Raw genomic sequence first — 71,964 nt, forward strand, 5'->3', positions numbered from 1 at the left:
TAACTGTTCCCTTGGACACGCCAACCATTTATTAATCCATATAACACAATGATGGCAGTCTTCCAGCAACCTCAACTACCTGACACAGCTTAAACCTGACAGTGCAGAAAACGGCTGTGAGCAGTGAATGAGAGGTATCATAAATGCTACATATGGTTCTAAATATCGGGTTGGAGCATGGAGCTGTACTAGGTCAGAATGTAAAGTGTTGTCATTGTGTGTAGACTCAGGTTCATAACTGATGCTATTCCTTTTGCCATGAATAGCATAATCGCCCTGTATAACACCACTTCAAACACCACTTCCTCTATAATGTCCACTCTAAGACCTTCATTCTCAGTGTACTGACAAGGACTTGCATAACTTCAACTATAAATATATATAGCTTCTATCTAAGTTGGTTGTACTATTTTGTTTACACATCTATCAGCCCCTCTCAAAGAAGTAGTAGAAGGCAGGGACCATGTTTTATGTCTCTCTGTATCCTTAGGATCCTGTACATAATAAATATTCCACAGTGTTGAAGGAGTGAATAAATGGTTATCTGATTTCACCTTCAGTTATTCTGAGGGACGAAAATACCCAGGTGCTTCTATCCTCTAGCAAGGTTAAAAATTTCTTCTTGTGAATATCTGTGATTTCGACAGAATGTATAAAACAGGCTGGAGTAGAAGGGGGTTGTGTCAAGAATAAAGCTCAGGGCTGCCTTCCTGCCTCTGGTGCCATTTTATTAGTCTACTTGCCCTGATGACTAACTCTGATGTCTTACTTGCCTTGACCAATAGGGAGCTGATTAGCCCTTTCCTCCAGTCAGACTAGGCATGTTTCTTTACTACCTGACTCCTCCAGACTGTCTTATGTCCAGCACACGCTGTTCTCTTTTTTTTTTCTTTATCTCTACTTGGAATATCTGCTCCAGGTAAATGACTAACTGTAAAATATGAATACTAAATATGAAATATTGAATTTATAGCAAGTCCATTCTCTTTGTTACAAAGTTTCCTATTATATACAGTAGTCCCGGATAAGAGCAAGGTATAATTCTGATTCATGAGGAACTCACAATTGAGTAAGAAAAACAGATGAGTTAATCAATTATTAAATTTCCTAGTTCCTAGAACTATCATTAATTGAATAGTCTCTCCAACAAGTCTTTTACTTTTATAACCTCATTTACTTTTCATAAGCTGTGCTATTATTATTCCCATTTCACAGATAAGGAAAGTGAATCTTGGGGAGATTGTGTAAGTTGCTCAGATAAGGAAAGTGAATCTTGGGGAGATTGTGTAAGTTGCTCAAGATCTCATAACTTCTAAGAAACAGAATAAGGATATAAACTTAAGGTGTTTGAATAGCAAGTCTGCTCATGTAACTGTGCCATAATATCTGTGAACATCTGGGTCCCTTCCCAATTTCCTTTCCTATCTTCTCTAGAAAATTCACTGGGTGTGGGAATGGAGTGGGTCTCATTTTCCAATTATGTTTGGTAAATTAGGAGGTACTATAGTTGTCATGCGTGGACTTATTTTCCTGTAATGTTAGTGGAGAACATCATGCAAAATCTTAAGTAGATTTGTAAGAGATTAAAATCTGTAGTCTGCTCTAACATACCAGGGCTGTTACCTTTGCATAGATTAAATTATTATCTTAAAACTTATTATTTAAGAAAACAAGCAGGTTAATAATACCCATTATCCTGTGCTCTATAAGAATCTTGAAAATCATTTTGGGGACGCCTGGGTGGCTCAGTTGGTTAAGAATCTTGAAAATCATTTTGGCTTTGATTTCTTCTTGGTAATCTTTCTGTGCCAGTAATGGTTTTGCTTTAATTATCCAAATTCTCCTCTCGAAAACATATCACCTTTCTTGTCTTTTGAAACCTGTCTGATTCTGTTCAAATTCTCAAAAATAATTGAGAAAATAACATTTCCTTGACCTATATGGACCCTGATAATTTTATAAATGCCTTGTTATGAAAATAATCAGATATTTTACACTTAAAGCCATTTTTTACTCCCAGGTATCTTCCTATTGTGGCTTGATTCCTTGTCCTTCTATCTTCTGTGAGATCTGTTTTGCTTCCAGTTACAATTCATTTTTTAACATAATTTTCTAGTGTTACCTGTGATCGTATTTCTATTGCACTATAGCAAAGAAGAAACAATATGTCCCTTTGTCCTTCCTACGGTGAGAAGGTGAATTATATTGAGCGAGAGTCATGTTTTTCTATAATATAGCGAATCCTTATCTTTTTATGCTGCAGGTGACTGGCAATGCCTAAGTAGTGAAAAATGTCTTCTCAACATTATGGTTAATGATGCTCTGGTATTTTTCCCCCCATAAATACAAAATAGAATCCCTATAATATGTTGGGAAAAAATAGGTATTGGTGACTCACTGGCAAGTGAATGTATAGATCAGTGCTAGGTGTGAATTTTGAGTTTTACTTTTATATAAACCACTTTCTGCAATATCAGAAGCTATCTACTTGTCTTGATAATCCCACTACCCAGTGAAAAACAACAGTCAATTTTATTTATTTAAATGGAGCCAACACACTGAATTTTGCCAAATATTTGATTATTAAATATTTGCCAAATATTTGATTATTGTAGCTTTGGCTCAAAGGTCTTCTACAGGCAGAATTCCTTCTTGGGAGACCTCAGTTTTTTTCTCTCGAGGTCTTCAATGGATTAGATGAGACTCACCCACTGTATGGAGAATAATCTGCTTCATTCAAAGTCTAAGGATTTAAATGTTAATCACATCTTAAAAAAAAACAACAACAAACTTTCATAGCAATATCTAATCTGGTGTTAGACCAAACATCTGGTCACCACAGCTTAACCAAATTGACACATAAAATTAACCACAAATGATCATATTTTCAACCAGTTGTGAATTATTTCCAAATTCACCACAAAATTTAAAGCCCATACTCATAATCATTAAAGCAAGAATGACTTTTGATAATGGATACAAGAGAAATTTATAAGATCTCATATAGAGACAGACATCGAACTGAGGTCATTTTACTCAGTCTTCCCACTTAAGGCACAGTCTTGACTAATGTGGAGACGGAGTTTGAAATTAAGGGGATAGAGGACTGGAAAGCAGATTGTGTTGTCTCTGAACTACAGTTAGACAAAAATTATTGTCACTTCTCTGTAGAAGAAGAGAAGCATCCACACTTGCTTGCTGTATTAGGTGGTAAACTGTTTATGGCATGGATTGCATATCACTTTTCTTCTGCACCTCATTGATTGTCACATATTATTGGATAGTTGAAGTGGAAAGGTGAATCCTTGAAAAAGTTAACCCACAGATTCAGTATACAAAGGGATCAAGTGAAGCCAAAAGGGCATCAAAGGTAGGGAGAAGTGTAGGGAATTGAGTGAGTGTAGGGCTGAGTGAACAAATGAGAGATGTTTGAAAGAGGCTGCTTTTGAAAATGAACGCAGTGGGCTAGATACTTGGGTCAGGGAGTAGTGCATTTTGATTATGTGATCCTCCTAAAATGTAAGTGTCCTGAGGTAGAGGTAGATGTCCTCTAGTGATGTGAGGAGGGGCAAGAGTAACATGATGTCGAGATGGTTCTTAATCCATATGTACATTATATATTACTTAGGATGATGGGAAAGGATGCAGGGTGGGAGGAAAAATATGAGCCAGATACCATGTTCTCTAGAGAGGTGAGAGAAGTTGTGAAAGTTACAGATGAAGACAACATTGTCATTATAAAGGTAATTGATTGATGTTTGTGAAGGTGATAGAAAAAAGCTGCACTGTTAGAAGCCGTTGAAGCTTTTAAGAATGAGAAGTCTGAAAAAGGTGTTCTCTCATGACTCTGAAATGGCTCTGGGCATGGGAAATTGTGTTCAAGCCTGGTTTGGAAAAAATAGGATTAAGGTAATATGCGTGTGGACTGACTTGGATGTGTATTTTAGGGGAGGCAACCGAGGTAAAGAGTTTAGATCAAGAATAGTTGGTTTGGAGAACTGTCTGGAAGAAGCTGTGGTTCAGGATAAGCAGAGATCATGTATCTAATATATACAGATAATTCTCTTTCTTAGCAACACTGGAGGAGCTAATGCATTGTGAGGAGCCTTGTTAGACACACATACACATGTATACACAGACACTAATCAGCAATGTCTCAGATTCTACAAGTAGTATGAGTAAGGTTAAAATTCTGAAGACCAGCAGAATGTCTTATTATTTGAGGACGCTGATGTCATACAATCTCTGCACACAAAAATATTTAAAAATTTAAGTCTTTGCTGAGAGTGTTCCAGAGAATGTTGTTATATAATGCTAAAATATGTGCAAAGTATTACACAGACATTAGAATCAAATTTCCTGTCCAGTGAATTAGAAATATTGCCAATGATACATGAGACACAGGAAGTAGGTTTCATAGTAAAAGTGAAAACAATGTGGAGCAATTAGTAACCTCCAACCTAATACAATAGATGGACCAAAAACACTACCAGGTTTTTATTTACACATGAATGATGTGTGGTGATTTATAATGTTGAAATAAACCCAAGTCGTGATTTACCTACTCAGTATTCTGCTTCAAATACTATTTCAAATTAAGAAAAAGTATTAATACAAGCGCCAGGCGCTGAGTTCATTAATGTTAAATTGACACATCTGCCTTTTATCATGTGACTCAACTCCAAAGGCAAATGTGGGTAGAACCTGGCCTCAGTTCAGAGAGCAGCTTATAAAGGAGAGCTAAGGACTCTCCAAGGCTTCTGAGTCCTTTGATGGTCTTCTGGCATTTTCTGCTTATGCTCTTGCCTTTCATGTTGAAGCTTTTGTCTTCTCTGAAGGTTTGTTCTAAGGAGCAGGCATAGAGAAACATTTTCCACAGATCTGACTATGCCAATTGCTCCGTAACATTTGGGGTACCATTAACTTTGAGGATCCACCCATCTCATTATTGCGCAAAGAACAATCAGCTCACTTTTCCCCATTCTCATTCTGCAGACAGCAGCAACCTATCCTCTGTGGGGGAAAAGCATAAAAAGCTCTCTGTCTTTTCCTGAGGGAGGAAGCTTTTTTCTCCCTCTGCTATTTGAACTTGACAAGGATATGCTTCAGTGGCATACCTTTGACCCATGGGTTGCAGCACTGGACTAAATAACTCTGAGTGTGTTGTGAAAGTCCTCTGGGAGATGCCACTTCCAAGACAACGTGTGTTCCTTGAAAATGCACGCAGGAAAAACTTTGGGCTTAACACGAAAAGACGTGATTATGAATCTAATCCCCCAACTTGCAAGCTGTATAAAATTAGGCAAGCTTCCTTTCTGAGTCTCCTTATAAAGTGAGAATAATAAGGTTTACTCTCGGGCTGCTGTGGAGAAATAATGAGGTGATATATGAGCAATAACCTGGCAAAGATCCTGGTCCAAAAGAAACCCCTGCTCAATAAATGCTAATCCTATCATGTTCTTAGTAGGCAACTGATAGAGGCCAGGCATTGTGCTAAGTACTTTCCAGATACCATCTTATTTAATCCTTCAGCCATCTGGCGAGGGAGGTGTTGTTTATCCCCATGAATCCGATAAGGAAATGAATGCTGAGAGAATCAGATAACTTAACAGTAAGTTTTAAGTCCTAGGATTTGAACTCATCTGAACAAACACTCTCTCCTTTAGCCTGCGTTGACTCTCGGTTTGAACTAGAAGGATAAAGAGCCATTAAAAAGGCATAGATCGGAGCTCTACTGGACTCCTGTCCTCATATCCAGGTCACTGAATACTTCCCTTACTTGATGCCTGTTACCGGATAGTTCCCCAAGAGTCATTAGAATATAAGCTTTTTGAAGATCTATTTTCTTCTTTCTTCTTCTTACTTTTAATGTACCAAGCACAGTGCCTGGGACATAGTAGAACCTCACTAAAAGGCTTTTGAATGATTAGTGAATGATTCCACGTGCAGATAGCCAGTAAGGATTTGGAAATTGCATGAGGGAGTAGGGCCTACAGCTGCTCAAGAGGTAAAGAATGAAGATTGGCTCTGGGTTCAGACTGTGACTCTCCAAATATTACTAAGAGCTTAGAAGAGAGTTCTGAACTGCTCAATCATTCCAAAGATTCTTTTTACCAGGAGTTAGCCTAGAGACAAGCCATTATCTGAAGCAGATTTTGTAATGACTTGGGTTTCTTTGGTATTCCTTGTCCAACTGGCACTGATCTTCTGATGCTCTTGGCTTCTCTGGTTTCCATGGTACAGGGTAGTCCCAGGCCAGTAAGGCCATGAACAAGCTGTGGAGATGCACTGAAAATTGTAGCTATTTCAGAGTTAAAGATAAAGCAATTTGGGGGGAAATATTGTATTGTTCTCTTGAAATTTCATTGCAGGAGAGGATCTATAGATCAAGAAAAAGGGGGGCACCTGGTTGCTCAGTGGGTTGAGCCTCTACCTTCGGCTCAGGTCATGATCTCAGGGTCCTGGGATCGGGTCCCACATCGGGCTCTCTGCTCAGTGGAGAGCCTGCTTCCCCTTCTCTCTCTGCCTGCCTCTCTGCCTACTTGTGATCTCTCTCTCTCTCTCTGTCAAATAAATAAATAAAATATTAAAAAAAAAAAGAAAAAGGAATCATAGCTTTTCAAAATATTGATAGAAATTCTATTGGAAAATGGTTACAAGTTCATCTAGGGCTCTGCCTGGGGGAAGAGGGCTTTTCTCTTAGACATAGGTTCTGAAAAATTGTATCTTTCCCCTTGAAGCATCCTATGACTGCCACCCAATAAAGCAGAAGGAACACAGAGACAGTGATTGATGGCTCTTGTCATCATCCGGAGGCATATCTGATAGGTAGGTTTGGAAGAGGGGTAAGGAGGGCTGGAGGGGAAAGTCGGAAGCAGCCAAAAATAGAAGAAGAGATCATGAATACAGGAATCCACTCAGACAAAAAGGAAGGAGGTGTGTGTTTAGACTTGATCTATTATTTTCTGGCAGGCCCTTAATGTTTTTGCTTTGTGAGACACAATTCTCAAATATAAATATAGTATGAAACACGAGTTTAAAGCTAACGTCTTCTAAAATAGATTTTTCACTTACTTAAAAAAAATTACTTCTCAGGCTGGCATCCTCTTATCAGATTACAATTTCTCAGTAAAAAGATTTTTTAAAAACTAAATTTGTCCTTAGATTACCATGTTAACAAATTATGCTTTTCAGTTGTAGGGTTTCTTAGAAAACAAGAGTATTTTAGGTTTCTTTAATATTCACAAGACTTTGTATTCTAGAAAGAAGTTGGCATAGTGTCAGTGGGAAAGAGTCCAAAAGTATTTTCTAATTTAGTCAACAGATACCTTACATTCTAGTTCACACCCTATATAAATAACTCCTCTCCATCTCAGCCCACATTTTAAAAACTATCTGATACGCAGAGAGGTATTCTTGGGTATGAATTTCTATAACAAATATTTCCAAGTTCCTCTACCTTGTTTCCCCACTACCTCAAGCAATTTTACCTATTTGTGGTATTCATGATTTTGTTCCATTATTTAAAACAACCTGCAGGGTATTTTTCTATGTTGCAATTGTAACCATGAATGTAGATCTGTTCTATCAGGAGGGATTTTTACTGTCCCCCCAATATAAAACAAAACAAAACAAAACACAAGGTGTGTAGATGCAGTTCCTGATGTCATGCTTAAACATAGGGAGGATGAATGAGATAATGAAGGAAGCTTTTTGAGCTCTGAGGAGGACAGCTGCTCTGTGCAGTCAAGACATCATTATTATTAATTACCTTTATTCATTTTCAAACCATCTGTTTCCAAATATGAGCACTTGTGGCCCAATTCTCCTCTTTCAGTGCCCCCCAAAGTGTCCCATATACATAATTAATCTTCAGCTGGTTTCAAAAGAAGTGCAACCTCTTAGAGAGATGGATGGTGCTGGAACAAAGGGAAAACGTTAATCCATTTCTTTGATGATTCTTTTGTTTGAAACAAGATTATTCACTCATTAAATTATTTTGGATACTTCGTTGCTGGTATTAGGTCTTATAGGTTTTTTTTTTTTAACCTTTAAAAAACTAACTAATGCCATCTGGTGGTGAAAATACATTAATGTCTGCATGATATTTCTAGCATTTTTTTAGTGGTCTTTTTGTATTACAACAGCTTCATTACTGAAATAATTTTTAATGAGTTGACTGAGATCACTGGGAAATAGAAAGAAGATTTTATACATCAGACAGCACTAAATAGTTTGCAGTACTATCTGGCCAGATCCAATTATACAGTGACAAAATTCCCAACTCAAAAGTTCTTTTCATCCACAAAGAATGGTAAGAAATGAAAATAGCTGTGGAAAGCCATGGAACTGGTTCTCATCTTAAGTAACTAAGAGTGCCAATTTCCTGGTTATCTGTGTTATTTCCTCTGTGGTTCCATGTAAATAAGATGAGATCCACCCATTAAATTCAGGGCTGCATTTGTGGGTAATGGGCCAACTGCCTGAAGAGATATGATACTTTTACTTATTGTTTCGAAACTTCGCACACCTCTCGAACCCAGTTATATCTGTAACCTATAGGGGTAAACTTGCTAGAAGGGTTTTTGTTTGTGTGTCTATGTTTTACATAAGAGCCTGAGGAACCTGCTGTTTGAACCCAGTGGGGATGAAAATGGAGACCACTGTAAATGAAAAACTCTATTTTCCTCGTCTTTTCTGTCTTTTAAAGACTAAGTTGTGTCCTAAGAGAGAAATTTTCAAAATGGGAAATGTCTCCAGGCAACAAAATTGATTCCTTTATCTTCGATTTTTCTGAAAATTGGCTTTTAGTAGGAGGACAGAGAATAGGTCTGGCACAAAGACAGTGTTCAATAAATGTTTTTTTTTTTTAATTAAAATGAAGAATGTTTCTTCCCTTGTGGCCCTTAAAAGAGGAGACTTCAACCAAAATGAAATTTCTGATATGCCAGTCTACCTCATCACTGCTCTGCCTAAATCCTTCAATGGCTTCATAATCAATTCCAAACTCCTTACAAGGACCCTCTGTACCTTTCTTAACTTATGTTCTCTCATTCCCCCACTTCACTACTCTGCCGTAATACAAACCTAGATCCACATGCATGCATGTGCATGTACACACACACACACACACACACACACACACACACACTTTGAATAGATCTGCTCATACAAGGCTACTTGCCATCGCCCAAGGCCATTACATTATGCCAAGGCTTTGATGACCAAAGTACTCTTTCTTATGTTACCTGGTGACCTCATAATCTTTTAAATAGATTAAGCTTAAACACTACCTCCATTATGAACTTTTTGTTGACTTTCTTATGTGGACAGTAGTATTTTTTTCTCTGTGCTCAGAGAACCTAATAAGGGTACTCCAGTATAGCCCAGTTACTCTGCTAAAATTGTTTCCATGGACATCCTCAGTATACTGTGTGTTTCTCAAGAACAGTAACTGTGTTCTATTTTTAAAAATCAAGAACAGTAACTGTGTTCTATTTTTAAAAATCTTTTTTTGAGGGGGTGCCTGGGTGGTGCATTCAGTTAAGCCCTTAAGTCTTGGTTTCTGCTTGGGTTGTGATCTCAGGGTCATGAGGTGGGGCTCTGTGTAGGGCTCTGTGCTCAGCACAGACTCTACTTTTCTTCTCTGTCCTCCGCCTCTACCCCACACCCCAATCTCTCTCTTTCTCCCTCTCTCTAAAGTAAGTAAATTATTTTTTTAAGAAATTTTATTTATTCATTTGACAGACAGAGATCACAAGTAGGCAGAGAAGCAGTCAGAGAGAGAGGAGGAAGCCAGCTCCCTGTGGAGCAGAGAGCCTGATATGGGGCTCGATCCCAGGACCCTGGGATCATGGCCTGAGCCAAAGGCAGAGGCTTTTACCCACTGAGCCACCCAGGCACCCCAGTAAATGATTCTTTTTAAAAAAAAAAAAAATATATATATATATATATATTGCTATTTTCAGTGATAATTAATCTCATTAAGCAATTACTTAATGCTTGTTACAGGCATGAATGATAGAGGTTGGAGCTCAAGCTCCAATATCCCGTCTCCTATCTCTCTTGTTTTTTAAAGATATGTGTGCTTATTTATTTATTTGTAATTCCAGTATAGTTAGTATACAGTGTTATGTTAGTTTCAGGCATGCAGTATACTGATTCGACAATTCCATACATCACCCAGTGCTCATCACAAGTGCCCTCTTAAATTCCCATCACCTGTCTCACCTATCCCCTGATCACCTCCCTAACAGTAACCTTCAGTTTGTTCTGTATAGTTAAGGGTCTGTTTCTTGGTTTGTCTCTCTCTCTCTCTTTTTTTCTTTTCTTTTCTTTTTTTCTTTTATTTCTTTTGGTCATTTGTTTTCTTTTTCCATACATGAGTGAAATCATATGGTATTTGTCTTTCTCTGATTTGTTTTGCTTTGCATACTTTCTAGCTCCATTCATGTCCTTGCAAATGGCAAATTTCACTCCTTTTAATGGCTGAATATTATTCCATTGTGTGTGTGTGTGCGTGTGTATACTACATCTTCTTCTCCATTCCTCTGCTGATAGACACTTGGGTCCAATCTCCTCTCTTACTGAATAGACTCAAACCCATTCCAGTTTCTCTGTATCTACTAATGATACGTATGACCATATAACTAATGTCTTATCAGTAGGGTGACTGTAGAAGATATGTGACACTTCTATACCGCTTTCTTCTTCTTCTTCTTCTTTTTTTAAAAGATTTTATTTATTTATTTGACAGACAGAAATCACAAGTAGACGGAAAGGCAGGCAGAGAGAGAGAGAGGGAAGCAGGCTCCCCGCTGAGCAGAGAGCCCGATGCGGGACTCGATCCCAGGACCCTGAGATCACGACCTGAGCCGAAGGCAGCGGCTTAACCCACTGAGCCACCCAGGAGCCCCATACCGCTTTCTTCTTAAGACACTGCTTGCTTATTCTTCCCCTTCTCCACCCCCACCCCCCACCGCAGCTGCTGCAGAAGCTGCTGCTTCTTTTTCTTTTTCTTTTTCTTATTTCTGGCTACCCCTGACTGGGAAAAGGTAAGAACTGAGCAGTCTTCTTGAACTAAGAGATGGAAACTAAAGTTGGATGTGCTGCCCTGACAGCCTGGGAACCTACGTAAACTTGGTGACCAGAGCTGCTAGACCACCCCACTCTGGGTTGTCATATTAAGGAAAAATAAACTGCTATCACATTGAAGCCACAATATTTTGGGATCTCTCTGTTATAGCAACTCTTAGCTGTTAACCGTATTATAAATTATTACTTATTCATATTATCACATTATTAAATAGAAACTTTTTTCTATCATACCAAAGCTTTATTTTCTCAGCTTCCATCTTAATTATGTATTAGGGTATACCCTAGAAATATGTCATAAGAAACATTTAAATATTACTTTTAATGATGAACTAAAAGATTTTATTGAATTTCTCAAATCATATGCAAAGCATTATTGCTCATTGCCTGTTGAACTCAAATTATAATAAAATAAAAACAAAACCCCCAACCATCTTAAAGAACAGGATCTTTCCTTATAATCCTTAAAAATATCCTCTGTTCTTAAAACTCTGCTCAGTTTCCACATCTTATTTCTGTGTGAATGGAATGCCTGAGTGGCTCAGTTGGTTAAGCATCTGCCTTTGGCTCAGGTCACTCCCATATCTGGCTCCTTGCTCAGCAGGGAGCCTGCTTCTCTCTGCCTGCTGTTCCCCCTGCTTGTGTGCACTCTCTCTCTCTCTCTCTGACAAATAAATAAATAAATATTTCTGTGTGGAAATAAGCTGCTTAAGAACTGATCTTCAGTTTCAGACTCAGCTCTTTGTTCATGTTCTAGGAAAATCCTGGCCTTGGGTAGGGGAGTTGAAGGAACTCCAGACCAACAGTCAGGTATTCATTAGTAGCACAGTACCACCTCTCAGCATCAACTCAGATCATTGTGCTTTTTAGGTTGAAATCCAATATCCATCACTTTCTGTCTCTGATATCTGCAGTCTTTTAGAAACTAAAATGATAACCCAAATGCTGTGAGGCAGGACTGCCTTCCTTGAACGCCAGTCACCTCTGTCAGGATACCTTCCTTTGATTCAGATTGTTTGGTGCAGTGATTGACTTGCCTGTTGGAAATCCTCCGTCTCTGGTGATTTTCCCCCAGTCTGGATCACTGAATGTGTTTGTTATAATCTCTACATATTGTCTTCTACTTAACATGAGGCTATCATTATATCTAGAGTCTGGTTTTGTCCCCTATCCCACCCCAGTGCCTGATCCTCTCAGGTGAAAAAGTCCTTGTTGTTTTTAGTATTCCGTTGTTCACTGGAATTAATGCATCAGGAGTGATAATGTGCTGAGATATGATGCCATTGGTGAGTATCTTTGTATCTGCACTCTATTTCTTTCCTTCTTTTTCATAAGTTATTCCTTTTTTTCCTCTTATTTTCTACTTATCTCTTCTCTCATTTCTGATTTTATGTGTGTGGAAATGGGGGCTGTGTTGACCATTAAGAGACCTCCTTCCATTGGGAACGTCAGTTGATCCAAGGATTGGAAAATGGCTTAAGAAAGGCCTCAATATTTTTTTCCCCCAGAAATTGATATAGTCGCCAGAGAGAGTTACTTTCTTTCCTTCTGAGATCATGAACAGTAAGGGCATTTATTTGTTTAATTTCTTTTCAGTGTAACAGTATTCATTGTTTTTGTACCACACCCAGTGCTCCATGCAATACGTGCCCTCCTTAATACCCACCACCTGGCTCCCCCAATCTTCCACCCCCCGCCCCTTCAAAACCCTCAGATTGTTTTTCAGAGTCCATAGTCTCTCATGGTTCACCTCCCCTTCCAATTTCCCTCAACTCCCTTCTCCTCTCCATCTCCCTGTGTCCTCCATATTATTTGTTATGCTCCATAAATAAGTGAAACCATCTGATACATGACTCTCTCTGCTTGACTTTTTTTTCACTCAGCATAATCTCTTCCAGTCCCATCCATGTTGCTACAAAAGTTGGGTATTCATCCTTTCTGATGGAGGCATAATACTCCATAGTGTATATGGACCACGTCTTCCTTATCCATTCATCCGTTGAAGGGCATCTTGGTTCTTTCCACAGTTTGGCAACCGTAAAGGCATTTAAATCTGAAGATTTTAATGGCCGAGAAGTGGAGAAAAAATGGGTACCTGATAACATCTTTTGAACATTTCCACTAAGATTTTGTTGTTGTCGTTGTTACTGTCAATAAATATTCAATAAGTTTGACCTGGTTTCCTTTTACTTGAAAGAAAAGTAGTTTAGACCAAGGGTTACAAACTGTGGTCCTACCATCTGTTTTTGTCAATTGTTTTATTGAATCACAGGTACATCCATTTGTTTACATAGTATCTTTGTTTTTTCCCCCACTACAATGGCAGAGTTGAATAGGTATGACAAGGACTATAAGGCCCGCAAAACCTAAAATATTACTCTATGGCCCTTTACAAAAAAAAAAAAAAAAAAGTTTGCTAATTTTCGATCACTTTTTCAATAGACTTCTTAAAGGAACTTTTAATTTTTAAACAATTAAAAGATTTTCAGATAGAAGGGTCCCCCCCCCTTTTCCATACTGTGTCTTTTCTGAAGTGGACAATAACAAATGGACAAAAAGCTATAGCTGTTTTTTCAAAATGGGTCTGCCACCAGAACATAGATGTTGTGAAAACCACTGTTAAACATAAACCAAAATGGGAAAAGGAAAGACTCACAACAACATCATCATCATTGGACACGTGGTTTTGGGCAATTCTAACACTACTGGTCATCTGATCTATACATGTGGTGGGATCAACAAAAGAACTATGGAAAAATCTGAGAAGGAGGCTGCTGAGAGGGAGGAGGCTCCACTAAGTTTTCCCGGGTCTTGGATAAACTGAAGCTGAACGTGAACATGGTATCACCGTTGATATCTCCCTGTAGAAATTCGAGACCAGCAAGTATTATGTGAGCATCATTGATGGCCCAGGACATAGAAACTCTATCAAAAACATGATGACAGGCACATCTCAGGCTGACTTTGCTGTCCCGATTGTGGCTGCTGGTGTGGACGAATTTGAAGTAGGTGTCTCCAAGAATGGGCAGACCAATGAGCATGCCCTTCTGGCTTATACATTGGGTATAAAACAACTAATTGCTGATATTAAAAAAATATTTTACTGAGTCACCCTAAGGCCAGAAGAACTACAAGGAAATTATTCAGGAAGTCAGCACCTACATTAAGAAAATTGGCTACGGGGCACCTGGGTGGCTCAGTGGGTTAAAGCCGCTGCCTTCAGCTCAGGTCATGATCCCAGGGTCCTGGCATCAAGCCCTGCATCCGACTCTCTGCTCAGCAGGGTGCCTGCTTCCCTTCCTCTCTCTCTCTGCCTGCCTCTCTGCCTACTTGTGACCTCTGTCTGTCAAATAAATAAATAAAATCTTTAAAAAAAAAAAGAAAAAGAAAATTGGCTACAACCCCAACACAGTAGCATTTGTGCCAGTTTCTGGTTGGAATGGTGACAAAATGCTGGAGCCAAATGCTAACATGCCTTGGTTTGGGGGATGGAAGGTCAACTGTAAAGATGGGAATGCCAGTGGAACCACACTGCTTGAAGCTCTGGATTGCACTCGGACACCAACTTGTCCAACTGATAATCCCTTGTATCTACCCCTCCAGGACACCTACAAAACTGGTAGTATTGGTACTGTCCCTCTGGGATGAGTGGAGACTGCTGTTCTTAAACCTGGAATTGATTTGCTCCAGTCAATGTTACAACTGAAGTAAAGTCTGTTGAAGTGCACCATCAAACTCTGAGTGAGAGTCTTTCTGGGGACAGCGTGGGCTTCAATGTCAAGAATGTATCTGTCAAAGATGTTTGTCGTTACAATGTGGTTGGTGGCAGCAAAAATGGAAGTACCAGTACCCACCAATGGAAGTATCTACCTTCATGGCTCAGGTAGTTATTCTGAACCATCCAAGCCAGACCAGTGCTGGGTATGCACCTGTGCTGGATTGTCACATAGCTCATATTGTTTGAAAGTTTGCTGAACTGAAGGAGATGATAGATTGTTGTTCTGGAAAAAAGCTGGAAGATGGTCCCAAGTTCTTGAAATCTGGTGATGCTGTCATGGTTCCTGGCAAGCCTAGTGTTTTGAGAGCTTCTCTGACTATTGTCCTTTGGGCAGCTGGAGCTGGCAAGGTCACCAAGTTGGCCCAGAAAGCTCAGAAGGCTAAAGGAAAATTCTCCCCAGTACCTGCCACCCAGTCTCAATCAGTGGTGGAAGAATGGTCTCAGAACAGTTTATGTCAGTTGGCCATTTACGTTTAAGAGTAAAAGACTGGTTAGTGCTAACAGTGCATTATAAAACCTTCAGAAGGAAAGGAGAATGTTTCGTGGACTATTTGTTTTTGTGTGTATGTGTGGAAGTTTTAAGTTCTTAGTTTTTAAAATCTACTTTTTAATGGAAACAACTTGACCAAAAATCTGTCAACGAATTTGAGATCCATTGAAACAAAATTAATGAGAGAGAGAAAAAGAAAAGCTATGGCTGAAAGTGTGATTCTAAGGATGGTACCAAATGGTAGGCAATTTTGTATTGTTGGTTTAGGCCTGCATATACGTTGTCAATCTCTCAGCTGACTTACACCCATTTCCCTTAGGTATAATCAAGTTAGATGTACCTTAATAATTCTGTATCTCATAACAGGCATGTACTAGAAGGCAGTTTATTTTTGAGGCAATAGTGGCACCTTCTACACCTTAAAATTTGTAGAGACTATTCATAAGTTGTAAAATGCATAATGACCTGACCCATCTCAACTTGTCCAGTATGGGAGCCACTAGCCGTATGTGGCTATTGGCACTTGAAATGGGCCTAACCTGAAGTGAGATACACCAAAGGTTCCAAGTATGCAACCAATTTTAGAATTAGCATGAAAAATGAAGGATATAAAATATTGAAGTGATAAGTTTTTAATTATTATTTTTATTATTTATTTATTAAATTTATTTTTTAAATATTCATTTATTTTTTATTTTATTTATTTATTAAATATGGGAAATATTTATTTATTTCAATTTGTTTTTTATTAAATATTTATTAAATATCAAAATGATTATATTTTGGATATATTGAATTTAAAATATATTGAAATTATTTTTAAAATTTTTTAAGCTTAAAAAATGGATACTAAAAAATTAAATTTACATCTGTGACTCACATTATATCTGTACTAAACAATGCTGACACAGAAATTACGGAAAAAGTTAGCATGACTGACGATTAGAGTAAAGTCTGATAGAATTTAAAAATATTTTATGTATTTTATTTTTGTAAGACAGGCAGAACCATATTTGTTTTTTTTATGTTATTAGACAATGCCAAAGAATAGAAATAATGAATATAAGTTATGAGTATGCACATACTATTGAACAATATATAACTTGTATTTTTGTTGATAAAATGTGAGTCTATGAAAAAAATACATATGTAGGGTGTTAATCATTAGATATTAACAGTTTCCTTACTCTGTACATGATTTAAAAAAATCTTCAGTGCAGGGAACATAGAGAAACATGCAGAGAGTTTGAGAGATACTTTAAAAAAAAAAATTCTTCTGGGGGCACCTGTGTGGCTCTGTCAGATAAGCATCTGACTTCATCTTGGGTCATGATCTCAAGATTCTAGGATCCAGCCCCTGATCGCTGCTCTGTCCTGCTCCCTCTGCCCTTCCTACTGCTCATGCTTTCTCTTTCTCTCAAATAAATAAACACAATCTTTAAAAATAAAATAAATGCATCCTTCTATTTTTTTTATTCAAGTAAGTCTAAGTATATACAAATGTCTCAACATTGTCGGTATAATTGAAATAAGCTTTTTATTTCCTCTATTTCCAAAGTCTTTGTCTTTTGAAATTTCTTATGGTGAAAAATATAAATAGAATTTTCCTTCCTATTCATTTTGTATGTTGTCATACCGGAATTGAAATCTACGAAATGGGGATGATTATTGAAGGAGAAACTGTTGAAAGGTTCCAACCAAATGGCACTCTTTTAGTTTCGATTGCTTAATTTATGCTAATTTCTACTTTTAATTTAAATGTACCAATAATGCCTGAAATGAATAGTAATACACTTGTACTTTTCCTTCTAAATGAAAGCAAAAGTCTAGAAAGCATAATGAGTTCAGTACACGGTTTATATATTCCATTCACATCTCCATGAATTTAGCATATATGTTGTCAGTGTGTCATTTTTGAGAAAGAAAAGGTAGCTGTTAAGATATGAAATTATGGCCTCAAGTTCCATATACCTCAGCTTACCAAGTCAATAAAAAAGTGATACTTTTAGCTGTCTTTTGAACCTTTGTGGTTACAAGGGGTATTTGCCTATTAGAGATGAGCAGAAATCAAACAGCTCTTAGAAGGTTTTCCAATCATTTCTGTGCACCTTGACTTTTGATGAACAGATAACATATGGATTATGAAGAATATTTTATTTAAAAATTTAAGAATAGGCCCATAACACAGTCTCTATACTTCAGATATTAAGAAGTCCCTAACTGTCAAATGCTTTGTTTGGTTTTGGTTATTTCAGAACAACAGCATTTGTGTTCTGCAAGATTTTTCACTGTTTACATTTTAGTTTATATAATTTAAAATTTGAAATTCTTAGTCAATTTTTACAAAGAGTGTACTGAGAAAACTTAATAAATTGTAATTATTTTAGATCATAAAATATATACTAGACACCGATGAAAAATTATAACAAGAATAGATTTTGCAAGTATGTAGTTAAACTGCAAACATGTTATCTATTAGAATTTTAGATGTTTTCCTGGTGGGGAATTGAGTAAAAAGATAATATGGGGATCTCTCTACTATTTTTTACAATTGAATGTGAACTTAAAATTATCTCAAAATAAGAAATTTAATTAAATTTAGCACTAATAGGGAATTCCAGCAAGATAAAATGCAAGATCAACAAAGAAAAATCAATAGTTTACATATTTAAAAATAACCAATTATAAGTATTTCATTTATAATAGCATCAGCAGCAACAAAATACTATGGAAGAAATCTATGAAGTAATGTTTAAGAACTTAGGAAAATCTAACATTTTGCTGAATAAATTAAAATAAAACATGAATAAATGGATAAATGATGATCACAGAGACTAGAAGACTATATTATAATTAAATCAATTCTCTACAATTTAAGTTGTGTATTCAGTGTGATTCCAATTTAAAAAAATCCCAAAGCACTCCCCCTGCTCAGAGGGGAGTCTGCTTCTCCCTCTCATTGTGCCTCTTCTGCTTGTGCTCTCTGTCTCACTCACTGTCTCTCAAATAAATAAATAAAATCTTAAAAAAAATCCCAAACTGGGGACGCCTGGGTGGCTCAGTTGGTTGGACGACTGCCTTCGGCTCAGGTCCATGATCCTGGAGTCCCGGGATCGGGTCCCACATCAGGCTCCCAGCTCCATGGAGAGTCTGCTTCGCTCTCTGACCTTCTCCTCGCTCATGCTCTCTCTCACTGTCTCTCTCTCAAATAAATAAATAAAATCTTTAAAAAAAAAAATCCCAAACTGTAAACTGTTAGAACAAAACTGCAAACTTTCTAAATACTGAAAGGTGTACTGTTAGAGAGAGAGAATAAAATAAATCACATAATAAAAAATATATATACAAAACACAAATATACATATATATGAAAATGTATATCTATAAAATAATATGACAGAAGTGAAGCCCAAATATTGGACATCGCAATAAATATAAATGGTACTTGGTATATTTATCAAATAAATACCAATAAATATGAAATCTTATCTCCAGGATGTATTAAGTGAAAGAAACAAAGTAAAAAAAAAATATGCAGAGTGCTGTTACTTATATGCATAAACACATTTGTTTACACTAAAATAAAATAATGGAAAGATAAAACATAAAATTACAAATATTAATATTGATAAAGGTAGCATTAAGGTGGACAGAGTGGGTAGAAGTTAGAATTCCTAGACTGTAACATGTTTTGTAGATTTGGAGTCCTTTCTCCAGAGAAGATATATAAGTATTTTAGGTAATTATAAAACTGTTAAATAAAAATATAGTAAAACAAATGAGCTTAAATTTTTATCTAGTTGGTGACATAACTACGTAAGTAGGAACTATTCTAAAAAACTGTAAGGCAGAATGATCATATCATACATCATTAGAGAATATACTGAGAACAAAATGGAAAATTGTCAAGAGTTTTCAATTTATCATAGTGGTTATTTTGAGATGGAGTATACGTGTTGGATAAAGCAAATGGGTAATTTTTGCTTTAAGAACCAGGATTTTTGGCATGAGAGAAAGTATATCTAAATATAAGGTCAGTAAATCCAGAATTTTGAACTGAAGTTTTAAGTATGAACTGAGATATATTTTTGTTAAAAAACCATTTCTAATTGTGTCGGCTATAAACCTGTAGGAACAATGACCAGCTCAGTAACAATAAATTTTTCGAGGGCCCAGATTGTGGTTTCTAAACATAATTTTCCACCAAAAGGAAACCAGAGCAACTGAGAAAATGGTAGATTCCAGGTTTGGGTCATTGGTATATCAATGGTATATTCCAGGAAATGTACAAATTGATTATATAACTTCTTGTTACATTAGTAAAAATGATGGAAAGATTAGTTTGATCATATATAAAGACCTAAAGAAATCATGTGAATAGTCAAAGAAGTCAGTAATTAAACACATTATTAGTAAAAATTATAATTAATAATAAATTAATTAAATAGTAATAAAAAGAAAATAAAATATTAATAATAAAACATATTACTAGTTAATATATCACTCACCCATTCACTCACAGTGACAATTTCCTAACCAGTTAGGAAATACCATCCCATTTATTCTTCAGTGTTTTTGCATCTGTCACACTTAAATTGTCCTACTAATTTTTTTAAAAAATTTTTTCAGTGTTGCAAGATTCATTGTTGTTGGTTTTTTTTTCTTTTTTAGATTTTATTTATTTATTTGACAGACAGAGATCACAAGCAGGCAGAGAAGCAGGCAGAGAGAGAGAGAGAGAGGGAGAAGCAGGCTTCCCGCTGAGCAGAGAGCCCGATGCGGGGCTCGATCCCAGGACCCTGGGATCAGACCTGAGTTGAAGGCAGAGGCTTTAACCCACTGAGCCACCCAGGCGCCCCAAGATTCATTGTTTATGCACCACACCCAATGCTCCATGCAATATGTGCCCTCTTTAATATACACCACAAGGCTCATCTATCTTCCTACCCCCCTACCCTCCAAAACCCTCAGTTTGTTTCTCAGAATCCACAGGCTCTCATGGTTTGTCTTCCCCTCCAATTTCCCCCAATTCACTTTTCCTTTCCTTCTCCTAATGTTCTCCATGTTATTCCTTATGCTCCATAAGTAAGTGAAACCATATGATAATTGACTGCCTGACTTATTTCACTCAGCAAAATCTCCTCCAGATCGGTCCATGTTGAAACAAAAGTTGGGTATTCATCTTTTCTGATGGAGGCATAATATTCCATTGTATATATGGACCATATCTTCTTTATCCGTTTCTTTGTTAAAGGGCATTTTGGCCCTTTCCACGATTTGGCGATTATGATTGTTGCTGCTATGAACATTGGGGTACAAATGGCCCTTTTTTTCAATACATCTTATCTTCAGGGTAAATACCCAGTAGTGCAATTGCAGTGTCATAGGGAAGCTCTATTTTTAATTTTTTTTTAAGATTTTTATTTATTTATTTGACAGAGAGAGATCACAAGTAGATGGAGAGGCAGACAGAGAGAGAGAGAGAGAGAGAGCGAGAGAGAAGCAGGCTCCCTGCTGAGAAGAGAGCCCGATGCGGGACTCGATCCCAGGACCCTGAGATCATGACCCGAGCAGAAGGCAGCGGCTTAACCCACTGAGCCACCCAGGCGTCTCTATTTTTAATTTCTTAAGGAATCTCCATACTGTTTTCCAAAGTGGCTGCACCAACTTGCATTCCCACCAACAGTGTAAGAGCGTTCCCCTTTCTCCACATCCCCTCCAACACACGTTTCCTGTCTTGTTAATTTTGGCCATTCTAACTGGTGTAAGGTGGTATCTCAATGTGGTTTTGTTTTGAATCTCCCTGATGGCTAATGATGATGAACATTTTTTCATATGTCTGTTAGCCATTTGTATGTCTTTTCTGGAGAAGTGTCTGTTCATGTCTTCTGTTAAATTGTCCTAATTTTTAATTGAGGGTTACCATATCCTTTTAGTAAAAAGAAAAACATTTAATAATTTTTTTCAAGGATCTGTAACCTGAAATAATCCTTCAGTCAGAATCAAACTGCTACTTAAAAAGGGTCTGTTATCTTTCTTTATCTTTCTACAGCCTAGTTGAAATGTTTTTTCAATGTGATTCTGCGGAACCTTGCAAGCACAAGCACGCAAAGAACTCACTGTCCTTTGTTCATGAACTTTCTGGGTCAGAGGGTGGGTCTCTCTTAGGCACCCAAATAAGCACCTCCAGGTGGTGCTAGAGCATTTTGTATCCTACTCCTGTAAAATGCCAGGTAGACAGCTATTTACCTAAATAAAGTCTTTAACAATGAAGAGGGAATTAACTCAAGCACCTACCATTATTTAAGGAGCTAATTTCAGCCTTTAAAAACCGTAAGAAGATTGCTATAAGCCTGACTAAATTCCCTAAACATTTAGAATTAATAGAGTTCTACTTTGGAAAAGAAATCTTGAAGAATACAAGCTGAAATCTGATCAAGATTTTCCCAATTTGTTAACTAGACCAGTAAACATGTTGAGTACCTCTCAGAATTCATGAGAAAACTGGGATATAGCCGTTCTTCGAAACACCTGGTGTCTTAAAAATGAAGAGCTACCACAACAGGGTAGCCCATAATGTTGTGATATGTTTACAGGCCTATATTAACCAGATGCAAATTTCTAACACAAGAACAATTCCCTCGCCATCCATATAACAACGTTTTTGGTTTATTGATGGCAAAAGTCTGCATCTGAGGCCCTTTGTTGATTGCAAAGACTTATGGTGGTCATTACCCCTAGGACCTAAGTTTACTCTCCATTTTGCTGCTTACCTAGAATATGTCACCGGGCAAGGAAGGGGTCCAGTCTCTCTTGCAATCAGCTACTCCACTATGAACCTGTTATAAAATATTTGACAGGCTTTAAAGGAACTGAATCATAACATATCTTTCATTAAAAAAAATATGATGTAGGATGATTCTTCTGCAAAGGCCCTTGGCTCTGCTTCTCTGGCCAACTTTCATCCTGGGTGTGGACTCTAATCTATTTACTTTATCCCTCCCTCTGTTATTCCTGAGCTGGCCTAATCCTCTCACAACTGTCTGAAGCTTTGTCACTCAAAACGCCTCCTGAAAATCTTCGGAAAATCTGACTCTTGAGTATACCTGAGTCTGAAAGGAAGCACCTTGGGCACTTAACCATTTCTCCTCTGATTTCCATGTAAGTGACTATGTTTGATAAAATGATAGAAGGCTGTTCTAGTTAGCAAAAAATGTATTTTTTTTTAAAGATTTTATTTATTTATTTGACAGACAGAGATCACAAGTAGGCAGAGAGGCAGACAGAGAGGAGGAAGCAGGCTCCTCGCAGAGCAGAGAGCCCGATGTGGGGCTTGATCCCAGGACCCTGAGATCATGACCTGAGCCTAAGGCAGAGGCTTAACCCACTGAGCCACCCAGGTGCCCCTGGATAAATAGGTTTAATCAGTTGGATTCAATCTATTAATAACACTCTTTTCCCCCCAATCTAGAATAAATTTTAGCCAGGGCACTATGTAATAACAAACTTTGAAAAAGACCTGTTTTTTCTACTTTTGATTTACCAAAGTATAAAGATACAAAGGCAAGTGTAGTAGTCCTTGACTTGGTTAGGGAACTCTAGTATGTCTATGTCATGACAAAATTCAAGTCCCATCCCCAATGAAGAAAATAGGACTTACATACCACTCCTGCAAACAAGAAGTTCAGAGATTTTTAGTTGTTGTTTTGTTCTTAACTAGTTCTTTGTAATGACAAAGAGAGTTATATATAATAAAAACATAAATTGCTGCAATGAATAAAGTTAAGGCTAAATCTTTGGGCATATTAATTCCTTAGAATGATAATAATTTCCTTAAAATAAACTTTGGAAGCAGAATTAGGCATATTTTAATCAATGACCACAAAAGGATGAAACATGTGCCTGACAAGTTTTGTCATTTTATGTTCTCTCTAGATTTATGAAGTAACTATTTCCGTATACAAAGGGTGGGCATTTTTTTGGACATATTTATTTATATCTGGACAATATACCAGAAGATAAATAATAGAGCTTTTAAAAAAGGTAGAAGATGTTTTCCTATTATTAATAATATGTTGCATCTTGGGGAAAAAAGATACATTGAAGAGTGTGCATTGCATTCAGAGGCTGTGCTAATAACTAGAAAGAATTTATATGAAACTTAAGTGCAGGAAGAAATCACACATTTTAATAGATTTGCATTATATTGCATCCATATGCAAAGGGATTGTAGTATGGCTTTGTTTTAAGTTGATACATGATTACCTTTGTATGAAATAAGATGAAATAAGCTTTGCTAAATATCGTAAGCATGAAATATTGAAAAAAAGGGTATTTGGCTGTGTGCTTCAGAGCTCTGAAAATGAAGAAATTTCATCAGTGGTTATTATCTCATTCTATATAAGGGAAATAAACCCGTTACGAGACTATAAATACTGGATTGTGTTAATGTGAAGAACAGCAAAATTAGTGTATTTAATTCTCAGATGTACATCTTTGTTATAAGCTGCATTTAGTTTTAGTTTGGTTTACTATCCTAGAATATACTTTAATTATTCAGAGCTCAATATTGATGAACTAGAAAGTCTTTTTTATTATCTTAATTTGACATAAATCCGTACCAAGCCCACTTTCCGATTTTCATTGCATTGAAATAAGTATGGGAGTTGTGTGATGTGAGGCAATAAAAAGAACATAAGAGTTTGGAATTAGAGAAGTTATTAACTGTCAGTCATATGTAAATTTGGTCAATCTATGTAAAACAGCTTATTAATATCTTTTATCTTACTAAAATTTGTGTATCAACGAGAGCAGGTAAAGATGTATGATTCTTAATTTTTTTAAAACTGACTGTATAATTCAAGGTAGGGTAACTGGTATGAATAGAAAAGAAATTCAGTGAGTTAATGCAATAAAAGCTTATTTCTTGCTTATGTCACAGACATAAGTCATTGGATTGGGAAAACATATACTGGCTCTGCCATCCCCTAGTATGTTAGAATCCTTTGCTCGGTGGGAGACAGAAAGAGCGTGAAGAATTAATCAAGGGGGTGGTTTAATGAGCTAGGACTGGGTGTTTCATAAATCACATGCATCCATATTCCATTGACCAAACTCAGTCACATGGCCACATACACAAATAGACTAGCTGTATGCTCCATAAAAAGAAACAGTTTTGGTGGCCATCTAGCTAGTCTCTGCTCATTGATCTCTAAGTGACATCAGCCAATTTAATTGACCTAAATAATCTATACCAATTGACTTAGCCAGTTTAGTTTTTCACAGATACTAGGGGTTTCTGCCCCCTCCCCTTTATGTCTTTTGGAGATAGATGAGAGTAGTAGTCTATCATCATAGTAACAAAGGAAGACTACAGGTTTCTATTCCTGTTATTCTTATATTTTTCCCTGTATTTAATATGTCTTCTACTTGTTTTAAATATTTTGTTTATATAAGTAGTTATTAAGAATTTGATATGATGTATCCTAGTGTTATTTCCTTGTTTTGTTTGGGGTTTGTTCAGCATCTCAGATATGTATATTTATAGTTTTCATGGAATCTGGACATTTTGGGTTATTATACCAACAAATGATTTTTCTTTGCCCCTGGCTTCTATACTTCTAGGACTACAATTATGTGTAAAGTAAAGTAAAATGCTTGGTGTTACCCAATAGGTCACTGATATCTGCTTTTTTTCAGTATTTTTTGTGTCTTTAATTTTGGACATTTTCTATTGCTGTATCTTCTAATTCACTTATCTTGCTTCTGCAGTGTCTTAACGGCTAATAATCCTTTCCAGTTAAATTTTCATTTTAGTTATTAAACTTTGTATCTCTAGAATTCTATTTGGTTCCTCTAAAACATTTTCTACTTAACTCCTCATTACATTGATGTTTTTCTCTAAATACTTGAAGATAGTTATAATAGCTATTTTAACATTTTTGCCTTCAAATTTCATCATCTCTGTTTGTGTAACTGTTTCTATTGACTGATTTTTCTCCTAGACGTAGGTCACATTTTCCTGCCTCTTGGACTATCTGGTAGTATTTTACTGGATGTTGAACATTTTGAATCTTGCATTGTTGAATGTCTAGGTTTTGTTGTCTTCTTTAAAGAAAATTGGATTTTGTTTTGATAGGTAGGTAGTTTAGTTATAATTTTATCCATGCATGGCTTGTTTTTCAACTTTGTTTATATGAGTCTAGGGTTGTCTTGGTCTTTGAATAATTTAATCCCACCTCTAAAAAATTAATCTTTGGGATCTCAGACATCTCCCATTCTTGAGTGAGCTTTGAAATAATTTAACTCATAAACCTGCAGTTGCTCCTTTCTAACCTCTGCAGATTTCTTGGGTTTTCTATCTATGTAACTCTTTCCTCTCTAGTACTCTGCCCTGCTTCAGTCATTGAACTCTGATTTTTGGCTTCTTGAATAATAATAATTTTGTCCCCTTTTGCTCCAATGCTCAGAATGTCCCTCTGGGAAAAAAAAAAAAAAGTCAGTCAGTTATAGAACCAAATTCATCTGCTTTGATTTTGTTAGAGATCACATTTGTATGTTACCTGTAGTCCAATGTCTGAAAATTTTTTGATGTATATTTGCCTAGTATTCCAGTTCTTTATAGTGGAGAGGTAATTAAATTTCTGTTGTTCCATCTTGGCCAGAAGTGGGCTTCTCAATTCAATCATTGTTGTGCCAGTGATCTGAAATAGATTTTAATACTTGTGTTGACTTTTTTTAAAGATAAGATTTCTTTGTCTCTAAGTCAACATTTTTTCTTGAGCTCATGGTCTTGTACATACTAAATAAAAATAACTATATATGAGAGATTTGTCTGTTTAAGTCATTCTTTCTTATAAACTCTCTTTCTAACATATTCTCAATGTTCTCACTTTTTCCAGTTTAGCCTCTAATCCTTTTCCTCCTGCTCATTTTCTGGCTTTGAGATGAGGGCATGGATAATATACCAATTAAAAATACAATAAATACCAATTTGAGAAGTCTTCTCATGGGTGCTCAGGTTACAAGTACTGACAAATGCACACAATTTCAGCTTCTAGGATAGGAGATTTGCTTAATTCACACTAATCCCAAAGGCAGTCATTGCGGTCAATTGATATTGATACAATTCTAATCAATCATAAAACAGATTGATAAAATAAAATCAGATGGGTGCACCTGGGTGGCTCAGTGGGTTAAAGCCTCTGCCTTCGGCTCAGGTCATGATCCCAGGGTGGGATCGAGCCACACATCGGGCTCTCTGCTCCCCAGGGAGCCTACTTCCTCCCCTCTCTCTCTGCCTGCCCCTCTGGCTACTTGTGATCTCTGTGTGTCAAATAAATAAATAAAAATATTTAAAAAATAAAAGTTAAAAAAAATAAATAAAATAAGTAAAATAAAATCAGATGTGTAGATGATTTTCCTCCTACTTAGTGCTTTTAGATGTTTCTTTGGTCCCTAGTTCATAATACACTTTCCTTTAGGATATTATACTAAATGAAGCAGGTTATTGGTGTTTTTTAATTAGTTCATGTGCTAAAATATTTAGCTCTATTTCTTTTTTTAATTGCTATTATGTATGTTTGTATATGCAATGGAGAAGATAACTGTTTCCCCCAAAATAAGAAAGTGGATTATTATGTATGGTTTCCTTTAATGGAGTAATTCTTCAAATCAATCTTTAAGAATTAAAGATTAAGAAATATTCAATTTCCATATGCTTTACTTATATTTTGGTGTGCCAGTTGCAGATTAATATTTGTTAGATTATACTAATTTCTTTATATTCCATCTACTCCCCAAAGGATTTGAGGGGACTAATATCAGGTATAAGATGATGCCAAATATTGCTTTTCTTTTTTCTTTTTTAAAGATTTTATTTATTTGACACAGAGAGAGATCACAAGTAGGCAGAGAGCCAGGCAGAGAGAGACAGGGAAGCACGCTCCCCGCTGATCAGAGAGCCTGATGCGGGGCTGGATCCCAGGACCCTGGGATCATGACCTGAGCCGAAAGCAGAGGCTTTAACCCACTGAGCCACCAGGCGCCCCCAAATATCGCTATTCAAAACGCAGTGAACTTGTCCTTGGCTCTCTCTCTCTCTCTCTCTCTCTCTTTTTTTTTTTTTGAATTTCTTTCTCGTGAAGAGTACATAAACAAGCAGTATTAATTCTACTAGTATTTATTGAGTACCTACTGTCTGGTAGGAACTGTGATGAGTGACGGCAGTTCTGAAGCCTACAATCAGAGTTTGGTTCTTGTATTCAGTGAGTACATAACCAGCCAGTTTGCAGGCATATTGCATATGCCTATTAGCAGTTCTCAGCTTCTAAAGGATCGGGACAGTTTAACATTAACAACCCTTAATATTGCTACCACAATGGCAAGTGTGCAGATGCTTATTACACTGCAGCTGATGATGAAAAAGCAGAGATGGTCAAAATCCCAAGTCTAACACCAGCTGTAAATGACTCTATATTAAGAAAGTGTTTTTTTTTTTTTCTTCCCAGAACAGCTATGAATGGAGAAAGTGGAACACTTTTGTGTCCATCTGTTTGTGGCACAGCTTAGAAAAATATTTTTAAATGATTTGAGAATGAGTTTTTGGATCTTTTCCATACTCTTTTATTATTTCATAATTTGCCAGCCATTTAGAACACTTTAAATGCAGTTGGTTTAGATAGCTCATTTATATTAGTTTTAGCATGTTCCCATTATCCTTCCAAAGGGCAGCATCCTATTCCTGCAAGCTTACTTCATAACTCTTGTTGTCAATGCAGAGAAGCAAACTCCTTCACACGGTCCCATATGCGTCATCCTACTCTGAAGTCTGTGATCATTTTTCTTCCTCTCAGCTGACAAAACAGATAAGTTTGTATTGATGGCTGTGAACAATTAAAGAGATAAGTGAAATTAGAATATTTGAAAGGGATGTCGCCTTCTAGATACATCCATTAGTGAGGCTTTCATAACATCCTGTCTATCAACATCACGCAAGATTGGACAGAAATCCAAATGCCAAAAGGTACACATTGCTTTGAGAAATTGGTATCTGTGTCAGGAGGGTCTCAGCAGGATGGTCACTGGATGGGGGTTGGAACTGTGAGTTCACCAAGTTGCTCCATGTTCTGGGCATGTGTCCCCTGAAGGTCCCCACCCCTTTGCTTCTGTCTGCCACATGATACTTACAAGAAGAAACAAACCAAGAAGAGAATCTCCCTTTCCCTGTAATATCCTTTTAGGGTCCTCTAAAAAAACAAAAACAAAGAAAAATTTAATGTATTCACTGCAGAGGAGAATTGCTTATATGATCTAGTACGATTGTCACAAATCAGATAATGTAAGGGATATTTGGATCTGAGAGGCAATAAATTGATAACTGCCCCAAAGATATCTAGAAGATAAATTGGCAAAAGAAAATGATAATCTTAATTTCTTTTGACTAAGAGAAATATGTAGATGTCTATAAATGTCACTATATGTATCTTCTGACTATTTTCCCCACTAGTACAACAATTTAATTCCAATTTAATTGGAATTTGATCCCGAGTCAGTAATGCTGTGTGAAAATTTCCATTTGACTTGGCCCTTACTTTTCTTCATTCTGCCCCCCAAACTTCATATGTGTATGCACATATACACACATATCTGAATTCTAATCCCAGTTCTGCCAGTTATTGGATTCATAATCCTCTAAAACTTAATCTGCCTATTTGTAAGGTAGGAATTAAAATATGTCTTCATAGGCATGTAAGGTTTACAAAATACTGTTTTTGAAAATTCAGTTCATCTTAGACACTAAGTAAATGTTTATGAAATTCAAATCCTTTGTAATTTCTAACTCAAAAACCATCACAATAATTGTATAAAAATGAAAAGGATTAGGTGGTTTTAAGCTTCTGCACTTGGAAGAAACCACAGAAAATCCCGAGTTACCCTGAGGAAATATTAGGAATATATTTATGGCTTGCAATTAAATTGTTTTAGGTTTTGCAAACTGTTTGAAATCACAAACTCATATTCTAAAAGCTTTATGCTTCCATGACAATACAACCATTGATAATTGCTATTCTATATACACAGATGTTTGAAAGTTATAATTGTAGACTTGATCAGTTAGTCAATCAATGTCATTATTTTTAACTGGTTTCTCCTTTCTGCTGATCAATTAACTCTCTTATTCAGTCTGTACTCCTAAATAATGCCTCCCCCCCAACACACATGGACTTATTCTAGTGAGCATAAAGTATTTTTGGTTGAAATGTGAATAAAGTTGTTTCCCTTTTAAATTCTAGCATCAGTCATATCCTCTGTTTTTTACTCTCTGCAGTTCTTGGTACTTCCCAATCATGTGTACCATTTTATGGTAATTAAATCCTGCCTTTTCTTCTATATGGAATGCCTTTGAATTGTATACATTTATCAAGGCTTCACAGATAGCACAAGCCAGAAGTGATCTCTTAGTCCTTTGACCTGTCCCTCACCCCACAGAATGTGGTCTGCTCACATCTTCCAGGATGTTTTTCCTCATGCTGTAGGCCTCTGTATATTTACCTGTGTCCGTATCAATACTCTTGAGTGATAGGGTCAATATCTCCTTTGTGTATTACACAATATATTATGGTTTACAATAGTTGGTCCCCAATAATATTTGATTATGATAATAATGGTCTTAGATAAGGTAAATGATATCAAACTGATTAGAATTATAATATAGCTATATTTAAAATAAAATTTCTAAATAATTAATATGGTCAGAGGGCACAAAATTCATAAAGCATGAGGAGCTATACAATGACAACTCTCCCTCTCCCGCTTCCACTCAGTTCTTCTTCAGATAGCTAAAAACTATTAATTTCTTAGCTATTCTTGCAGAGAAATTTTATGTTTATACAAATTAAATACCTATATTATTACCCTATTTTTTTATATTGTCAATATAATAGCCATCTCCAGAACTTATTTATTTTAATATTGCCTCTTTTGAATTTTTTTTTTTAATTTTTTATTTTTTATAAACATATATTTTTATCCCCAGGGGTACAGGTCTGTGAATCACCAGGTTTACACACTTCACAGCACTCACCAAAGCACATACCCTCCCCAATGTCCATAATCCCACCCCCTTCACCCAACCCCCCTCCCCCCAGCAACCCTCAGTTTGTTTTGTGAGATTAAGAGTCACTTATGGTTTGTCTCCCTCCCAATTCCATCTTGTTTCATTGATTCTTCTTCTACCCACTTAAGCCCCCATGTTGCATCACCACTTCCTCATATCAGGGAGATCATATGATAGTTGTCTTTCTCTGCTTGACTTATTTCGCTAAGCATGATACGCTCTAGTTCCATCCATGTTGTCGCAAATGGCAAGATTTCATTTCTTTTGATGGCTGCATAGTATTCCATTGTGTATATATACCACATCTTCTTGATCCATTCATCTGTTGATGGATATCTAGGTTCTTCCATAGTTTGGCTATTGTGGACATTGCTGCTATAAACATTCGGGTGCACGTGCCCCTTTGGATCACTACATTTGTGTCTTTAGGGTAAATACCCAGTAGTGCAATTGCTGGGTCATAGGGCAGTTCTATTTTCAACATTTTGAGGAACCTCCATGCTGTTTTCCACAGTGGCTGCACCAGCTTGCATTCCCACCAACAGTGTAGGAGGGTTCCCCTTTCTCCGCATCCTCGCCAGCATCTGTCATTTCCTGACTTGTTGATTTTAGCCATTCTGACTGGTGTGAGGTGATATCTCATTGTGGTTTTGATTTGTATTTCCCTGATGCCGAGTGATATGGAGCACTTTTTCATGTGTCTGTTGGCCATCTGGATGTCTTCTTTGCAGAAATGTCTGTTCATGTCCTCTGCCCATTTCTTGATTGGATTATTTGTTATTTGGGTGTTGAGTTTGCTAAGTTCTTTATAGATTCTGGACACTAGTCCTTTATCTGATATGTCATTTGCAAATATCTTCTCCCATTCTGTCAGTTGTCTTTTGGTTTTGTTAACTGTTTCCTTTGCTGTGCAAAAGCTTTTGATCTTGATGAAATCCCAATAGTTCATTTTTGCCCTTGCTTCCCTTGCCTTTTGCGTTGTTCCTAGGAAGATGTTGCTGCGGTTGAGGTCAAAGAGGTTGCTGCCTATGTTCTCCTCAAGGATTTTGATGGATTCCTTTCTCACATTGAGGTCCTTCATCCATTTTGAGTCTATTTTCATGTGTGGTATAAGGAAATGGTCCAATTTCATTTTTCTGCATGTGGCTGTCCAATTTTCCCAGCACCATTTATTGAAGAGGCTGTCTTTTTAGCATTGGACAGTCTTTCCTGCTTTGTCGAAGATTAGTTGACTGTAGAGTTGAGGGTCTATTTCTGGGCTCTCTATTCTGTTCCATTGATCTATGTGTCTGTTTTTGTGCCAGTACCATGCTGTCTTGATGATGACAGCTTTGTAATAGAGCTTGAAGTCCGGAATTGTGATGCCACCAACTTTGGCTTTCTTTTTCAATATCCCTTTGGCTATTCGAGGTCTTTTCTGGTTCCATATAAATTTTAGAATTATTTGTTCCATTTCTTTGAAAAAGATGGATGGTACTTTGATAGGAATTGTATTAAATGTGTAGATTGCTTTAGGTAGCATAGACATTTTCACAATATTTATTCTTCCAATCCAGGAGCATGGAACATTTTTCCATTTCTCTGTGTCTTCCTCAATTTCTTTCATGAGTACTTTATAGTTTTCTGAGTATAGATTCTGTGCCTCTTTGGTTAGGTTTATTCCTAGGTATCTTATGGTTTTGGGTGCAATTGTAAATGGGATTAACTCCTTAATTTCTCTTTCTTCTGTCTTGTTGTTGGTGTAGAGAAATGCAACTGATTTCTGTGCATTGATTTTATATCCTGACACTTTACTGAATTCCTGTATAAGTTCTAGTATTACCCTATTTTTTAAAGATATTTGTCACTTTGCTTTCACCTTAACATACTTAGGATACCTTCCCACACATAACATATAATTATAACTAATGTTTATTTAGTATTTACTATGTATTAGCTTTTGTTTTCAGTATTTCATATGTATTAAATTATTTAGTCATAACAATTACCCTAAAAAGTAAATACTATTATTGCCCCTCTTTGGTTAAAAAAGAAACTGAGATATCAAGAAATAGAGTAACTGGGGCACCTGGGTGGCTTGGTCATTGGGCATCTGCCTTAGGCTCGGGTCATGATCCCAGGGTCTTGGGATCGAGCCCCATGTCGGGCTCGCTTCTCTCAGGAAGCCTGCTTCTTCCTCTCCTACTCTCCCTGCTTGTATTCCCTCTCTCGCTGTTTCTCTGTCTCTGTCAAATAAATAAATAAAATCTTAAAAAAAAAAAAAAGAAATAGAGTAAACTGCCCAAGATCACATGGTTAGGAAGCAGCATGACTCGTACTTGGAATACTGACAGTCTGGCTCTGGGGTTTGTGTTTTTATCCATTATACACACTGACATTTGTAGAACTTCCTCATTCTTGTTTGCAAAAGAAAACTAGTTTCAGGTCCTTAATAGCTGCCTTTTTTAAAACTCTCACTCTATGTTAGGCACTAGGCCAGTACCATTGCATGACTGTGAGAGGCACAATTCATGTGGCATACTCTATGAATGAGTCACCCCTGGAGTTGGGTAATGTGGTTACCCTAAAAGGCACCTTTCAGCAACTCATGGAGAAAATGAGGGTTAGATTGGTAATTTGCCCAAGATTACATACTGTATTGGTAAGTGTGGAACTGCAAATTGAACACTGATCTACCTGATAACAAAACCCATCCTCTAATCCATCACCATTAAACTGCTTCAGTTGCCTTCAGATTTCAGATCTTCAGTAAAGAGAAAACGTATCTTTTAGGTTGTAGGTGATATGGTAGAAAAAACAGTGGTACCATCTTGGTTGAGTTTCCTTCAGGAGAATCCTGGAGAGTTTCACTCCTTAAACTTGCTTCACCTATTACATTCCTATATTTCAGTCATTAGGAGAGTTGAAAGAGGAGTTCGTTTCAGAAAGACAAATGTTTAGCTTAAGACAGGGCTTCTAGCTGATTCAGTAATTTGTTATTCATCCCACACTTTATACTCAAAAAGAAAGTGAAAGAGATATGACACACTTCCCTTAGAATTGAAATAAAATTTTTCTCTTTTCCTTCCTATCTTCCTTCCTTCCTCCCTTCCTCTCCGCTTTATTTTTTCTGGTCTGGTTCTGCTCTGAAAACACTGGCCCTATTTGGGGTTAACTTTTCTTCAGAATACATTTGAGTGACTCACAGTTCTGGAAATTGATGAAAATTTGCAAAGTGCCTGAGCAGCCTTTTTAACTTCTCTTTCATTCTTTGAAAAGGATTACTCTTCTGGGGGAAAATGAGCAGATGGTGCCTAGAGCAGTTGGCCAAATTTCTATAACAATGCTATTACTTGACTCTGTGTCATCCGCTGGAGCATCTGTCAGAAGAAAGAGTTATGCTCCCATGCCTCTCTCCTTTGACAATTAATCACACCTCTCCTCCATTTCTCACTGTTCAGCATATTGTCTTTTTCGAAATCTGGTGCCAGAAGATTTCACCAACGCTCTGATATAATTCAAAGAAGATACTACAACAATAGCATTATTGGGATTCCTGTGAGACAAAGAGAGACTTCACTGGGAAGGAGGCTGACATTTTTTCAGTTATTTCTGACAAGAAGACTGTATAGGGTCAGTCACTAAGTCTCAAGGGAATTATGATCTTTAATGACATCTTAGTAAAAAAACCCCAAAAAACTAATATGCTATGGAAACTCCACAACCTCATTCTTCTCGATCTTTCTGATTTAATTCATCGACCTATCTTCGAATATGTATATGGTGAAGAAAATCTATCATTTCATCTTGCCATATGGCATTATTACCACATAGAATTCCTGTGTCAGAGACTAAATGTCTAAATGCAACAATATTTGTAATATTTCTTGTATCAGTTAAGACAGTGACATGCTTTGGCCAAAGTTAGAGAAGAAAGGACAGGAGAACATGTACTAAATTGGAGCAGTCATAGTCATAACACTAAAGTTGTTGGTCATAAATATGTACATAGTCTGTTGAAATAGAATATTGAGTCTTCAATAATAGAATGAATAATTTCATTTCACAGATTAAAAACCAGTTTATGTTTTGAAACCTAGGCATCTAATAGTTACTACAGCTTTCCAGATACAATCCCAGTGGCCCCAAGATCTTTAGCCAAAGTCATAAAATTTTTAATGTTTCTGTTCATCCAGTCCAACTGAGACTAAGCCAATGGACTCTCCCTCCTACATCAGAATGAGAAACTCATGTGCTGGACCAGGAGATGAAGTAAGGCAAAGGATGACTCAGTTTTATATTTCTTCTTCTTTTTGACAAATCCTATTTTGTTGTTGCTGTTGTTGTTATTGTTGTTTTGCTTGTTTGTTTGAGAGGCATCTGATTTTTTTTTGAATATTAGAAAATTTTATTTCAATTTTTTTTATGGATAACAAAATATAACCTGTTATCAGCTAACCTTAAAGTCACCAACTTGGGTCTTCTACTATTTTTTTAAATATTTTTTATTTTTTTATAAGCATATAATATATTTTTATCCCCTGGGGTACAGGTCTGTGAATCGCCAGGTTTACACACTTCACAGCACTCACCATAGCACATACCCTCCCCAATGTCCATAACCCCACCCCCCTTCTCCCAGCCCCCCTCCCCCCAGCAACCCTCAGTTTGTTTTGTAAGATTGAGAGTCACTTATGGTTTGTCTCCCTCCCAATCCCATCTTGTTTCATTTATTCTTCTCCTACCCCCTTAACCCCCCATGTTGCATCACTACTTCCTCATATCAGGGAGATCATATGATAGTTGTCTTTCTCTGCTTGACTTATTTGGCTAAGCATGATATGCTCTAGTTCCATCCATGTTGTTGCAAATGGCAAAATTTCATTTCTTTTGATGGCTGCATAGTATTCCATTGTGAATATATACCACATCTTCTTGATCCATTCATCTGTTGATGGACATCTAGGTTCTTTCCATAGTTTGGCTATTGTGGACATTGCTGCTATAAACATTCGGGTGCACGTGCCCCTTTGGATCACTACATTTGTATCTTTAGGGTAAATACCCAGTAGTGCAATTGCTGGGTCATAGGGTAGTTCTATTTTCAACATTTTGAGGAACCTCCATGCTGTTTTCCACAGTGGTTGCACCAGCTTGCATTCCCACCAACAGTGTAGGAGGGTTCCCCTTTCTCCACATCCTCGCCAGCATCTGTCATTTCCTGACTTGTTGATTTTAGCCATTCTGACTGGTGTGAGGTGATATCTCATTGTGGTTTTGATTTGTATTTCCCTGATACCGAGTGATATGGAGCACTTTTTCATGTGTCTGTTGGCCATCTGGATGTCTTCTTTGCAGAAATGTCTGTTCATGTCCTCTGCCCATTTCTTGATTGGATTATTTGTTCTTTGGGTGTTGAGTTTGCTAAGTACTTTATAGATTTTAGACACTAGTCCTTTATCTGATATGTCATTTGCAAATATCTTCTCCCATTCTGTCAGTTGTCTTTTGGTTTTGTTAACTGTTTCCTTTGCTGTGCAAAAGCTTTTGATCTTGATAAAATCCCAATAGTTCATTTTTGCCCTTGCTTCCCTTGCCTTTGGTGATGTTTCTAGGAAGATATTGCTGCGGCTGAAGACAAAGAGGTTGCTGCCTGTGTTCTCCTCAAGGATTTTGATGTATTCCTTTCTCACATTGAGGTCCTTCATCCATTTTGAGTCTATTTTCATGTGTGGTATAAGGAAATGGTCCAATTTCATTCTTCTGCATGTGGCTGTCCAATTTTCCCAACACCATTTATTGAAGAGGCTGTCTTTTTTCCATGGGACATTCTTTCCTGCTTTGTTGAAGTTTAGTTGACCATAGAGTTGAGGATCTATTTCTGGGCTTTCTATTCTGTTCCATTGATCTATGTGTCTGTTTTTGTGCCAGTACCATGCTGTCTTGATGACGACAGCTTTGTAATAGAGCTTGAAGTCCAGAATTGTGATGCCACCAACTTTGGCTTTCTTTTTCAAAATTCCTTTGGCTATTTGAGGTCTTTTCTGGTTCCATATAAATTTTAGGATTATTTGTTCCATTTCTTTGAAAAAGATGGATGGTACTTTGATAGGAATTGTATTAAATGTGTAGATTGCTTTAGGTAGCATAGACATTTTCACAATGTTTATTCTTCCAATCCAGGAGCATGGAACATTTTTCCATTTCTTTGTGTTTTCCTCTATTTCTTTCATGAGTACTTTATAGTTTTCTGAGTATAGATTCTTTGCCTCTTTGGTTAGGTTTATTCCTAGGTATCTTATGGTTTTGGGTGCAATTGTAAATGGGATTGACTCCTTAATTTCTCTTTCTTCTGTCTTGTTGTTGGTATAGAGAAATGCAACTGACTTCTGTGCATTGATTTTATATCCTGACACTTACTGAATTCCTGTACAAGTTTTAGCAGTTTTGGAGTGGAGTCTTTGGGTTTTCCACATATAGTATCATATCATCTGCAAAGAGTGATAGTTTGACTTCTTCTTTGCCAATTTGGAATCCTTTAATTTCCTTTTGTTGTCTGATTGCTGAGGCTAGGACTTCTAATACTATGTTGAATAGCAGTGGTGATAATGGACATCCCTGCCGTGTTCCTGACCTTAGCGGAAAAGCTTTCAGTTTTTCTCCATTGAGAATGATATTTGCGGTTGGTTTTTCATAGATGGCTTTGATAATATTAAGGTATGTGCCCTCTATCCCTACACTTTGAGGAGTTTTGATCAGGAAGGGATGCTGTACTTTGTCAAATGCTTTTTCAGCATCTATTGAGAGTATAATATGGTTCTTGTTCTTTCTTTTATTGATGTGTTGTATCACATTGATTGATTTGCGGATGTTGAACCAACCTTGCAGCCCTGGAATAAATCCCACTTGGTAGTGGTGAATAATCCTTTTAAATGTACTGTTGAATCCTAGAGAGGCATCTGATTTTCTTGAGCTCATTTGAGAACAGGGAGGATATTTATGGAAAAAAGAAACAAGAACAGGGACTGTCCATGGAAGACTAATCACCATGGTCTGCTAGAAAGCAAATAGACCTGTCTCTTCCTCAGAGACTTTGTCAAAATGATTTGGAACTGTATCCTCTCCTCCACAAACAGTGGAGGCTCTAGTTTTCTATATAAAAGAGCTAAGGGTCACAAACAGGTTGGAATTATTGGAAGTCAGAGTCTAGAGAACCTGATTTGAAGCTGAATTTGTTCTCTGTGATTAACTTAGATTATAAATTACAGATAAATAGAGCAAAAATTCTTAGAGCTTTCATTCAGCTTAAGATTAAGAACATGATGATTTTTATATCAAATTATGTTGTTAGTGGTATTAAAATTATAATCATGATTTTATTTAAAATGGCTTTCAGGGATAAAGAATCCCGCAGTGCTAAAACTTCCCAAGACGCCTTTCGGTTATAACTCTCTTCATGGGATCCTCCATGTTGTTTGTACTTCCACCCCCTAGATGTCACCTGCTTCTCTCTTCTTCACCTGTAATTTCCCTGCCCTTATGTTGTAACCCTTATTATATGGAGTTGTAATTATTTGTTCATACCTTCCATTAGATCATTTGTTTTCAAGAACAAAAATATTGCCCTGTTTATTTTTATAACCATGGCACGATGTTGAACATCAATGCCGATGAGTCAGATGTGGAAAATGAATAAACAATTTCATCATTCTCTTGGATGACAGTGTTCAAAGCTCTGCTTATCGAAATCAATGACAAAGACAGACAGACAGAAAGACTAGGCAGTGAAAGTTTTCAGAAATGGCCCTAAGGACAAATGGCAAATGAAGAAAGAGCTATTCAAGGAAATTAATAAAAGAAAGGTGAGAGTATGTGATATTTGACCCAAGAGTGCTTCTTCCTTTCCTCTCTCCCAGCTCTGAAAGGTGGAAAAACTGCTCCAGACCATTGCAACGAAGACCACAGGACCACTTCTTGGCCAGCTACTTTGTCAGAGGGCTTTTTCTTTCTCATGAAGAAACAGATCTTCAGTCTTCTCCTCCTGCACCCAGCTACCTGTTGCTCAGGCTAAGTTCCAGGAGGGAGTCCCACTGATGAGAAGTGGGACTCCCTTCTTCAAATGGGGGCTCTACGTTGGGTATGGAGCCCTGAGAATACTATGGTACTGACTTACTTGCCCTAACTCATGAGGCAGAGGTTCCACATGAGGAGATAGAAACTGAGAGAGACTCAGTAGCTGCCCCCTACACTGAGTTTTGAACTTCCAAAGGGGGTGGTCATGCGGAGAGAGGCTTGCCATTTGCCCTATGCTCAGTTCTAAAGCCCTGCTTCACAGATTTTTGCCTCAAAAGAGAAGCAGACTGTAAAATGGATAGTCCCTTATCACTTTCCAAAGGAATTGACTTCATTTGCATGAAGAAATTCAAATCTAAGACTCTTTCATGAACAGTGGAGGTTGTGGTGAAAGGCAATTGAGAGATTTGTGGATTTCATGAAGATGCAGCCAAGACTCTAAACTAGACTCTCGCTAACCCCAGCTCCATAGCCCCAGCTAAGTCAGTTTTCCTGAAGGGAGAATCAGGCCATAAAACAGATAGTTGCTAATCTCTTCTCAAAGGAACTGACTTCATTTGCAGCAGTTTAATGGAGAAGTTTAAGCCTAAGAGTGCTCTAAATAATGCTGGAGATTGGTAAAAGGCAATTGGGAGGAGATTCTTGAATATAATGAAGATGCAACCTAGACTGTTGGCTGCCAAGTTTGTAAGAGAGAACTAGAGAATACCATAGCTGGGAGAAGCTTTCCTGGGGTTATAGCTAATATCAGACACTGACCAGGATCCATTTATTCTGAGTAGCCTCCATTTGACTGGATTAGTTCATAGGTATCTTGGTGTCTAGGTGTCTTGGTGTCTTCAGCATTGCTGAAAGCAACAGAGTAGTCAGCTGGCAGTTAATGGAGTTTAACTTCTAGGTGAGGTCACTGAAAGAAAGGAAGAGAAACTTATAAATACTACTGTCATCCTAGGATAGCTGTGGGTATGTCTAATGCTGTGCCTTCCTGAAGAGCAACAACCAAGCCTTAATATTGTGTGTGGAGGAGTGTGCATAAGAAATAGACTACGCTAAAATAATCCAGGCTTTCACTAAACAAATTTTTTAAAATGGCAATAAAATTCCCCAGGAGACTTTTGATTTTGTTGACTGTTTTCCTTTGCTGTGCAAAAGCTTTTTATTTTGATGAAGTCCCAATAGTTTATTTTTGCCCTTGCCTCCCCTGCCTTTGGCAATGTTCCTAGGAAGCAGTTGCTGTGGCTGAGGTCAAAGAGGTTGTTGCCTCTGTTCTCCTCAAGGATTTTGATGGATTCCTATCGCACATCTAGGTTTTTTATCCATTTTGGGTCTATTTTTGTGTGTAGCATAAGGAAATGGTCCAGTTTCATTCTTCTGCATGTGCCTGTCCAATTTTCCCAACACCATTTGTTGAAGAGACTTTTTTCCATTGGACATTCTTTTCTGCTTTGTCAAAGATTAGTTGATCATAAAGTTGAGGGTCCATTTCCGGGCTCTCTATTCTGTTCCATTGACTTATGTGTCTGTTTTTGTGCCAGTACCATACTGCCTTGATGACAACAGCTTTGTAATAGAGCTTAAAGTCCAGAATTGTGATGCCACCAGCTTTGGTTTTCTTTATCAACATTCCTCTGACTATTCTGGGTTTTTCCTGGTTCCATAGAAATTTTAGGATTATTTGTTCCATTTTTGTGAAAAAAGTTGATGGTATTTTGATAGGGATCGCATTATGTGTAACCATGTGTAAATTGCTCTAAACATAGATATTTTAATAACATTTATTCTTTCTAACCTGTGAACATAGATGGGAGAAGATATTTGCAAATTACATATCAGATAAAGTGTTAGTATCCAAAATCTATAAAGAACTTAACAAACTCAGCACCCAAAGAACAAATAATGCAATCAAGAAATGGGTGGAAGACATGAACAGATATTTCTGCAAAGAAGACATCCAAATGGTCAACAGACACATGAAAAAATGCTCAACATCACATGGCATCATACAAATCAAAACTACAGTAAGATACTACCCCATACCAGTCAGAATGGCTAAAATTTAACAAGTCAGGAAACAACAGATGTTGGTGAGGATGCGGAGAAAGGGGAACCCTCCTATACTGTTAGTGGGTATGCAAGCTGGTGCAGCCACTCTGTAAAACAGTATGGAAGTTTCTCAAAAAAGTTAAAAATAGAACTACCCTATAACTCAGCAATTATATTAATGGGTATTTACCCTGAAGATACAAATGCAGTGATCTGAAGGGGCATGTGCAGCTGAATGTTTATAGCAGCAATGTCCACAATAGCCAAATGATGGAAAGAGCCTAGCTGTCCATCAACATATGAATGGATAAAGGAGATGTGATATATATACACAATGGAATTACAATGGAATATTATGCAGCCATCAAAAATTGAAATCTTGCCTTTTGCAACAACGTGGATGGAACTAGACTAATGATGTTGCTAAGTGAAATAAGTCAATCAGAGAAAGACAGTTATCATATGATAACTGGTACGTGGAGTTTGAGAAACAAGGCAGAAGATTATGGGGAAAGAGAAGAAAAAATGAAATGGGATGAAACCAGGAGGGAGACAAACCATAACAGACTCTTAATCTCAGGAAACAAACAGGGTTGCTGGAGTGAAAGGGGGTGGGAGGGAGGAGTGGCTGGATGATGGACATTGAGGAAGGTATTGCTATGGTGAGTGCTATGAATTGTATAAGACTGATGAATCACAGACCTGTACCCTTGAAACAAATGATATATAAAATAATAATAATTTAAAAAATGCCCTGGGAGGGGGATAACCAGTATCCAGAGTTTCTACAATATCATGTAAATTTTCAGTTTCCCCCAAATTATAAGACATGCAAAGGGACTAGAAACAAACAAACCCCAAGACAGCAGGAACTGTGAACATGACCAGATATTAGATTTTTTTTTTTTTAAAGAATTTATCCATCTATTTGACAGGCAGAGATCACAAGAAGGCAGAGAGGCAGGCAGAGAGAGAGAGAAAGAAGCAGGCTCCCCACTCAGCAGAGAGCCCGATGCAGGGCTTGATCCCAGGACTCTGGGATCATGACCTGAGCCGAAGGCAGTGGCTTAACCCACTGAGCCACCCAGGCGCCCCATAGATATTAGATTTAACATATACTTTTTGACTCCACAATTTCCATTTGGTTCTTTTTTTGTTATTTTTGTCTTCTTATTGACAGTCTTTATTTGATGGAACATTGTCATTTTACCTTCCTTTACTTCTTTAATCATGCTTTCCTTTAGTTTTTTGAACATTTGTGATGGCTCCTTTGAAGTCTTTTATGTGAAACCTGATTTCTTTGGAGTGTTAGGCATTCTTCACAAAGAGCCAAGAGGAAGAAGGTGACCAGGAGGACTCCTAGGCATGCTGGCATTCTGTTATTTTTTTTAACTATGAGCCTACTTTAATCCAGTTTTATTCCTCTGTGGAGCTAAAGACTACAATTCTATTACAATTCCCAAGGCCAAATTCACTCAAAAATATTTTCATATTCTGTAACATTGTTGAGGCTTTTCTGCTAATCTCTCTTCTTGACCACCACATAGGCTACAAAATTCTGACTTTTCTCATCATGTGGATTAAATACGATACTTCACCAAATACATTTGAAAAAATGCCAACCAAAACACGATTTTTTTTTTTCAGGTGTATTGGATCTCATCCCTCTAGAAAATCCAAGTCTAGCTATTCCAAGTGAAAATACAGATGGAGATTTCTATAGAATATCTTCAAAGATAAGATTTATTTTACTTATAGATATAAGGCTATAATAGTAAAGTTAAAACTAAATACATTTATTAAGTAACTTCCAAGTGGATGGTGTATGTTTATATCTCAGAATACTCTTCTAAGAAAATACTTACTTGATTTCTCATATTTAGCAGTAAAATAATTTTTAGGCATATGTGAGAGTAGTGAGTTATGAAAGAACAATATGTGTGGTTGCTTGATTTGTACAGATCACAGGATGTCCTATTACGTTATTTCCCAGTTGACATTTGGACTTTTCGTTATTAAAAAAAAATTTCATCCCTATCAAATTAATGTCTTTGAGTCTCTTAAATAAATCCTTTTTTTTAGAAAGTATCAGTGCATATTTTAAAAATATGGCTACATAGAGAAACAAAAGTTCAGATTTGCACATTAACAGAGTATTTTACAAAACCTGCCAGAATTGTTCAGTGTTCATGATCATAATTGCCTTCTCATGGGCACATTTTTAAGGTCAGGTAAGTTGAGTATTAAATTATTTAGTATTAAGAAAATAAAAACTTACTAATACTTGGACAAAGGATATGAACAGTAAAAGTCAGCATCTTTAGGTGTGTATTCAATGGCTTTTAACAAATGTTGCAGTCGTTATAACTACTCCTGAAAACGTGGTTGGGAGTACTTTAATCTCTCTAAAAGATGTACTTCTACTCACTTGCATTTAGTCCTTTCATCCCACTCCCTTTCTCCCCAGCAACTACCGATCTAATTTCTGTTGCTGGAGTTTTCCTTTTTCAAGAATGTCATATGAATGGGAGCCCAATGTATGTAGCATTTTTGTGTCTGGAATCTCTCACTCAGCTTCTTTCACTTGTAACGTTCATCTATGTAGTTGCACGCATGAGTAGTTCATTCTTTCTTCTTGCCAAGCGCTATTCCATTGTACAGTTACATCACAGGTTTATTCAGCCAGTCGCCAGTTGCTGGGTTCTTTTCAGTTTTGGTAAATGTAAATAAAGCTGATGTGACCATTTATATACTGACCTTTGTGTGGACACATGTTTTCATTTATCTTAGATAGATGGAAAGATTGCTGGATGGTAACGTAAAGACCTCTCACAGCTCGACACTAACAAAACCAACAACAAACTCAAAAAACATTGGGCAAAAGATCTGAATGGACACTTCAGTGAAGAAGATATAAACCAGTCAAATAAGCATATTAGAAAATGCTCAATGTCATTAGTCATTAAAGAAAGGCAAACTGAAACCACAGTGAGATACCACTAGAGTAGCTAAAATAGTGGCCAAGTGCTCATAAGAATATGGAACAATTAATTGAACTTCCCCATTTTATTGGCGAGGATGCAAAATGGTATAGTTATTTTGGAAAAGCATTTTGGCAGTTTCTTATAAAATTAAAACATCAGTGCGCCTTCTTTTCCTACAACCAGTTTAAGCAAATGGCTCCACCTAGTGTATATATGGAAGGAAACACTTACACAATCTACATTTGATTTGGAAGAATTAGAGTATGCCAGTTTTTACCCTATATTTTATTTAGATATTCTTATTATTTTGAATCTTATTTCTGTGTCGTAGTTTATGAGCTCAAGGTAAGGAAATTCCAAAAAATAATCAAATGTATGAAATAAAATCTTTTGGCATCCTGTTTTTTTCCTTTAAAAAAATAACACACAGATATATTTTTTATTGTGGTAAAATATATATAACGTGAAATTTGCCATTTTCACTATTTGTAAGTGTACCTCACCTGCATTAAGTACATTCACACTGTTCTACAACTATCATATCTTTCTGTCTCCAGAACTCTCCTTCATTCCAAACTGAAACCTGCATGTATTAAACATAAACTCCCCACCTCCTCCTCTCCCCATCCGCTGGTTACTTTTATTCTATTTTATATTTCCATAAATTTGAAAAGCAATATGTTATTCTTTTTCCAGATTTATTGAGATGTATTGACATATAATATTGTGTATGTTTAAGGCGTACAATGTGTTGATTTGATACACTTTTATATTGTGAAAGGATGATCATATTAGCCTTAGTAAAGTCTCTGTCATGCCTATAGTTACCATTTCTTTTTTGTGCCACTTACTATTAAAAGAAAGAAATGGGTGGGAAATGCTATATAATCTTGGGTAAATTCCAGACACTGAGTAAAAAAAAAAACAACATTGTTTTCTTGAAGATAAAATGTTAAGTTGGAATAGAATGCTGAGAAGGCAAGAAAGTCTTAGGCTTCTAAATAAAAACTTTTGTTTTCATTTTGTACATCAGTAGTAGTATGAATTTATAAAATGAATATATGGGGAGATGGTTATGTAGTGCTCTGCCTTTACTAGTTTATTTTTTTATGCTTTAAATTTTAATTTGGCATTTAACATGTGCCAGATATAATATGAAGCCTGACAGATGCAAAGATGAATATGAGGCATAGTTCTTATCTTCTAGGAGTTCACATATATTCTGGGAATGACATAACAGTACATTAAAGTAAAAACAACAAATAAAGAGTATGAAAGAAGAAATTGCATTGTACAAACGGTGCATTTGTAGCTACATTGGTTCTCAAAAATTGATTACCTGATAAAAATTTATTTACATAAAATTTGTGTTTCATTTCAAATGTGTAATTATAGGAGAAACCTATGTGAATTTAGAAGAGGGATAAGATTTCCCTTTGCACATTATCATAAAGACCCTTCAATTACCTTGAAAACTCAGTATTTTCAATTAACTTAGTAGAATGAGTTTGAATACAAACATTTACTACAGCATGCAAGGCAATAAGTACTTTTAGTACTTACTATAAGAAGCTGAATGTAGTTTGAAGGTAAAAAAAATGTTTTTAAAAAATTGTAAAGAAGGCTTTAAGTTATTCTAAACTAGCAATGTTAAGAACTAGAAATACAGTTTCAATGTACATTTCTCATTCATTTAACAAAAAGCTCTTTGATTCAATGAACAGAGAATATTTTCTTAAATGGACAGATACACTCAATTACACATACAAGGCAGAAACATTTGGGTAGTAGCAAATATCATGGAATTTGTTCATTTGGGACCATGTCATTGTTTTTCTTCTATGGGCTGTGAAAAGTACATTTTAGAAGATATCTTTGAAGAATCAAAGCATTTATTATTCTATTCACCAGAAGAGTTTTAAAATATTCAATAGGTTTTATAAATGGGATTTCATACTTTCCAAGAGGAACACACACAAAATTCCCTCATATAAATATTGGATTTGAGAGAGAAAATCATTAATATCAGTCTTTGGAAAGCCATTCTTGGGTCTGAACATACTCTTATCAGTGTCCAGATGTTCTACTGTTTTTCTAAGACTTGCTGCAATCAGGAACTATTTTTATGCTTACTTGAGAATGGTCATCCCAAATGGTTGGAAAGCTTCAGGTTTCTCATGTCTCCTAGCAGCGTGGGTCCCCAAAGAGCTGTACCGGCCAAGATCATGATGTCATTCCCACTGTGGCCCGAAGTATTCAAAGGCTAAATTGTTTCTCATGTTGTTGAAAATATCTTGCTTAAAGTGTTGAATATTGTCTACACTTCATTTTACAGAACCATATCAAGTATCTAGAGCATATTAAGAAATGTAACTTTAATTAATTTTTGGAATATTTCTTTTCTACCCTATGTCAATTTACATAAAGCTACTTAGTATAGTTTTGATTCAACTCTTAAAATAGCTAAATATAAAGATTCAATTTTAAGCTTTTAGAGAATAATTTCTATAACCTATTACAGAAGAAACTTCCCATTAAGCATACATTAAGCATGGTTAGCTACACAAAATATGGAGATGTACCCTATTTCTTTAATAAGTTTGTGTCCATTTTGTGGAAAAAATCCATATAAAAACAATAAATGGCTTTTAATATGCTATAGACCCACGGTTCTTATGTGGCTACCTTGGTGATCTCTGCCTTTAGGAACTGTGGCTTAGTCACAACTATATCCTGTTTCAGCTCTTTTGATGGAAAGGAATTTGTAGCCTAGTGAATTTATGTCTTACCAATTTCTTCACTCAAAGGAACTCAATGTACATTTCATTACAACACCCTTACAACATTCTAATAACGTAAGAGGCAAAACTTGCTTTCCACAGCTTAAAAATGAAGAAACGGATGTATGTTGAAGTTAAGTGGTTTAACGAAAGTCATTCAGAGGTTCAGGTCTGACTCTTACTTCCAAGTCCTTTAACTCACTCAGACCACGTTCAGACTGAGACACAACACAGAACCATTAGCAGTCCCCGTTCTGCTTCCTTAGCTTCAGATTTTCTGATGATTCTACAAATCAATGTGCAAATAAAGATGATGCTGTTAAAGAGATTGAGTTTTCTGCACATGTTTTATGGTGCAGGGTTTTAGAGGTAATCAGCATGTTCCTAAAGTTTTATGTTTAAATTTATCTTGCTAAATATGACTTTTCCTTTTATTTATGTCTGCTTGGTCATCAGAATCATCATCTGCTTTTTCCTGCCAGTGACAGAGGAAGGGCATCAGCTTCAGTGGGTTGAGTAGGATAATTTTTATCTAAAGAAATGTTCTTAATTGCACAGATTTGTGTTATAGGGGCAGAAATAGTTCTTGGGCAGTTGGTAAACTCTTTCTGGTTGAAGCAATACCCTAAACTCTGCTTGGTAGCTGACAGAGACCGGAATTTCTCTGTATTGATAGGAGGAACATGGCTCTGCGGTCATGGTCCAGTTAGGATTCTCCAGAAGAGGGCACTATGTTTCAAAGCTAGAACAAAAGATAAAAGGAACCCAGATCTATACCAAGAACCTGAAGAAGTCAGTTCTCTAACTTCATGACTAAGGCTTTTTTGAAGAAAGATTGGAAACAAACACAAAGTTATAAATTATACAGCTAGAATTCAGTTGAAACTTATTAAAGAAAAAGGTTGTAAAATTGAAGATATGAAGGTTTCTTGCTATAAATATCACTTTCTGGTGGTTTCCAAAAGTCACACATGAAAGTGCTAAAAAACGTTTAGATAGTCTAAACCAGGCAGACTAGGCAATAAGGCTGTGAAGCACTTTCTCAAGCACTAGCTGGGTGTAAGCTGATTGTAAACGGAACTGTTTCATGAGCGATTCCTGTTACACTTGACACATATGTAGTCATTTTATCGGGGCTCCTGGTCTCCTTACTGAATGTGCCCTTTAATAATTTCTCTCTCATTCTAAACGATCTGATTGTAATGAATTATTAAGTGATTACTATTTTGGAACTCTTTAAATATTATAAATATGATACTCTAATTAAATTTGCTCTGTTACATTCTGGAACTTAAAATAAGTCTTGATGTTTATTCCTCACTAATATTTGGAATGGGTCTTGTTACTGGCCAGCCACTGTTAGATGCACCCTGAAGTCTTTGTGCCAATATTGAACAAGTATTTATGGGGAACCAAACATTTTAGACATGTCCTAGGAGCACGGGCGAAGTGTTAAGATTATAAAGCAATTAGGACAACTTTGTACATATAGTGTGATTTGATTATGTTTAACCAAAATTGTTAATCAGTTCAGCTGAACAAGGTATTAGTTCAACCTTACAATTGGGAAACCCCTTTTTATTTAAAAATAAACTAACTGTTTGGCTGACTGAAGTGAGAGGTTATTTTTAGGCAAGTAGCTAAATTTTGGATGTAAGTATAACATCACTTGTCAAAACTCTAATTCTCATTCATTCCATTGAATCAGATATATAGAGCCACGGATAGTATTTCTTTTCCTTTATGTTCTTTCATATCACTGCTTTGCTTTTCCATATGGATCATGCATTTTAGTTTTCCAATGGCCTAGCAAGTACTATCTGGGCAAGAAATGCAGATTCTAAGTGCCAGATGAAAAAAATATAGTGACAAATGGAAGAAATGGAAGTTATATTATATTATAATTTCAGAAATATCTAGGTGAAATTCTTCAAGCTGAATATTAACTTAAAAGGATCTTAAAAGTATGCATTTGTTGTGGTTTTATTTTTGCTTTCTTTTCTGATATTCTAGGCAGTCTTATCTGTTTTTGTTTTTGTTTTATTTTTTCATAGTTGATGATCCATGATAGCTATTTCAGTTAGGTCAAACTGAAGAGGTCATCGAGGTCGTAAGGCTTCATCTGGGTATCTCACCTCAACTTCCTACAGGTCTTCTTAGTTCCTGTTCTACAGACTTGTGCTTTGAAAAAACAAAACAGTAAAACATACACAACAATAGCCTCATCAAAAATTACTCCCTTGAGGCACAATTTGCTGTGTAATGAAAATCACAGAATGCAAGAGGACTTGGTAAAATCTCCTATTATTCTCTTCTGAGTCCTGGTGAGGAACATTAACCATTCCGTAAATTTACTTTGCTTGCATCAGCATTCCTGTGGCGGGATGAAAAAGGACTATGTTAATCTTTAAGTTCCATAGTTTGCGCAGATAATTTGTTACAAGGTACAGTATTATTAGGTTGAGGGCATAATATGTAGACTATCTAAAAGAATGCCTACTGGCCATTCAGTAAACATTTTTAATGATCTTGTTTTGAAAATAAGAGCTGGGCAGCTCCTGTTGGCCTATTGCTTTCCTTGCCCAGGAGATACAACCTGGCAGACTCTGTGCAGTTAATCAGGAGTTTTGCTTAGCCCTTTGTCCTTTCTTCTGGGAGATAATTCACACCCCGTCTCTCCACATTGCTTCCCCGTGCGGTAAGGCATACCAACTACAATCAGGTAGGGAAGTTTAACTGTGTCAGATCTCGTTGTGCACATTTGTTCCCACCAGAGAGCCCAGGAGGGGCAATCAGCCAGTAACTCTCTTTTTATTCTTCCTCAGTTTGGGCTTTAGGGAGCTTAAATTGTCCCCTGTCTGTGACCTAGACCCACTGATTCCCACCTCCTCCTCACTGCTTGGTGTAATGTAGTTCTGCCCAACCCGGTTTAAGGATTCCACGGAGATGAAGGGACCCAGATAAAGGATTGGAAGTTATACTTGGAAGGAGATAAGCAGCAGAAGAAGATTTTCAATAATTCGGTGTTTACATCATAAAGATCTGGGTAGAAAAACAGAAAAAAATCTAATGATGGAGAAGTATAACAGAAACAAATAGTAAGATAGCAACTGTTTACTTTATACAGAACAAAATAAGGCACACTAGGGATGAAATTAAGAATAATAACCAACTGGTTAAACATTAAAGATAATATATTGTTTTCTTTATAATTTATAATAGTGTGGATGTAAAACTTTTCCAGTGTAGTTACCCCGCAATGTTACTAGCACATGAATTCTAAAAATACTCAAGTATAAAAAGAAGTGGAATTTACAGATGAAGCTCAAATATAACTAAGGGTTTTGCTAGAGAATTTGTATCCATACTGTGTTTAAAGGATAAAAAGTTATATGAGTCATGAATCGCTAAGTTGTAACTGTCAAAAGCACACATCAAACCAGTTAAAGAAAACAAAAGCAACAAGATTCATTGGCACACATTAGTGGGATTGAAGAGCTATGTTTCAGATATTAGAGGTTAAAATAATTATATCAGAATTCTTTCTGTCTTCATTCCTGTTTTTCTACTTGTGCATTGGTTTTATTCTAGAGATAGGCATTTTTTTCTTACAGCAGGGAAGAAGATTGTGGCTAGCTCAAATTTACATCCAGACAGATAGTATCTTGGTGGGGAAAGTCTTAGTATCTCCAAATCAGTGTCAGTGAAGATTTTTACTGCTCTTGCTTGAGTCAGGTGAAGCGCCCTGGGCCAGCCTTGGTCACACAGCCACCCTGAAGGAGGGAAGGAGTGGTGTGGAACAGTCTGAACCAGAACACACAGGCAAAAACTTGGTGTTATTACCACAGAAGGAAGAAGAAATATTAGGTGGGCAAACCCCAAAATTTCCTATCATAGTGATATATTTTTTTAAAATTTTTATTTATTTTATTTGACAGAGAGAGAGCGAGCACAAGCAGGCAGAGTAGCAGGCAGAGGGAGATGGAGAAGCAGGCTCCCTGCTGGGTAAGGAGCTAGACACAGGGCTCGACCCCAGGACCTTGGGATCATGACCTGAGCAGAACACTCCTTCATTGCTTAACCAAGGGAGCCAACCAGGTGCCCCCACAGTGATATTTTTAATTGGGTGTGATGGAAAAGATAATATATGAACATTTTAAGAAAAAAATTTTTTTAGTGAGGCCACTTTACTAGCAAACACCATAGAAAATGTGTTTTATAATTATAGGTAAAATAGAGTGTATAGCCTACTTGTTAATGATCTTCATGCTCAATCTTTTTATAAATTTTGATTAGTTAGGGTCCCCTGGGTGGCTCAGTCAGTTAAGTGTCCAACTCTGGATTTTGGCTCAGGTCATGGTGGCAGGGTTATGCATAGAGCTCCCTGGGTGTGGAGCCTGCTTAAGATTCTTTCTCTCCCTCTCCCTCCTCCTCTCCTTTCCCCTCCCCCACCCTTCCCTGGCTGCTCCCATTCTCTCTCTCAAAACAAACAAAACAAGAACTTTTGAGTAGTTAAAAATAATTATCTGAATGTAACTAATTACATTTGCAAATCTTATAGACAAATGGCGTTGAAGGAAAAGAATGCTAATTTCAATGAACTGATTTGAGTGGGAGAAACATATAAATACAGTTGTCATAATAGAAGGTTATTGATTCTGAATGTGGTTACAGCACACTCCTGTTCAACATAGAGAGCAATATACTGTCATACTAGTTAGTGGTCAGGGTCCATAAAATGAAGGTAAGTCCCCAGAGTAGCAAGTCTCTGTTAAAATTTACATCTGACTCTGCTTGACTTACTTCACTTAGCATAATCCCTTCCAGTTCCATCCTTGTCAGTGCAAATGGTGGGTATTCATCATTTCTGATGACTGAGTAATAGTCCATTGTGTATATGGACCACATCTTCTTTATCCATTCATCTGCTGAAGGGCATTTTGGCTCCTTCCACAGTCTGGCTGTCATGGACCTTGTTGTTAGGAACACCAGAGGGCATGTGCCCCTTCTTTTCACTACATCTGTATCTTTGGGGTGAAACTGAACATAATAAAAAATACATATATAATATGTAAATATGTATATATGTATTTTTTGTATATGGGATTGTAAATATGTATATATGTAAAAATACATATATACATACATAAATACATGTATATATATACATATATGTGTGTGTATATACATACATATATACAGACACACAGACACACACACACACACACACACACACATATATATGGTCCCAACACAAAAATTTAAAAATAAAGATTGAAAAAATAAAATAAAATAAACTTTACATCTGGCTAACTTAATAATTATTAAAAGCAGATTTTTGAACCTGCGCTTCTATCTGTATAGAAAGAGGTATAGATGACTTTGAGGTATAGATGACCTAGGTCATATATAACATGTGGTATTACCAGTTCATCTATTTGATATTCTCAGTAGCTGTTACTAATCCTCAACTGTTGAAAAAGGTGATTTCTAGCGGTGTTATCTAGAAGTTAACAATTATAAGAAATTCAAGGCCATCTTTGCACAAAGTTGGCTGATATTAAAAGATATACACCTTAGTAAACTGAAGGGAAATAAATATTAAGTTTCACAAGAGATTTTAAAAAATAGATTTCAAAGAGATTTTTAAAAATAGTAGCTAAAAAATGTAACGTATCCTGAAAGTCTAGGAAGAACATTCTTCCCCCCTCTGGATAACTAATTCTACTTTGAAAATTAATTTGTGAGTTAAGAGCAAAAGTGAAGTATAGTTACCACCTGTCACCATACAAAATTATGACAGGCATTGTGAAATGTAGAGAATTGTTGAATCACTGTGTTGTATACCTGAAACTAACATAACATTGTTTGTCAACTATAATTCAATTTAAAAAAGAGAGAGAGAATGACAAAAAGGAAAGCTTGCTTTCTTTCTACTTGCTTACTTTTTACTCTCCTAAGTCCATGAAGGAAAAAAAAAAGTAAGTGAAAACTGACAACTGCATACCCTCGTATTCTGTTTCTCTTTTGATGTTGATTTAGAGAAACCATCTCAAATTCCACATTTATAATGTGAAATTTAAATTTATAATTTACATATAGAGAGAATTTATATATGTATGTTTGTATATATAAATTCTCTCTATATAATTTATAATGTGAAATTTAAAGTCTATATATTGCCTCATGAAGAAACTCTTCAGAATACATAAATGTGCTTTGGAGGTCACATGAGCCTTGAAAATTATTTTGGTGATGCTTCTGGCTCCATCTAACTTAAATATATTTCTTAAATATTCATGATTAATCTATTGGACTAGAAATTATTAAATTAATTTTCAATTAATGCACTAGAAATAATTATTTGAAAATTATTTTCGATAACTTCATGAGATCTTCTCAGATTACTCTCGTTCCTCAGTAGCTACAAAAAAAGCAAAATGAAAATTAAAAATAAAAAATATATTCCATATACTCTTCAATAATAACACTGATAATGTAGCTTTCTAAAACCTATTTTAAGATTATATAAAATATGTGTAATTAGATTGTTTATTAACTCACTGAAATAAGTCTTTCTAATCAATGAATTAAATTATCAACAAGGGACACTTGGGTGGCTCAGTCGGTTAAACCACTGCCTTCGGCTCAGGTCATGATCTCAGGTCAGGGTCCTGGGATCAAGTCCCATATCAGGCTCCCTGCTCAGCTGGGAGCCTGCTTCTCTCTCTGCCTCTGCCTGCCACTCTGCCTGCTTGTGTGCTCTCTCTCTCTCTGACAAATAAATAAACAAAATATTTAAAAAAATTATCAACAATATTGTATTCAGCAAATATTTATTGGGCACCTGTTTTGTGGTATTGATTGATGTGCTGGGATCATAGTCTTGAGCCTCTGTCATCGTGGAGATTACTTCCCAGATGAATAAATAAGATACTTTCAAATGATGCAAAGTGCTCTACAGTTAATCCAACTGAGTAATGGGAATAATGGGAGAGTGTGCACTCATGTTTGAACCTAACATCCTGGGGTTAGGAAATGAGCTTACTTTAGATTGGATAGTTACTCAGGAAAGGCCTTTCTAAAGCATTAACACCATCAGGAATCACTTAATTTACTCCTTCATTAGTATTTTGGAAAGTTTAACGTCTATATCCAGAGAGGAGATCAGAAATGTAGTTAAAGATTTACCATTGAAAAATCAGCAGGCCTCCTGGACAGGGTGGTTATAAGGCTCAGTTCTGTTTATAGTAAAAAATGATCGTGTTGTCATTTGGTCAAAGCAACCACAACTTCTCAAAGGATACTGTGCTGTGACTGCAGAACAGATGAGTTTGGCTTATAAGGGAAACCATGATGTCCATAACAGATACAACACCAGTGTTTCAGACCCATACATTTCGAGGTAGAACCACAGACTGATCCAATAGTAACTCCTTAGGGATTCTCTAAAGAGGAGACGACGGACGCTTCAGTAATTCCTAAGTTTATGACTTTGACCAATCTCGCTTGCACCATTCTGTTTCTGACACCAGTCTCTCAAACCCTGTAAAATTCTTTCCCAACTCCCTCCTTTTGAAGATCCGTTTCCCCATTCTATGAAGTCCTCCTTGTTGTTAGTGATAAACCTACCTGTGCTGAACACAGATGTGTTCTAGGGACTTTTTGACTCTTGGGAATTGACAAAAGGTAATTCCTGTGTTATTTAAGCTATTCCAGATTATATACCATCTTTCTTTAGGAAGTAGAAGTTTAATAGGCTGAAAGTGGTTATCCAAAGATAACCACTTATCACTTATTTGGATAACAAGAAAGTGGTTATCCAAAGGAATTTCCTTCTGTTAACTGGCTCCCTGAAGAAATTAGAAAGGATATGCTTTTTTATTTCAGGTTCTTGAAACAATAAACAAGTACATGTGATAGCAGAAATACTAAACTACCATTATGTATTTGAAATGTTCCAAGATTCTGCAGAAATGACATTAAAACTTGAGTAATTATATCATGATTATCTTCTATCACAGGGCTACTATTTACCAAACTAACAACTCTTGAAATCAATTAATGAATATTAGATAATTAAGGAGATGTAGAAACTTCAGCTTTTAGGATATATCCCTTTGGTCTGAGAAACCCAGGTGTTTGAAACTAAATTATCTCCCCTTTATCATGATCCTTGTATTTAGAAGACTTATCCCTAGTATCCAATTTATTCTGAGGAATACTAGCTGACTGCTCTAGGTGGCTTGTAAATTGGTAGAATGCTTGTTCAATGAGCAAAGCAAAGTTGCAAGCAATTCGATCTCATGTAAGTGAAACAGTACACATCTCCATAAAGCCTCTGTGGGACCAAGGCCCAGCATCTAGCAGGTGTCTTGCACAGAACAGCAAAGAGGGCAGGAGCTCTGCAGAGTGTGTAGCTCCTCAGATCTACTTAGAGAGCAAAGATGAGTCACCCAGAATGTTATTTTCCTTAGAGAAGCCAAGCCATACAAAGGTGTATGAAATGTATATAAGAATATATGAAATATATTCTTATGACTGGCTGCATAGTGGACAGCTTTAAAAATTGAGAGCTTTAAAAATTCCTGATGCCCAACGGGGCCTGACTGGATCGTGGGTTAAGCCTCCAACTCTTGAGTGAGGCTCTGGTCATGATCTCAGGGTGGTGAGATCCAGCCTGGCATCAGGCTCTGTGATGCTTAAGATTCTCTCTCTCTCTCCTCTGCCCCAATCCCTGCAGCCCCTTCTCTCTCTTTCTCTCTCTCTCTCTCTCTCTCACACACACACACACGTGCGCGCGCTCTTTCTCTCAAAAAAAAAAACAAAACAAAACACACTGATCACTGCCGAGATCAGTACCCCATACCTATTAAATCACAATCTCCAAGGAGAATAGGACCCAGGCATTTATTAAAGTTCCCTAGACAAATACTGTATGTGGTCACAGTTGAGAACCACTGCTTTAGGAATAAACTGAGTTACGTACAGTAGTATGTCACTTAGGAAAACAATAGATCTCAGAATGGGTAGTACATACCAATACAAGCTCCCCCTTCCCACACTACCCTCCCCCACAACAAGCAGACAAACAACTTTTTATAGTTTTTGGTTAAAAGCCTATTTCTTTGTGGTGTTGCTAAAGGTGACAGCACATTTGAAACCATTTTGTTCATCAAGATTATGTTTGATGCCCCCATCAGTTCTATATTTGCCTTTGTTCTTCTGCCAGAAACAGTTAATTCTGAGCTTGAAATTTTGTGAAATTTCTAATATATGAAACATCTACATTGATTAAGCATGTTGAGTAATCAGTATTTATTGATTTCTTTTTAATTTTTCTTATTTGAGTATAACTGACACACAATGCTACATTAGTTTCAGGTGTGCAACTTAGTGATTTGACAGTTTATATATTGTGCTGTGTTTACCACAAGTGTAGCTGCCATCTGTCCTGTTACATTGCTGTGAGAGTATCATTGACTGCTTTCCTTAGGCTATGCCTTTATTCCCAGGACTTATTCATTCCAGAACTGGAAGACTGTTTCCCCTTCATCCATTTCCCTTTCTTCAATTTTGCCAAACCTCCCACCACTCTCCTGTCTGGGAACCATCAGTTTGTTCTCTGTATTTAGAGCTCTGTTTTTTGGTTTGTTCCTTCATCCTTTTTTTTTTTTTTTTAAATTGCACTTATAAGTGAAATCAAATGGTATTTGTCTTTCTCAGTCTGACTTTTTTCACTTCGTATAATGTTGTCTAGGTTCATCTATGTTGTCTCAAATGTCAAGAGCCCATCCTTTTTATGGCTGCATAATGTTCCATTGTGTGTATATGTATATATATATCACATTTTCCTTATCCATTAATTTATAGACAGACAATTAGGTTGCCCACATCTTGGCTATTGCAAAGAATGCTACCATAAACATTGGGGTGCATGTATTTTTTCAAATTAGTGCTTTCTTTTTCTTTGGGTAAATACCCAATAGTGGAATTACTGGGTCATATGGTATTTCTATTTTTAAGTTTTTTGAGGAACCTCAATTCTGTTTTTACAGTGGTTGTACCAGTTTACATTCCTACCAACAGTGCTTGTTCCTTTTTCTCCACTTAATAATCAGTATTTATTAAATAATAGAACTTCTGGTTAATTTGACAGGATTTTCAGCTTACATTATTAGAATGCTATTCTACTGGTTATCACAGAGTTACTTTAAATCTGATCTTGTGTTAAGTCTTTTTTTTTTTTTTAAGATTTTATTTATTTATTTGACAGAGAGAGATTATAAGTAGACGGAGAGGCAGACAGGGGAAGGGGGAAGCAGGCTCCCCACCAAGCAGATAGCCCGATGTGGGGCTTGATCCCAGGACCCTGAGATCATGACATGAGCCAAAGGCAGAGGCTCAACTCATGAGCCACTCAGGGGCCCCTCTGGTGTTAAGTCTTTAACCAACTAGTATTTCGTGATATTTATAAGCATCCATTTGGTTAATAGCTTGGTTTTCTGTGTTAGACCTGTTTGAATTCTGGCTAGATGTGTGTCCTTAGTAAATTAAGTACTTTTCTTGCCTCCTTTTTTCTATACTTGTAAAACTGGGATATGTGTGCCTAATTCATAGAATATAGAATTAAATGGTAAAACACATGAAAAGTGCTTTGTGGAGTGCTTGACAAATAACAAGTACAAGTAATAGCTATTGTTACTTAGTTTTTTAAATTTTTTTTAAAGATTTTATTTATTATTTGACAGAGAAAGAGATTACAAGTGAGCAGAGAGGCAGGCAGAGAGAGAGAGAGAGAGAGGAGGAAACAGGCTCCCCACTGAGCAGAGAACTTGATGTGGGGCTCCATCCCAGGACACTGAGATCATGACCTGAGCTGAAGGCAGAGGTTTTAACCCATTGAGCCACCCAGGCGCCCCTTGTTACTTAGTTTTAATAATACTGTGCACATTGCTATAATCCAGAGTGACTAAAGGCTCTCCTTTAGTCAAGGAGAGGACTGCATATTTATTACATATTTTTATTAACTAGAATATATCAAACCTCGGGCCAAGAGGCGTGTATAGATTTCTCATTTAGTCTTCTTTGTGTGAAGTAGATCTTATCATCCCAGCTTTACAAATGGAACGAACTCTGATGGCAAGGGAGATTAACAGTGTGCATCCTAATTTTATTCTACTGAGCACTTTTATTGATAATAGCAACCACCTTAATAATGAATCCCACAAACCCTTGCTGTCATAATAATTTAAACAGTAGAAAATAGTCAATACTGCATTGTATGGACTATTTCTTATGGTTCTCTTTGTGATGATTGAACTTCGGAGTCCAAGACAAAGAAAGTCCAGCAAATGTGGGACTATCTCCATGAGCAACACTAAGGTGTTTTCTCCCTTCAGAAAACAGAGGAGAGAGTGATAAGGAGATGTTCAGAATTCAGAAAGAAAGACCTGAAGGAAGTAACACTGTGTTGGCCAGAATGACCTGATCAGAGAAAGAGTTTGATTTCTAACTTTGGTCAACTTTTTTCCTAAGGAAAGCAATCCCAATGGGCCAATGGGATCTTAAATGAGTGAAGAGAAACCCTAGTCCTTTTGCACCCTGGCTCCATTTCTCCCAACTCGCTCTGACTCTGAGGAGATGGATCCCAAGCAGGGGTATTTTAATTCCTAGGTGCTGAGAGACTGCGTATGTGCAGGGACAGCATTATATGAGTCTAGATGTGGTGGAGCAGGTATAGAGAATATTTTGCTTGGATCTAATTGTGCTTTGAGAGCCTGCTTGTATGCCAGGAGAGTATTCTCTGTACAAACAAAATAGATCATTAATATGGAAGCCCAGTAGAGACTGGGTTTTGCCTAGGAGGCTCATAAGCATAATATTCATCACTGTTCCATTCATCCATCCTAAGAATATCCAGATGGTGAAATGCATTCCCCTATGACCAGACCTGAGTACTGTCTGCCAATTCTTTCTATCTACAGCACCTAATATAATAAGGCTCTGTCTGTCTGTCTGTCTCTCTCTCTCTCTTTTTTTTTTTTTTTTATTAGTGCCTGATATTAGTGTTCTTAATTTGGTTGGAACTTGATCTTCTATAATTCTTCAGTTAATCCATATCTTAATCTGAGATCTTCTAAAAAGCATAGTGTAAAAAAAGGATCTTCTTAAAGGTAGTTCGGGAAGCAGATAATAGCAGGGAGGGGGAGCCCAAACAGGGAGGCCCGGCAGCCGAGACAGAGCTAGGTTGCTGAGGTCACTGCCATGAGTCACAAGGGCTCCATTCTTCTGGGGAAGCGTAGAATATCTCAGCACTGTCTACACGAGGGCACCCAGGACAAAGCATTTGCCTTTTGCTCTCCTACTGCACCCCTTGTGGGTTATTCGGTGTTTTTACTCCCCAGGGGCACGAGGGTGTGTACCGAATGGAATCCTGCAGGACTCTCAGGGCACAGAATTGGAGGGCCCTGGGGCAGTTGCTTGAGGCAAGATGTTGTCAACACCAGAGAGTCAAAGCAAACTCTTACCTGATCCCCAGAGCCAAGGCTGCAGTTAGAGGTGAGGCCTGAAGATACTGAGAAAGGGCATCTGAGTTAGGCAAACAACCTTTTTATGGCAGTTCCAACTGGATTTGAATCTGAACCCCATAACTTGCTCTGTGAGTCATTTTGGACCCATTGTTTATCATTACTATGTCCCTGTTTACTCACTGTAACACGGAAATAGTTATGTGTTTCATAGCAAGGAGCTGCTTATTAGCACCACTATAGGGAGTGTTTGAGGAATATTGCCTGGAAAATTCTAAGTCATGTAGAAGAGGTGGTTTGCAATCACATCACATGTCTTTAAAAAAGGCTGATCAAAATTATTTCTGTGGAACAATACAGGACTGTTTGCTTTGAGTAGGGCAAGTGTTATATTTACTTCATAAGGACTTTGAAACAAAAAGAGATTATATGATTTAACTAAAATCTCTTACCTAATAAGGGATAATGCTGGTTTTTCTGCACCTTCTTCTAAAGTGTTTAGTTTTTTTTTTTTTTAATTTTTAGTAAATATTAAAATTGCTGAGTTGATCTGCAATGTGCAGATTATCATTTACTTGCAAATACAAGTTATGGATCAAGGCTTAATTGCAGTGGACTAATATCTGTTTACTTACTGAATTTGGTGAGTAGCTCCTTCCCTGTCATTGATTTTACTGTTGAGAATTGGGTAAGGCCTTGCCAAGTCATTTTTTCCATGTCAGAGTTCACTATGGAAGGACCAGTGTAATTACCTCCACTGACTTCTGGCTCTTAATTGAATTAGTGGTTCTTATAGTCTGCCTTAGATTAAGTTCTTAGGAAGCAATTTAGTTGTCAAATGATTTAGATTAAGTATGCACATTTGGATGTTAATTTTTTGAATACCTCAGTAACTAAAAAACATACACAAAACAGGTAATAATTGAAAGAGTCAGAAACAGAGTTACAGAAACTGCATTAATCCAAGATTCACCATTTAGCAGAAATGTTAGCGAACACATTAATTTGATGAAGCTTATTCTTTCTATTCATGTATTTAATGAAAAATGTATTGCAGTTCTATACCACAGCTTAAAAAGTAGCATCATCTTCTTTGTAAACACTATATGTTTATTATATGCCCAGCCCTGCTCTAAGACTCTTACAAATACTAACCTATTTAATCTTTATAATAGCCTTATGAGAAAGGAATGATTGTTTTAAATTTTTTTTAGAGAGAGAAAGAGAAGGGGGGAGAGGCAGAGGGAGAGGGAATCTCAGTCAGACTCCCAACTGAGCATGGACCCACAGGGCTTGACCCCACAGCCCTGAGATCATGACCTGAGCTGAAATTGAGTTGAGGCTTAACCAACTGAGCCACCCAGGTGCCCTGAGATAGGAAGAATTATATCTATTTATGAAAGGAAACTGAGGCACAAAGAGGTTAGGTGACTTGGTGAAGATCACATAGCTAGGAAGTGGCAAAACTAAAGTTCCTATTGAGTTTACTAAGCACAGGTGATTCCTTTTAGGGATGGGGCTTTTTGTTTGTTGGATGCTACCAAGACCCTTTTAAGTAAACATGTATAGTAGAACTTGTTATTGAAATGTTTAACAAGATACAAGAGGTGGACTACTACAAATAAAATGCTGAGATACCTGAGTTTCTTTTGTTGTCTGTTTGGTTGTCCTGATCAAAATTTTCATATTCTAGATCATCTATGTCATCTTTGGGCTGCTAGGGTGAGAAGTTCCATTAAGTTGGTTTAACAAGAAAATGAAATTTATTGGCAACTTCAACTGATAATCCTGATGGTTAATGCTGGTTTAGGACTTGATTCTGTGTAGGATATCTTTTTCTTTTTCTTTCTCCATCTCTTGGCTCTGTTTTTGTTTATTTTTCCCTCCAGTCAGGATTTCTTTTTCTTTCTTTCTTTCCTTTTTTTTTTTTTTTTGGTAAGATTTTATTTATTTATTTGAGAGAGAGACAGAAGGAGTGAGAGAAAAGAGAGACTGTACACGAGTAGGTGAGGGGTAGAGGGAGACACAGACTCCCTGCTGACCAGGAAGGCTGATGCAGGGCTGGGTCCTGGGACTCCAGGATCATGACCTGAGTTGAAGGCAAATGCTTAACTGACTGAACCACCCATGTGCCCCAGGCAGGCTTTTTATTTATATTTATTTTTAATTATTTTTTATTTTTTAAAATTTTATTTATTTATTTGACAGAGATCACAAGTAGGCAGAGAGGCAGGCAGAGAGAGGTGGGGAAGCAGGCTCCCTGCCAAGCAGAGAGCCGGATGTGGGGCTTCATCCCAGAACCCTGGGATAATGACCTGAGGTGAAGTCACTGAGCCACCCAGGTGCCCCCCAGGCAAGCTTTTCATATGTGGTATCAATGTTGATTCTGGAGACACCAAAGGTATATAATCAGAACGAGAGCTCCTACCATCCAGAGTTCATATTAAATTCCAGAAAAGCACTGATTGGTTCTGCTTGGGTTGAGTGTCTGCTCCTGCAATAATCATTATTTCCAGAGGCATGTGGCAATTACTTGACCAGTCTGGGTTGGTTGGGATTGACACATTGTTGGAATCATACCAAATACGTGACATGCAATTCCCCAGAGAAACAGAGGTTTTAGTTGCCAGAGGAGGAAAACTATCTGTGTAGCTCATAAGTCACAGTTGTTTGAGATTCCAAAATCTTCGGGTCCTTTCAAGATATTTAGTGACAATGATGACTGTAATGGACATTGTTGGACGCTGTTTTCTTATTTTCCCAGAAAGCAAGATAGTGAAGAGGAGCAATAGATACCCTGCTCATTATTTATCATCTTCATTAGACAGACAAAATAAAAACCTTTTTTTAAAAAAATTATTTATGATGAGTCTTAATTTGCTTCAGGTGATCAATGAAAGTAAGCTACTTAAAGTTAAAATAGCATAAAGCTCTCGCTTTGTGTACTGGCATACATTTATGTGCTGCTCTCTCACTGCAATGTCAGTCTTTATCTGCCAAACATACTCTTGATTCTCAGGAGATCTACCCAGGCCACAGCCTCTGGAGCCTTGCACTGACCAACTCCTATTCTTAGCCCCTCCCCAACTGCCCCAGCAATAGCTTTTTAGACTAGGGAGAATGCGTGACTCTAATACAGCAACCTCTCTGTGAGGCAGAAGTGTTGTTATCCTTAATTTACATTTGAGGAAGCCAAGGCCCTGAAACATGGCAGAGTTGCTTAATGATAGAGTCAAAATACAAATTCACTGAGATTAGTGTCCAAACCCATATTTTTAATCACTATATTGCCTCTCGTTCAGGATGCTTATTGAGTAAATGGATTAACGGTTATTGAAAACCAGCCTTAATACTATGCCATGACTGACTGGAAAAATTAAGAGTCACAATTTTTTAAAAAGGGAAGAAAAACAAAACTGCTGTTAGGTTCACTTAAAAAGGAAACAGAGAAGCCAATCCTCCTATATTTTGTGAATGCTGTGTTGATTGGTCAAAGCTTTTAGATTAATATGAGGTATTTTTATAGTTTCTGGGAGAAAATTTTGATCTATAAGAACCAAAGCATTTGATTTAAAACACACACACACACACACACACACACACACACACACACACACACACAACGTCCTTCTAGTATGACCTATAAATTCAATATATACATTTAATATTTCATTTTTCCCTTGAGGGAAGAGTCAAGCTTATGGTAATGTACATATGTTTACTTTTTCTTTCACAAGATGTCAGTTAATGCTTGTCCTTTGACATTCCAGGAGCAAAGGCTTCTGACAGTGCTGCTGAATCAGGGACTGCTTTGGTTGGAAATTCTCTGATACCTACCTAGCTGCTGAAAACTGGCAGCATGTGGTTACTTTTGGCTGGAGAGCAAAAGACAAATGATTTGAATGTATTGGAAAATAATAAGATAGGGAATGGAAGTAAAGAGGGGTTGATAGATTCGTGCAAAACCAAACTAAACCTATAAAAACAAACAGTTCTTGAAAGCAATCATATAGTCTCTGCATGAGCAGAATACCTTTACAAAAAATTAATGGGTTTCAACCCTAAATAGGAGAATAGTCTCACCATATTGCATATCCAGGAGAACCTTTTTGGATAACCACTTAACAAGGATCTTTATAGAATTCCAAATTTAATCCCCTCATTTAAAAGATCATTATTCACCCTAATTTATTGGTCTCTCCCTAGATAATACTAAATGTTCCTATTTTTATCTGAACCTGCCAATTACCTGATGAATCTTTGATTGTCACTTTAATTCTATTATTTGCTGCCATGAATTTTATTGCCTTTTCTTCATTGTTTAAGTAAATCACTATTTTTGACTTTTCATAATATATATTTGGGGATCAATTGCAAATAAGTAACCATAAAAAATAATTTTACTTTATTTTAAAATTAGGTACTTTTTAAACCATCTACGTAAAATAGTTAGCATCAGGTCTTTAGAATCATGTTTCTAAATCCTTAACATGTTAAAACTCCTTAACCTTTTTTTTTTTTTTTAATTTTTTATTTTTTATAAACATACATTTTTATCCCCAGGGGTACAGGTCTGTGAATCGCCAGGTTTACACACTTCACAGCACTCACCAAAGCACAAACCCTCCCCAATGTCCATAACTCCAACCCCCCTCCCCCCAGCAACCCTCAGTTTGTTTTGTGAGATTAAGAGTCACTTATGGTTTGTCTCCCTCCCAATCCCATCTTGTTTCATTGATTCTTCTCCTACCCACTTAAGTCCCCATGTTGCATCACCACTTCTTCATATCAGGGAGATCATATGATAAAAACTCCTTAACCTTTAAACTCTCTTCAATTTGTTCACTTCACAGAAAATAGAGAGTAATGAGAAAGACCCATGGAGAATTGTCACCCAACCCTTGGGACTCTTTTCTCCAGGGAATCCCCTATTATTTTGACTAGTTCACTGCACTGAAAAAATAAACCAGTACAGGCAGTCTGCAGTATACTCACACACAAATTCCTACTTTAGTGAACTTTCACTCCTTCTCTATAACGACATGGGTTTGTCTAGGAGACTATAGCAATAGGTGATAATTATAGGGATCCCATTAAGGGTTGAATTTTATGTCCTCAAAATTTATATGTTGAAGTCCTAATGCTTAGTGCCTTAGAATGTAACCTTAGAGGGAATAGAGTCATTGTGGCTGTAATTAGTTCTGATGAGGTCATATTGCCATAGTGTGGCCCCTAATTGAATATGATTGGAGCCATTATGAAAATGGGACATTTGGACACAGACATGCCCACAAGGACAATGCTGTGTTAAAATGAAGGCAGAGGTTGGGTGGAGGCTTCTGTACGAGGCAGAAAAAGCCAGAGATTGTCAGCAAACTACCAGAAACTAAGGGAGAGTGGTAGGATAAATTCTTTCCTATAACCTTCAGAAGGAACCAAGTCCGCTGACAAGACTTCTAGTCTTGGGTTTCTAGTCTCCAGCACTGTGAGATAATCATCTCTGCTGCTTAATCCATCCGGTTTGTGCTACTTTGTCACAACAGCCCTAGAAAACTAACACAGACTCACACAGACTTGGAAGACCTGATCCTGATGAGCACTGACATTTGATCAAGTCTTTCTTCAACTCGAGCTCAGATCAACCCCTCCGAGGGACAGTATTACCATTTGGTGAATTCTCCAAACTCAGCAGAGCCTGTACTAGAAGCCAGTAGCTAGAAGGAATATCACTAATTTCAGATGGTATTCAGGAATATCACTAATTTCAGATGGTATTCAGATGCTAGGATTTTAGAGCCGAAGAAACCCTTCAGATCTGAAATATTGATACTACTGATAGGCCTCTCCTGAACTCCCAACCAAGTTTCCTTTGTTTCCTTTGCTTTGAGCTCTTGTAAAACTCAGTCTGTTAGAATTCTTCCCTCTACCTACTATTCCTGGATTTTATTTACTGAAGTACTCCTAAACGTTGCCTTAATCCTACCATCATTTCGATCTTTATGGTCAGGGAGGTAGCCCCGGTTGTGAGGATCTGAGCATGCACAAGGATGCATGTAGTGGAGAACTGGCAAGTTGGGAGAGTAGAACAACCATTTTTCCCTTCACGAAAGAACAATGCTTACCTGCACATGGGCTTGTGTGTGACATAGCTTATGAATAACTTGAAGAAGAAGTACGCCGCCCCTGGGATAATAACACATGATGAATTCCAACTTTGTGTGTTATGGACTTCATGAGGTTCTTTGCCTATAAATTCCAAGTTGACCTTAACAATGACCTTCATTTTCATCATTTACCAAGCGTGTTTGCACCTACAGTGTGTTTGCACTGCAGTAGTTTCTATACACTTAATTTTAGTTTATACCTAGGACAGAATTAGGGATTATTCTCCACACTGTACAAATAAAGGAAGGAAGGTTCAGAGATGTTAAATATTTACGTTAGGAGGGCAGGAATTTTGACAGACAAGATTAATGCTGTAACAATCTAGGACAAAGTTATAAACATAAAAAGACAAAAAAAATGCAATAAATAGACGTTTTTCTTTACATTGTCTGCAGTCAGAGAGATTTATTGCTCTTTGGGACATGTTAGTGAGCAAAGGTACCTCACATCTGAAAGTCACACAATAACGAGCCTAATTCTTTCTACATGTAACTCACTCAATTTTAACAAAATTTCCCCACTTCTGGCTCAAAATGTTCCACTCTTTCCCACCTTCCCTCCTTCCTTCCCTTTATCCAAGCATGGACATGGCCTGAAATGTCATGAGAACAGGCAGAAGGTACAGCAGTACCTCCTACTCTGTGGCTCATACCATTACTGTACATTTTTTCCCCATCATTTCAGACAAGTGGGTCTTTACTGGAACTCCAAGTGAGAACTGATTTCTAACAAATTTTTGCAATAGCCTGTTGAATTACTATTGAAATGCAATAGACTGTGGCTAAATCAGCTGTCCCTGAGACTGTTGAAAATGGAGTTTTCTGGAGCTCAAGGTTAATATTACTTGCAGTAAGAAGATTTCCCCAGAGGTGTTTTTTTTTTTTTTTTCCTGTGGAATACCGTAGATTTATGGCATGGTTTCAGGCAAGGTTCTGGTTTCTTTCTATCAACACCCTCTTAAAAATTCATGAATCAAAACACAGATTCAGAAATTAATGGAAGCATGAACCTGAAGATCACAATTCCAAAAGCCAGCTTGTCTTTTATTGTCATGCAGGGAAAAAAAAAAATACTCTCCCTGGGAGCTTAGTTTAATTAACTACTCAAATATTCTATTCTAAGGATTATTGACACTTTAAATGGATTCTTTCTGAAGTAGCTAACAAAAACTTTTGTTGGGAGATTGTTAAGAAAAAGCAATAAATTAGAGCTGGTGAAATGTAAGTAAAATGGTTATTCCTTATTTGAGAGAAACAAATGGCAAGGAGCTGATCCATTCCTTTTCTTGTGAGCAGAAGAGAGAGAGAGAGAAAAAAAAAAATCTTCCAAGATCTGCAGTAACATTGATTCAGGGATTCATATCCCCCAAAGACATTAACTGCACCTTTTCTTTATTTCTGTTCTTGAGACTGTAGGACAAATGAGATTTTAGAACAAGAACTAGAATAGAGAAATGCTGATTTGTGTTTATGTTTTCTGTCCTGACTGCTTCTTCCTGGTGCCATGAAGATTTTAACAAGTGGATGAACTGTAGGATCTAAAAATTATTACCAAATGATAACACTAGATAAACAGAAAAAATGAAACCAAATTATGTAATTCTTCCATTGGTTATAAATTTCTAGGAACTAAATAAATATTAAATACATAGTATTAAACATTTAGAACAAGTAATCTTTTTAAAAATTAACATATAATGTATTATTAGCCCCAGGGGTACAGGTCTGTGAATAGCCAGGTTTACACACTTCACAGCACTCACCGTATCACATACCCTCCCCAGTGTCCATCACCCAACCACCCTCTCCGTACTCCCGTTCCCCCCCCAGCAACCCTTAGTTAGAACAAGTAATCTTTGAAGGTCATAAGGAATTTCCTTTATTCTCATTTAACATTTATTTTTACCTCCCTACTGTTTTTTTTTTCTAATATGGGACTTCAAAGCAAGATGGTGTATGTATGTTTATATTTGAATTTACAGTATGTATAAGAGGTCTACAAGATAGTGCCTATGAAAGTGGGCCTTAGAGATAACTTGAATATGAATTCTTTTTTTTTTTAAGTCTTTTTTTTTTTTTAAGATTGTATTTATTTATCAGAGAGAGAGAGGGGGAGAGAGCGAGCACAGGCAGACAGAATGGCAGGCAGAGGCAGAGGGAGAAGCAGGCTCCCTGCTGAGCAAGGAGCCCGATGTGGGACTTGATCCCAGGACGCTGGGATCATGACCTGAGCCGAAGGCAGCTGCTTAACCAACTGAGCCACCCAGGCGTCCTGAATATGAATTCTGATTGTGCTGGTTGGTAGGTCTAACCTTGGACAAGTGATACTACATCTCTTTGTCCAAATATTCTCCTGTATAAACGGGTTAATAGTAACTACTTCATGGTGGTGTTCTAAGAATAAAATGAGTTAATATGGTGGCCTAAGCCTGGTACATGAACACTTTAAAGGGTAGGGACAGTTTTAAGGGAATTCCTTTCTTGATCCCGAAGCCCACATGCATTCTGCCTGAGAACTTGTGGCTGGGAAAGGATCATGTTGGAGAGGTCGTGACTCTTTTCTTCTCTCTTTTCACAACTATCCTTTCCCACACTTTAAAATAAGGTGCATCTCTTACCCATCCAGAGTCTTACTCTGCTGCTTTCACTTAATGTAGAAATTCTTCAGTGCCAAGTAAAGGGACTATCTGAAATAGAGTTGTCAGTGCTGAGATGGTGAGTGACACTAATGAGTTGAATTATGTTTTTCTGCAAGTCTGGTGATTTTTAATTCTTTACTTTCAACAAAATTGAAGAAGGACTTAATTGAGTTTTCAGCTGATAGATCATTAGAAATATTAAGAATGATAAGAAGAGAGGAGTCTGTCATTGCTATCTACCTCTATATGTGAATAAGTTTTTTTAGCTTGTTATGTATCCCTGGTCACAATGTATTTTTTTTTTTTTTACTTTTAAAGATTTTACTTATTTATTTGACAGAGAAAGACACAGCAAGAGAGGGAACACAAGCAAGGGGAGTGGGAGAAGGAGTAGCAGGCTTCCAGCAGAGTAGGGAACCCAGTGAGGGGCTCCACCACAGGACCCATCACAGGATCATGACCTGAGCTGAAGACAGATGTTTGGTGACTGAGCCACCCAGGCGCCCCCTCACTGGTCACAATTTAAAAATTGTTTTATATACATATACATATACACATACATATACATATACATATATGTATATATTTACTGTTTGCTTTTTTTGTTGTTGTGTTGGGGATGATAGGTATCAAATTATGACCTATACAAATTATGACCTAGTCATAATTTGTATAATACTGAGCATTATTCTGATTGTATTTCAAAGCCCACTCATATTCAAGGGAAAGACACAAAGATCCCACCTCTTGGTGGAGAGCTGCCAATGATATATTGTGAAAAACTTTGTTAGGTGGGACGTATTATTGCAACCATCTTTGAAAGACAGAAAATGCTATGTATTATAAGAAGGGAAAACACTACCCTTTCAAATTTGCAAGCAGTTTTTTGTTTCTATGAATGAGGAAGCTTGAGTTTGCCTTTGAGATCAGCTGTTTATTTTGTTTTGGGGAAGAAATCTAAACAGTTTAGTAGGGCTTTTCCTGTGGTCAGTCAATATTATATTCTAAAATGAAGGGATATATACTGAGGGATGAAATTACTCTGCACTGTAAAAAAAAAATTTCCTACTAAGAAATGGAGCCACATCTCTGAAATTTGTTCCCTTTCAAAACAAAAAAACTCTCCACTTTTTCCTCTAATGGAGTCCTTGAGGGACTTCTGGTCCTGAATTCTGAGCAGGACAGTCATGCTGAAGGACACTCATTTGTCTCTTAGCTAAATGTAACATGTCAGGATACTGGAAACTAAGGGTAGATGTTTACAAGCAGGTTTGTTGGAATGGTTTGGCCAGGGGATTCTTGGAATGGCTATGTGTAACGTCTAGTATTGAGAGGTTTTTGTTTTTGTTTTTGTTTTGATAATTCTGTCTTCTAATATGCTGGAGACTTCAGTAGAATTTTGGTTTACATTACATTATACTGTCATTTTTTTTTTCTTTGTCAGTTAAGGAATGGGATTTTGTTAGGATAACCAACTTGTCCTGGTTTGCCCAGAATTTTCTGGTTCTACTACTAAAGGTCCGATATTCCAGGAAATCTCTCTGGGCCCAGGAGAACCTAGATGGTTGGTCACTATAACTGAAATCAACAGTGGAGGTGAACTTTTTGGGAGAAGGGGATGACAGCTTTGGGAAAGCTGGGTTCAGGTCAATTAGTGGCAACCTTCAGAAGAGATGGGCCATCTTTGAATTAGGAATCAGTTCAGGTTTCAAAAAATGTTAAGAAAAGGTATCCTAATCTTAGAAATAGGCAGAAGAGATTACTGGGAATCATTTCAGGGTCATGTTGGGTACTGAAGTTCATAGAAATGTTATCTAATTCTCTAGTACCTTTGCCTGACTTACTGTTTTAATAAAGATTATGTATCTTATATCTTTGTAAATGCTGTTATTAACTTGTAGAAGCTGATGTGCATAATTATTTTTTGATAGCAGTGCAAATGAATTTTGTTCAAGAGATGAAATGATTTCTGTCCCATAAAAAGAAATGAACCCCTTGGGCGCCTGGGTGGCTTAGTGGGTTAAAGCCTCTGCCTTCGGCTCAGGTCATGATCCCAGGTTCCTGGGATCGAGCCCCGCATCAGGCTCCCTGCTGAGCAGAGAGCCTGCTTCCCCCTCTCTCTCAGCCTGCCTCTCTGCCTACTTGTGATCTCTGTCTGTCAAATAAATAAATAAAATCTTAAAAAAAAAAGAAAAAAGAAATGAACCCCAGAGGTTATAGTTTTAGTGCCCTGCAGAATATTAACAGGTTTTATATTTTAATTAGTGTTCCTATTCTACTACCCTTTCTTTAAGCCACTATAAATACTTTGATTTTTGGGACATCTTGCTAGTTTCTCTCATTATTGAGGTAAATTTGATACTGCTAACTTTATTTGGGTGAGTGTTATTTCATCTTGTTGAAAATCATATTTTGACATTAGAGATTTGTGGAATGTACTAATATTCCTCAGAAACAGCCCAGAAATTCTTGGAGGGAGAGAACCTCCAAGTAAAAAGTCAAAGTCTGGGTTTCCTATATCCTCTCTCTCTGACAGGGCTGGAAAGATGATGAACATGAGATTATAAATAAGAGATTAGGTCTTCCTAAAATGAGGAAGTGTTCTTGTTTCTCCTTCATTCTCAGTGTCAGTGCCCCTGGGACTTCATCTTTTTCCCTACCTGCAATTCCCTCCTCTTAGAGGATTCTATCAGTGATGCTATGGTGGGGTCTGGGGTAGGGCATGTTCTTCCCTTTACTCAAACCAAAGCAACTGTAAGTCAAAATTTCTCTCATCCATATGGACCTCTTCGTAAAGCTTATTTGTACCACATAACATAATGATCCTAAAAGAGTCCGTGTTGCTTTCCTCAGTCTTGCCAAAGATGCTTTCCTTGGAAGATATGGGAGATGGAATCAGAATATGCATTATTTACACATGCATTATTTAGTGGGACACAGAGTAGATCAATAAATGTTAAATTCCCATTTCTTCCAGTTTCTAATTTCATTGGCCATTTAGATTGTTTATCTGATTACTATGGATGTGTAAAAAAAATCTTTTTTTTCCAAAGATTTACTTATTTATTTGAGAAAGAGAGTGCATACTTGCCTGCATGCTGGATTGCAGGATTGCTTGTGTGCAGGGAGAGGCAGAGGGAGAGAATCTTTAGCAAACCGCCTGCTGAGCCCAAATCAACCAGGGCTTGACCTCACAACCCATGAGATCATGACCCGAGCTGAAACCAAGACTAGGATGCTTAACCGACTGAGCCATCCAAGCGCCCCAAAAGTGCTTTCATAATATGCCCCAGGACCTTGAATTAGGTCAAAACTTCCTGAGAAGATGAAGGGCTGTCCTGCTCTGAATTTCTTGAAACTTACCCTGCTTTGAAGATAATCAACTTGGTCAGGCTAAATAAGCAGTCACTCTCTCAGTTCCTGTACTCACTTCAGTACTTTTTCAGGATCTCTCTCTTTTGCTTGGCCTCCCAAAGATCTTCTTTCCCTGTTTATGAAGCACCCCTAAATCCCACAAAACCCCCCAGATCTTTCACTGTTTCTTTTTTTTTAAACTTTTTATTTTTTATAAACATATATTTTTATCCCCAGGGGTACAGGTCTGTGAATCGCCAGGTTTACACACTTCACAGCACTCACCAGTCACTGTTTATTTCTAATTCAATTGCTATCCTATTTCACACATGCACATGCAAAATACTGGGATTCGTGGTGAAACTAATTATACCCCCTTTTTGCTTTGAGTTCTGAAAACATTTAAAAAGTAGAGACAGAAGTGAGGTAAGGAGTAAAATGGTAGCTGTTCTGCTAGAAAAGCTAGATCAAAGAGCACAGCTGGCACTTGAAGGTGAATTACACATTTCCTCCCACTGAATCAAATTTACCACTTTGTCAGAGGTCAAGAGAACAGATAACTTGTAGACCCCAGTCCTGCATGCTCAATCCTGACCCAATTTCACCAATTTGATAAATTAATCCTTCTTCCTGGGGTCTTTTCAAGTAACGAGGCAGACAGGGTGACGGGAAATAATCCTCATTGGGTAATAATATAGGGGAAGGCCTTTTTCCTTGAGGAATGAGAGAAGTAGATGTCTCCTTCAGTCAAACTACTACATACGTAAAATATCATTCAATCTGCTGAAACCTACCTATGGGCCAGTTTAGCCCCTTTGGTTACTAATTTGTGTATAATCAATCCTGGCCTCAAAAATTTGCAAATTAGACATTCCTGATTCCTAACTAAGAGAATTTTAAAATCTGATTAAATGTTTAAAATTTGAAAAGTTCTGTGT

General features: G+C 37.0%; 1 long non-coding RNA gene and 1 pseudogene across 1 annotated transcript; one reads left to right on the plus strand and one right to left on the minus strand.

Annotated features, from left to right (window-relative positions):
- The first annotated feature begins 13,599 nt into the window (after positions 1-13,599).
- LOC116586083 lies at positions 13,600-15,542 on the plus strand (annotated as a pseudogene).
- A 32,788-nt stretch (positions 15,543-48,330) lies between these two features.
- Positions 48,331-60,636, minus strand: LOC116585577. Its single transcript, XR_004283703.1, has 3 exons — positions 60,508-60,636; positions 49,225-49,381; positions 48,331-48,713 (listed from the first exon to the last, which is right to left on the minus strand). It is a non-coding gene; the product is annotated as an uncharacterized LOC116585577 (long non-coding RNA).
- Between the last annotated feature and the right edge of the window lie 11,328 nt (positions 60,637-71,964).

The sequence above is a fragment of the Mustela erminea genome, chromosome 3 (assembly GCF_009829155.1).
Source record: "Mustela erminea isolate mMusErm1 chromosome 3, mMusErm1.Pri, whole genome shotgun sequence".
Classification (NCBI taxonomy): Eukaryota; Metazoa; Chordata; class Mammalia; order Carnivora; family Mustelidae; genus Mustela; species Mustela erminea.